Source organism: Lupinus angustifolius, chromosome LG06 (genome assembly GCF_001865875.1).
Source record: "Lupinus angustifolius cultivar Tanjil chromosome LG06, LupAngTanjil_v1.0, whole genome shotgun sequence".
Classification (NCBI taxonomy): Eukaryota; Viridiplantae; Streptophyta; class Magnoliopsida; order Fabales; family Fabaceae; genus Lupinus; species Lupinus angustifolius.
The window spans coordinates 7,016,694-7,068,320 of record NC_032014.1 but is presented as its reverse complement, the minus strand read 5'-3'; the positions used below and the strand labels follow the sequence as shown (position 1 = coordinate 7,068,320).

Genomic DNA, 51,627 nt, shown 5'->3' with positions numbered 1-51,627 from the left:
TATTCTATTTTATTTTCTGTTCACATATTCTAACAAATTCAATTTTTCCATTTATTTAGTACAATTTTATCAAAATGATTCGGAATAGCTGTGCTCCTACAAATGTGTTTCCAAATCCGTTGCATTCATTGAATAACGTCTATCACAACTGCAATGAGATGATGGAAGCATTTGCTCAACTAATTCCAACCGCCTTCTCCTCAACTACTTTTGAAGCTCCTCCTCCACACCACTTCCAAATGCCTTTTGCACCTGAATATCAACAATATGAGAGGAAACAAACGATGACGATGAAGACGATGACGATAGTGAAGACGAAGACGAGGAGCAGCCACAACTGGTTAGAGGTGAAAGACAAAATCAATCGCAACAACAACAACAACTAAGAGTCCAACCACCTCGAAGGAGAAAGGCACCTGGATGTGGAACATCATCTCATAGACGCCATTAGGATATTTTTTTCCCGCTAATTAAATGTATTTGAATTTTAAATTACAATTTATGAAACTTTCTTCCATTTCCAATTCCATTTTTGTTATTTTTTTAATTTTAAATTACAAATTATGACAATTCCAAAAAAATACAAAAATACCATACTAAAAAATTACAAAAATACATTAATTTAACTAAAATTATAACATGTTCAATTACCATACTAAAATACAAAAATAATCATTTAACTAAAATTACCATATTCAAAATACATTAATTTTATAACTTAACAAAAAAAAAAAAGTTACGTAAAACGAAATAACCCATGCAAACTCGTGTATGAGGTACACGACACTGGAAGTCGTGTACCTCATCCATGATTTCAGTGAGGAGAGAGAAAATTAAAGGGAAATTGTGGGTCTGGTCCACGACTTTCCCTTGGAGTCGTGCCTGTCATCCACGACTTTGCCAAAGTCGTGGACCCCATCCACGACTTTCAAAAAGTACCACAATCCCGTAATTATTTGAAAAGGTACCCCAAAGCTGGGATAGTGTAGTCAAACTACACTATCCCAGTAATTTTTCCACTCTCAACCTAATGATTCATATTTTACTTTAAGTTGCTTCACCAAGAAAAGGGTGAATCTAACTTGCAAAAATATATTTCTAATTACTCGTGTGTGGAAATAATCAAAATTAATATGAAGATTGGTCAGGATCCAGGGTTGAAAAGGCTAGCATGAAAGGAATGTATCATGTTGGAGGAGAGTAAGAATCATCTCCATTAAATGAAGAGGCAAATATCACAAAATAATAAACAAAAGACAATATGTAAAAATACTTTATTATTTTATTTATCAAAGATTACATTTTTGTCATTGAAAATATGAGGAAAAATAATATTTGTTTCTTCATTAATGGAGATGATCTTTATTCTATGATGTAGTACTTTTATTTAGTAAATGACATGTAGTCTCAACTCTCCAGAGTCTCTGTGGACTTGCGAAGTGATCACTAAGTTTCAATCTACACATTTGTATGATGGATCAACTTAAATGGTTTTCACTACAATTAAATAAGCATGATCAACTAATACTCATTATTCTCCATGATGCTCACTATGTTTAAGTATAAATATATGTGACATGAATGCTTACTAAGACTCAATGATGAGTCTAGTTTTGATATATGTTAAGAATTTACCTTAAAATCAATAGAATAATAACTCTATACATTTAAATCATTTCTGAGAATATAAAAATTTGATGTAAAATTTATTTCTTAATATAATTGCCATGAAGAGGAATGAGGGAATATTATTATGAAGAATTATTTTCACATTTCTACATATAACATTGAAAAGATAAGGGTGTGTTTGATTTCAAGAAATATTTTCTATTTCTATTTCCTATTTTCATTTTTAAGAAACAATTTTCATTTCCATGTTTTCATTTCCTGAAAATATGTTTGTTATTATCATTTTCATAACTATGCACTCTAAACTTTATAAACCAGGATAATTATTCTTGCAATGAATCCAATTCTAAATTATAATCACTAAAGTAGTCAAACCAATGATTTTATAGAATGTCTACATATTTGATACTTGCATTTTCTTTCCAATGTATTCCATGTCAATAATACATTGAACATTTTTAATTGTTGGACTTGGTCATCTGCTATTACAAAAGCGTGTGAAAAGTCATAATGAGCATCATGCAGTGGCAGATGCTCTCCAAAAAAGGTAAAATTAAAATAAATTACTTACGTACAAGTGGTTGCAGTAACATCAAGAAGCGTCAATTTTCATCCCTAAATCATATATTATCATAATCATCATCGAACTATTTTAACAATATCATAAGATAGCCAAAGAAAAGTTATTATGTTGAGAGATAAAGAAATAAATTTTATTATGAAGATGTGTGATAGTAAGGACAAGGGAGACCCTCATCAATTGATTTCAGCATTTTCTTGACTAGTGAAAAGAATAATTGAAAATAATATTCCCATCATTCCACATCTTTTGATGTTTAAGGTTATGCACATAATTTCAAAAAATATTAAATGAAGTAAAAATTTAATAAATTTGACTAAAATAGTCACATTTAATACACATAAAAAACTGGATTAAAAAATGAAATGAAAAAACATGTGGAGAAAATATTAGTAATAAATAAGAGTATAATTAGAAAGTAAAATATAAATGTATATTGGGTTTTCAAAACATCAAAAGATTTGGAATAACATGAAAATGTTAAAACATCAAAAGATATAGATCGAATGGAGTAATAAAAGTCTTAAAATTTTCAATAATTTTCAATAAAATGTCATTGTCTTATTATTGAAAATATTGGAAATGATATTTTTTCATTTTCAAAATTTCTGGAAATGAAACTCATGTTTTCAAAAATATGAAATGAAAACAACACAGCAAACATGTTTTCACCCTCATTTTCTGATTTCATTGAAAATGAAAACAGAAAATGGTCAAAGCAAACATACTCTTAGGCGATTCTTTTATAGTAAATAAAACATCACAAATGATTATTCTTTTACTCAACAATATAATTATCTTCGGTGATTTATTAAGTTTATTTTAGTTTAGAACATTTGTCTTAGATGATGTTCTTATCCATTAATTATATTGGGATTATTATGCATATGTACCTTGGGATTATTATGCGACTTCAGACAAAGAGGGGAAATTAAAGATTCATGGTAAGATAAAAAGTGCAAACAATACAAAGTTTTATTGAAATTTTATTACAAATATTATCATATGCCTCATGAACATATACTTCTTCTAGTAATAAAGACAAACATTATAGTACAATGACAAATATTATATGTCTCAAATGGTGTCTCATTTTCTATCATGAATTAATCAAAATGTTACCTTTGTTTTAGAAAAAATATTTTATTTATGCGATAATATCCGATTGGCCAAGATAAAGAATGAGACATAACTTGAGACATGTGATATCTATCCATTTATATTAAATCAAATGCCCTATAAACTGGCACGTATGGACACAACATCCTGATGATAATCCACAATCTTCCAAGTACCATCTGATTGTTGAACCATACCCTTATTCTTCTCTACCCTCCACTCAGCAGGAACTAAATATTCATCTTTCAATCCATCCATGTACTTATTCACAAGTGCAATGTCACGATCAACCTCTAACTTGAACCCTCCTTTACTCCCTTGTGTTCCAGCAATTCCATGCAAGTAACCCTCCAAGTTATGGGCACTAATCCCACTCTTCAAGTACTTGGATTTTCTAGTGTCTATCACCAACTCTTCTCCCACATCATAGTACCCTATGACTATAGGGAGACTAGTTGGAACAATGTCCTTTTCATTGCGAACACGCAATGCTCTCAAATCTTTGTACCTAGAGAAGATCTTTTGAAAGCTAGAGTTTCCAACACGAGGGCTAGCAAATGCAAAGGTTGTGACTGGACATGGGTTCTGAGGTTGGTCTTTTGGCACGTTGAATCCGTTGGCTACTATGTCCACTGCATTTATAGTTGCAATTGCTGCACCTAAGCTGTGTCCGGTTATAGTTATGCTGATTTCTTCATTCTTGTATTGCTCCACAAGTCTCTTAATCTCATCCAGGACCTATATGATTTTCATCATACAAATATTTTTTTAAACAGAATCTCTACTTACCATATTGAAAATAGAAAACTGAAATAGTCACATATTAATTAAATATATATGAGCAAATTAAAGAATTATTTATAATGGTTTGAACAACCCTCCTATATGCAATTAGGTTTTATTTTTTAAGTTAAATTTAGCTCTATTATTAGGTTACCTATATAGTTTAATCCTACAATTTTGATATATTGGTCTTGTCCACTTGTGTGCTAACCAATAAGCTATAAAGTTTCAGATTATTGAATTACTATATATATATATATATATATATATGAGTTATTTATAATAGCTTGGATAACATCTATAAAGTGAAATCCAATTATTCTAACATTTTTCATTTTCATATATACTTTGAAAATAAGTTGTTGTCTCATCCTCCTGCTCTACCGGAAGAGGAGCCTCTAGTGGAACTCTTAGATGATTCGTTAGTGAACCCAAAAGAGGGAATATAGATTTTATAAAATTAGAGTAAAGAACATTAACCTTGTTAGTTGTTACTCCTTTTTTTGCATATAATTAAAGAGAAGCTATTAGTAGATGGTTCCAAACACATTCAAATGATTGATGATGTATTAATTAGCCACCTAATTTATTTATAGTTATTAAAAACCAACTTTTTAACTCTATTTGGGACCATGCTAAATCAACACATAATAGTTATTAGTACAAAACATTTATCATATAACTAAAATCTTTGTTTTTTTGGATAAGAATATAACTAAATTGTGTATTATAGCAAGTAGTTGTGACTATTGAGTATTAATTAATATAATAGCTAGCACACACACTTAAAATTTACCTGAGTTCTAGCACTGGTATTAGTGAAATTTGAGCCTGGGTTATTTGAGGTGTAAATAGAGTAAAAACCATGGTGTATTTGCGGATCATCATTATCACTACCAAATATTTCTGGTGCAGGATCCAAGTCGAATTGCAAATCTTGAACCCACTCCGAACCCTGAATTGTTCCTCTCCAAGCAACAACAATATCCCTTCTCCCCAATGCTGCTTTGCCTTCATCACTGGCCACAGCAACATACCCTATCCAATTTGATTCCAAGCTCCAAGCATCTTTGTTAAAAGACTCTAAGATAAACGATGGGGCATCACCAGCTTTGGATGTTGCATATAGAAACTTCGTCACAAAATACTTGAAAGGGTTTCCATTTTCCAAACCAATTTTGGAAAAGAATTCACTTTTAGTATATAAGCTGTTACCAGCATTCTTAGATGTCTTTTGTGAGTTGAAAGCATCATATGTAGCTTGAGCCAATTGACCATAGTGTAATAAGTAACGTCGAAGATCAATGTCTAGAGGGTCTAATAGACCCTTCCAGTTACTTTTCCCACTAAGGTCTCTCCATTTTGTTACTATGTTAGTCATTTGCGTATTCTTATCAAATCTATTGATACAAAAGTAGTGTATATGATGAGTATGATTATTTGCTTGTATTACATGTCCTTATATATGCACACAACACAAGCGGTCATCGACTTATTCCAAAACGATGGCTTGATAAATTAGTTTTAAAAGATAATCCTTGTTTTGATCGGGTCTTATTTTAGTAAGTTTTGGTGTTACTCCACCCACTATTTAAATGATGGGGGCTAATTAATTAATTTTAGAAGATGGGCTTGGTATTATCACTCTTATCTTCATGCGTTTTTTTAATTACATATTGCATTATTATTCACATATTATAATATTATTATTCTTACCAAACGTTGATTTTATGACTTCATTATATTTTCATTTGTTGAATAAATGTAAGAGGGTTTAAATTTCAGATTATGTTTTAATTCTATTATGTTATAATATAAATCTAGAGTGTTATACCTTCATCTAACAATCCAGAATTCCAAATAGGGTTTAATTAATGTCACATTAGACAACATTTGTCATGTTTGAAACACCTTAGGCTTTTTACATAGAAAATCACATAAAAATAGAATGACTAAAATCATACAAGTGAAAAAGTTGAGGAACTAAAGTTGTATTTTAACCATAAAAATGTATTCCCAATATTTTATTTTAAAGTTTTAAAGTATTATATCAAGTTATCAACTATTACATGCAAAAAGTTTAATTGGGGTTATACAACTATTAGGATTTGAACTAAAATATTCACACTTTATATTTGTGAAATCAATCGTAACAAATAACATCTTTGAGTTAATTAAGTTTTATTTAGTAAAACACTAACGTGACCAAATATGAAAGGAGTTAGGCCAGGAACCTTTTAACGATTGATCCTTCTCCTGAGCATATACCAGCCGCCCATAGGATGGCTGTATTGTTTCAACTTTCAAATCAATCCAAATCCAAACAAATCATACAACTTCCCGTTTTTAAACATATATACTTTTTCTTTCAACTATTTAGAATGCTGATTGTGATTCATAATATTGATCTTAAAATTATAAATTTGTACGATGTCCTTTTTTAGTTCTGTCACATTAAACGATATCATTGAATTGTTCGCTACTTCGCTCCAACTAACATCTTTTGTCTTAAATTAATGACATCTAGAAAGTCACGTAATATATATTGTATAAGGGCAATGTCATAAAATTAATAATAGTGTAATTTTTTAAAGCCAAATTGTAACAAACGTTCTTTCTTTAAAACATGAAATGTTATGGAATGAAATTCCAAGCTTAGGCTTGTCTAGCTATAAATTCATTTCCATATAATCTCTTTGTATCACTCTTATTTAATATGGTTTGTGGGTGTTTTGACAGCTTTTGCTTAGGAAAAAAATACATGAAATGTTAGGAAAATTTGGAGTCTCATCTAATTAGCTATAATTTGGACAATCTAGTTATCTAGGAATTATTTAATATTCAATTTTATTAAGCTCTCTCTTTATTCGATTCTAGAATCAGCAATACTAAAATCTTAGTTTTGGTGAAGGGCCAGCGGAGAATAAACTCAATTCTCTAATAGTTAATGACCAGAATTGTGTTAAAATCATCTTGTAATTGGTTTTATTAATTTTTTACCTTTTATATCTATTGTAACTGTGATTTTTTTTAATAAAATTAACTTTTTCTGGTAAAAAAGAAGTGTTTAAAATCTAGGCACTAACAATGTAAAGTTTTTTACACTGACAGCATATTATTCACCATTTATATGACTTTTGTTTAAGAGTCATTTAAGAGTCAATGACAATCAACAAATCAATAGTTGATGATTTGCTGATAGTGTGAAAAATATTTACACTATCATTATATACACATTAAATCCAAATCATAAACATTCTTTCCTTATTTTTAGATGGACTCTTTGAAATGTATATAAAAAGAAGATAAAAAGGAAAAATAATCTGACTTGTTATAAAAGAATTGAAAAGTAGATTGTTGAATTTTACAGGAAATAACCCTACGGGATTCCCAACCAAACGTGTCAAACAGAATAAAAGAGTTTCCACCTTTTTTAGTTTTTACATTTGAATATAATTTGTATGTGGATAAAGACTTAAAATAAAAGTCAATGATTTATGTGCATGAGCTCAAGTCTTTGCTTCACACAATATTTTTTATTATCTTTTTACGCATTTTAATTGGGAATGTGATTTGAAGCAGTGTTTAAAACCATACTGATTATCAAACCGGCCAAGGTACCGGTATAGTAGTACAGTGGTTCAACCGGTAGTTCAGTAATTAAAACGCATGTCGGTTAAATCGGACATATCTTCTTATATTTATATATATAAGCCTATAACATTTTTCTTTTCCAAATAGGTAGATACTCAAATTTATAATTCATATTCATAATCTACTCAAAATTCACATAAACAAATAACTTTAAGTCTTTAACAAATTCAAAATCTAAATTACAAAACAAATATCGATCCAAAAGTATCACTTAACAACTACAAAATATAAATAAATGACATAAGTTCACAATGCACTCTACAAAACAAATAAATTTGGAGTTTTAAATTTAACACCAATGAGTTAAAATTGTCTCATATCGAGATTATAATTTTGTATCAAATCCTATCTTCAGACAGTACTTCAAGATTACACAAATGTCACTGAGATACATGCCAATGTTAGGAACCAAAAGATGTAATTTAAGTATGCATTGGAAGCACGTGCCAAAGTGTTGGAAAAATGAGTCACCTTGTAATGAGTTTTTAAGTTTTTAAGTTTTTTTAAAAAAAAAAATATATGTATAAACTGGTCGGTTTAGTCAAATACCGGTCGGTTCACCTATTTTGACCGACTTTTGATCGGTTTTGACCAATTTTGATATTTGATCGATTCAACATATATACCATATTGATTAGAGGTCTGGTTCATCAATTTTCCAGCTGAACCGACCCGTATGATATGGTTTTTACATCATTGATTTGAAAACTAAAAATGGTGGGTCAAAGGACAATAATTTTATAGCCTTGGCATCTCACTATTGAAGGAAATAGAAAAATTACCGGGTCTTTAGTCAGTGTTTAATTCTATATTTATGAGCGTATAGCTTGGAAATAAGTTTTGCCCAGTATTTCGAGAAGAAAGATGGAATTCATTCTTATTCCTAACTCATTATTAGGAATATTATTTTTGATAAATATGTATCAAATAAATATTAAACTAATTTGAAGTTATTAATATTATACATAGTATTTAATTTGTTGGGAATAAATAAATAAAATTATTTTGGTATAGATAATTTCTGTTCAAAAATTGACCAGACAAAAAAGAATGTAAGATTATCCTTAGGTATATCACTTGTAAGAAAAGAAATTTTTTATGTCCTATATATCATTTCCTAACAAATAAGCTCAAAATCAAACCAAATGCTACCTTAGGCAATAATATAATTCTCATTCGCAGACATCTCCTACCATAAATGTATTCAGAATCATGACAATCTATAGTTCACAGATGTTTGGGTGAGTTTGATGGTATTTTATTTTAAAATATATATTATATTATTTGAACAATCCAATCTCTACAACTTGTTCTACATAAAAAGTTATTGAACACAGTTGATTATAAAAAAAGTACGAGTTGTTCAGTTATGCTAAGATATTTATTAAGTTTGTTTCCATTCAAGAACAAGCCAACTTCAACAATTGACAACCACCACCAAGGTTGACCTAACTCATCCACAGTATGGCAAAGACATTCCCACCGCTCACCTTTAAACCATTGTTCCATTCCCTTGTTTAGCAACCATCTTCAATGATGACCCACCAACCCACTTCACATATATTCTCATCATATATCATTCTATTTATACTTATACTTGTGATGATATTTTTATCCTTAAAATTAAAAATAAAAAGGAGAGGATCTCAACTCACCCTTGTCAATTAATACTTGTTACTATTTACGAGAGTCTCATAATATCTATCCACTAAAGTGGGATGAGGATGGTATGTCATTAACGATATCTCATTTTTTGTCTCAAGCCAATCATATATTAATATGTAGATAAAATAAATTTTTTAAAAGCAAAAAGTAATAAAATAGAATACTCTGATTGATTTAAGACATGAAGTGGGATACAAATGATCTTCATCTACATTCAAGTGGTGACATCTAAATTCAAACAACCTTTACTACTTTTATGCAATCAAGGAGTTAAATGAAAAAAAATATTTTTATAAATAAATAAGAATCGGGTTCTATCTTATAATTTTTTATTTATTTATAGAAATATCATGTAACTCTTTTTAATGAAAAATTGGAAAATATATATTTCAATCCCTTTTCTTTTAAAAAAACTAGTCGAAGATATACACTTAGAATTAAGATGCAGACAACACTAGAAAGATAAATGGTGGATAAAAATTAGAATGGCGGGAGCACTATCATTCAGAACTGGTCCTGGCATATATTGTCCTATGACGAAGAAGATGGGATCTTTGATTTGCTATAATCTCCGGTTAATTAAAATAAATAAATAAAACACTAACTATCAGTAACAAAAATTAAACATTAAAGAAAATTTGGGTTAAAGTGTGGCTGTATAGGCTGTAAATTAATATTTTAGTCTATTTTTATGTTGGGCCCTAAGCCATTGCAACTATTTCTCTCATATAATAAGGTCAGGCCTGCTACCATGTTACCAATGTTGAAACTCCCAATTCCCATGGTATCCTTGTTCATGTTGTTTGCTTTTTTTAGCTGAAAAATAATATATTTTCCTATATAAAAATATTGAAAAACTAAAAATGTGATATATGTACAATTTTAATTGTCGAATGATGTAATTTATCTCCTGATATAATAAAATATTTTATTCACTTAACAAAAATATTAATTAAATAATAAAGTATAAGGAGGACATTCTCTCTCTAGCTTCCACTTAACTCAAAAAAGCTGTGGCTTCTTTTCCATGAGTGTGCTTATCGCTTCTCGTGTTCTTAACCTCTAAATTTTAAATATAAAACGTAAATTCCATTCAACCCATGTCACACCTATCTATACTCACCCATTGTTCTTTACATGTTCGTTTGTTTGGCTGTACTTCTAGCAAGCACGTATTCAAGTTCATGACAATATCAAAACTTATCGAAATTAAAGTAAATCAGCACAAAAGCACTTTTATTACATGACACGAGAATTATTGCACATATGTGGCCAAATATAATGATATCATGGCTGCATGCACCCTAATCCGTTCTTATGTTTAGTTGAGTTGACTTGATTAGATGTATACCGTGTACGTGCTGATATGGTTTTCAGTTTTTCACTCATCCTTCACTATATTTCAATATTTAGATATATAGTCGTTTAATTGAAATATATATATAGTCTCCTTGGACAACAAATTTTTTTGCTTAATTATACTGCTATTCATTCATTGGCCTCTCTCTTTTTTCAACATGTATCGTGGTATCGTGCATGTATAATAAGTGTATAAATAAATTATTAATTTCAATGCTAGATGGTATGTAGAATTTTATCCTATAATAAAATGGATGTAAGAAAAGAAAAACTTCAACATGTTTTTGGTCTTTATATATAGTGATATTTGAATTTAGTTTTGATTATTTATTTATTTTAGTTATTACATTTTTTTAACACTTTGCAATTGATCTCTCTATCATTACTTGTGGATAGAAAATGCTAACATAAAAGTGAAGTAAACAATACCACCTATCTCATCTTAACATCATTGATTTAGCTTTATTTTTAAATAAAGTGCTTCATTCGTTGGTTGGCCGGCAAAGCGTGCAATCCATTAACTTATTAAACTTGGTCATTTATTGAATTTGCCACCTTTTTTAGGGAGATAGGTTATCTCTTCTACTAAAATCATGATATGTGTCATGTTTCACCATTTTCTATAAAAATATTTTTTAAAATAAACAAAATAGCACACATGTCACACTTTTATTGGCTAGAAGAGATAAGTTATCTCCTGATATCTTCTCTCTTTTTTATGTATGCCTAGTTGTGTTTGTCATCTTTGTAATTGTATTTATCCAAAACCCATAGGTGCACTACAAAGTGTCAATCTTTGATGACTATAAAGGTTGAAAAGGAGTTAGTTCATATATATATGGGAAATTTTGAAGATAACAATGCTAATAATTGTCTAATCTTCAAGGACGGTTTAAACAAATATTTGACTTATGAGTGAGTTGAAATGTACTGATAATCCAATAAAAAAATTCTTGCTGTTTAAGATTGTGCGAGTAAGTAGTATAAATAGAGGGATATATTTAAAATTAAAATATAAATGCACATCCAAAGAATTGAGAAATTTTGGGGAAAAATTTAAAATATTAATATTTGTGAAAGCGATAGAACATATCAAGATTTCAGAAATTATGTTAGCACTTTTAAAATTTTCATTTATAAATGTGTATTAATTTAGTTATAATATTAAAACTCTAAAGATAATTATGGTTAAAGTTTCATTTTAAAAGTAACTCAACGAGTATTTAAATTACCTCCTAAACAAGGAGACATACATGTCAATCCTACTTCCAAACATGTTGTAGAAGTTTAGGATGATAAATATGAGTCGAATTCAAACTCAAGTATGAGTCAATCCTATCAATTTATAACATATGCAAGAATAATCACTATAAATAATAAGATAATAATAATTCAAATAATAATTATCATGCTAAACATAAATTATATGTAAACTCAAATAAAATAATTAACTAAACCTACTAAAATAATGTTTTTTCGATCAATATATCAATATTGTAAAACCTGAGTCAGACATCAAACCAGAAGACGTCCCGTATTAGACTTAACCGATTTAAATAGTTAAACTATCTGATCTGACCGGATGATTTTATATATAATTAATAATTTTTATTTATAAATATATAATTGTAAAGTTTTATATAATTAATAATTATATTAAAGTAATATATATTCATCTTTTTTTGACGAGAGTAAGACAAAATATTTGAGTGATATTCCATTTTTTATTTTTTAATTGAACCGTCTTATTTACTTTTCGGGTTAATACAGTTGAACCGGATTTAACACGGTTGAACCAGAATTTCCCTGATTCAAAATGGTTCAACCCTTATTCAATTAAGACTGCAAAGCAAAGCCATTTTTAAATCTAGTAGTGGTCAAACCGATCATACTGTCAATCCGTCCGTTTCTCATAAGACTAACATATATTCTCTAACACATATGCGATCAATTACATATGCAAGTGAATCTTATGATCCACAAGAAGAGATTTAGTCTAGAGACTTGATGCTCATCATCATTAATTGTCTCAAATCTTTATATATTTAAACCACGCCCCAAATTTAGCAATATAACATGAGACTTACTTCTCAATAACAATTACTTATATTTTTTATTGATCAAGAATATTTACTCATCCTATATCAAATCTCTTTCCAATAAATACTTTGAAGCTAGTACAGTAAATACTAATAAATTGAGAGAAAATTTATTGACTCTTGAACAGTAAGAATTTTCAATTGCCTCAACCTTCAAAAAAAGACAAATAACATATAGGAACAGTTATATACCTAAAGCTTTTGAGACTTGTAATTAATGATGATGAGCATCAGGTCCTCCTGGACTTAATCTCTTATTGCCATAAACTTCACTTGCTTCTGTAATTGGTCGTATAGGTGTTCCAATCGATCTTCTTAACATGTTGCTTACCATTGTTGGATTCAAAGGTCGTGTCTCACTTCCTGCACTTAGAAGCAACATCAAGAAAATGCACCCCATAATTGATCTTGCCAAAGTTACCATCATACTAGAGATCAATACTTCTAATATAATATAACATTCCAAGGCTATTTAAAGTATATACTATTTTGGAAACTTGATGTTTTAGTAGGAAATGTTAGAGCTAGGAACTTGGTATTTATAGTATGGTACACATATTTATTAATGTATATGATATGATATCACTGAAAACTACTTTAGTCAGCGTTATCTTATGAAATTTGGTTTTAGCAGTAGCCAGTGTCATCCCAACAAGTAATTTACTAGGAAATTAAAGAGGCTCAACCAATGGAACTTTCTTGTTGATGTGTCAAATCTACTTTCCAGCATCACGAAATTATGAAAGCTTCTTATAGTTACAGAAAACTATGAGCTGTACTAGCCAATATGACTAATATAGCTAGATGCCCAACCTAGTCTTTTAAAGTATACAGCTTAATTCTTTGATATGGTAGCATTTCAATTATTTAATTTATATTTTCTTTGCTTATCACTTATAGTTTATGAAAAGGAACAAAAAAAATTATGGCCTCGTGCGTGAATAAGTTGACAAAGAGATGATTTAAATTAACTAATGAATGATCTCAAATTCAAAGTTTGGGTTTATAACTGCGTTTAATATTATCGACATGTAACTATACACATGTGTATGTGATTACGTGGTGAATTGAATATTAAATTTTTTACCGATCATTTTAAAAAGAAATTACTTCATATAGTAACTTCTAGATAATTTCAGTGCATGAAAAATAATGTGGTGGGAGTCAGCTACCTAAGAAAATCCTATTAAATATATACTAGCTTAATCTAGTGAATGATGAAGTAAAGTAATTTGGTAGTTATCCGTTCTGCTCAGCATATGTCAGCAAACTTCAGCTAGTGTAAAATGCTTTCCATTAGGATAAAAAGAACAATTCCTAACACACACACATATATATATATTTTAAATAGTAAAATGGATAAAGGTTTTAATATGTTTAATAGAATGTATGAAACGTAATAAAAATATTTTTTTTCTTTTTGACAACGCCACCTTTATAAACTGCATGGCTACATTTTTTGATCAACAATAAAAAAATTTATTAATCAAGAGATAAAATTATTAGGAGAATAAATTGTACTCTTATCCATAGGAGAATAAAGAGAAAGACAAGTTGGTGGATGTCTCACCTAATCAACATAAGAGTAAGAAGAGAAAAAAGGAAAACGAACAATAATAAAGTTCTAGGAATGCAAAAAAATAAGCTTCATCCTCTCCTCTGTCTAAAACCCCAAATTCTCAAAAATAATTTTGTTCCTAATGTGCCAAATAGTCCAAATTGTGACAAACGGAAGAGCTATCTATAACTGTTTTTCTTGTTCTCCAACCATATCATGTTTTCATGAGATGGAAAGAGAGTCATTATATCATTATGAATAAAGATATAAGACTAAAATAAAAATAAAGTTTTTTCCAAACAAGATAGGATATTGAACAAGAAAAAAACAACATTAAAAGTTTAATTTTTTAAGATATTTGATAATTATATATATGGAAATAATTTATGAAAACATCCAAGTGGGGTAGCATGACGTTTACTAAGATATCAACTAAAACCTAAAGGTGATTTGTCATACCTTTGCAGCAATTTGTGGATATAAATAACATCCTAAAGACAAGATTCAAATCATGTTTTAACTTTTAAGAACAATTCTTTAATAAAACAAAAATATAATATACCACAATAAAGTGTGTCAAGTTGTTCTGGAGTTTTCATGTAGCTTAGGTATATTGATATATTATTAGAGTAAAAATTCATATACAATTAATATATTATCTATTATTTATTTATATTACTTGCATAGTGTTTGCCCTGAGTGTCATTCTATGTGCATTTCAATTAAATTGTCGTTAAATTAAGTTATAAATATTTTAGAGTGTAATATATAGTATTATTCATCATTTATTTAGAATATTTTTTGAGGAATTAACGATAATTAAATATCAATAGTACATGATATAATAATAATAATATATAAAACTCATATACCGTCAAATTCTTGTATTTTTCTCTCTTATTTGTAAGCTCCATTGTGCTTAGACCATTAATAAACGTACGGTCTAATCACTAATGTGTTTACATGCATGCTCAAGTAGCAAGGAATTTTTGACTTACTACAGTCCACACTTTAGTTGAAGCTCGGTATTCTAAACTCTATTTTCTCTATACCATGTAAACAAGCACCATGACATTTTAATCTTATAATTTAAATTAAAAATTCTAATGTAAAGGTTGAAGACTATTTCCAGTTATAATTAGGCAACGAGTAATGTAATTTGTATGTCAGATTTTAAATATCAAATTTACCATTGTATACGTTCATCTTAATTAATTTCCCACTTTCTTAAATTTTATTGGTATATACATGCATCACAAAATACTTGAAAAAAAGAAGCGAAGAGACATCAAATAACATCCCTATTTTATTTTATTGTACAAGAAGAAACATTACACTCATGCAAACTATTTCAAAGAAATACATTAAAAACAAAGAAATACATTAAAAACAAAGAAATCAAATTCTGAAAGGAACTACTGCACCTGAATCAGTAACAACATTTTATTATGGAGTAGACATTTATTTATATAGTTAACAACCACAATGAGGATTTGTCGATTGCTCATGATCCCAATTGAAGATTAATGGGAAATATCTACATCAGTGGTGCCTCGGATCTGGGCCCATAGGACTAAGCCGATTTGGCTCATGAGATTGAATGTTCTCTATTCCTTTTAATCCTGAAACCACTATTAAAACACCACCAGAACCCAGTGGAAAAACTGATTTGGTTTCAAAGGATGAAGTGAGAGAACGAGATTCAGAAACTAAAACCGAGCACAGGACCAAGATCATGCAACACCAGAACCTTAACATTGGCATCTTATAAGAAACTTATAGGCTTGAACAATAATGTAACACTAGAATGGTGCAGAAGCTCCAAGGAAAAACTATGCATACTTATAGGCCAGAATTGTAATGGTAAATTGGTAATAATGAATGACAACACTACGTGTTGAGTCATAATAAACATAATCAGCCAATAGGTTAACGGTTAACCAATTATTGGAGTTTCATTTGCATATGCACTGTATTATGCAGATCAAGCAATAATGAAGGTACTTTTGTTAGAATTAATCTTGAAATTGGAGAATTACTAATTCTTCTAAGGATCTTCGATTTCATTATTCTCAAAACTTTACCATGCTGTAAAATTTGGTCAGACATATAAAGCTTGAAACTTTTTAAATCCCCACTATGTACCAGCACCAAAAAGATACAATATCTGATACCCTCTTAATTATCCTTGTTTTCTCCAATCCATGTAACATATCATGGGCAGCCTATAAATTGGTTGGCCATGACCTATATATTAAAGCCGTAGGCTTGGTTAACCAAGTTGGGTCCTTTTCAAGTGTACCTAATATTTTAGGTCACTGACGTTGGAAGCAACTTCAGCCCAAGCATGCTTTTGGGCAATATTCTATCCATATTGTATGTGCAACAGTGCATGAAATTATATTTTGTACGGATACCAATAGTAGTAAGTGAAATATCATCCTTGTAATAATAATAGAACACACTATTCTACAATTAAATATATATTGTTGGTTTATGAATTATGTACCTGACCTAATTCAAACCATCCCACTTAACAGTATGACAAATATTCTCATTGCATAATCTGTATTAGCAATGTCAGCATAACATATCATCTACGAAGCAACACTTATTCAGATGAACATTGAAATAAATTAATTATTTATCTACAAGAAGATGATACATTTAGTAGTACTAAAAAACTCAACATAACATACTTTGTGAAAGTATTGTTAATGAATGAGGATCCTCTATCCCAAAATAAGTATGTTCACATATCCCTTACCAATCATCTTATTATAAGTAATATAAAAATGTTAGTTTATATTTCTCAAAATTTTCATTTTAATTCAGCATCATATTTTTATTGGAGCGGAACAGGAAGGTAAGACATAAATGAAGATAGGTGATCTCTATCCATTGTTAATTAGTTTCATTTTAATTACTATAACCTGTCATGCAATTTTGCTGTACCAAACAAGTATAAAATGATTTTCTATTCCAGTTTTTTTAGCATCGTGAGTTCCAACTATAATCATAGAAACTAGTCTTCAAGTTCTCAAGACATCTCAGCAGCATCTCAAATTCAGCTTTATAAAGTTTGGCACATTAGATATAGAAGTTGTAGTAGCCTAGTAGGGAAGCATCAAACTGGAATTCAAAATTGTAAGTTTAAAAACTCTGCGGGAGGAGGATTAATATGCTGGAATGCCACATGTGAGAGACCACATTGGTCATGTTATAGGGCAAATGAAGTATATAAGCTTGGGATGGGTGAGGATCATCCACTTAGCACTTGGGTTATATATGGTTCGAAATTCAAATTCAACTATAAATTAAAAGATCCTATCTCAAACATGATATCATATATTGCATCTCCAACGTTAACTAGAGAGCTATGTATGTTCATAGACCTTCAAGTCAGAGTATAATCCCATATCCTCACAAGCTAATAAAAGTTTGAGTGTGATATTTAATTATTTATAATATGTAAAGATTTATACACACTCAGTACATTATTCGTTTGAATTACTTTTTGTTAAAATCAATAATGATGAAAAATATATAATAAATGATAAATCATGTATAAAACTCATATTGTATTGCACACATTTCTCTCTCAAACCGTTTATTTTGTATGATCCCATATCACTCTACTCCATTTCACTTATTATTAAATATCCAAACATGGGAGTCTATCGTTTGTTTCAAAAAAACCCATGTCTCATTGTTCTTAACCTAACATTGTACTTAATAATGTAAAATAGTTAATTTTTATTTTTATGAATTTTTATTTTATATATGTATCACTTTTCAATTGGATATGACAGGAAATAGGGACAAAGTTAGGTACCCCTCATCTGTATCCCCAAACATGACCTTAAACACCCAAATTGTGGCACTTAGGCTCATATGTCAGAAAACAACATTCATCCAAATGCGACATGCACTCAACTGTTTGTTAATGCTTGAACAGTGCATATCTAGAATGTTAACCTTGTGATTGTAATATATTGAAAATCATCTTACAAATCCATGATTAGAGGATATCATTCTAAAATATTCTTTACCTTATCCTTAATTCATTCACATATCCCATGCTTAACTGGCATTAGTGGCTTTTTACTCACTCAGCAACGTCCCCATTGACTTTCATATCTTTTTTTTTAAATGGATGTACTCCACTCTCCAATACTTGTGAATATACAAGGAAACAAGTTTTTTAAAATATTTAATTTAAAAGAATAAAAATCTGGATTATTAAAATTTTATTTTTGTCATGTGTTATAATCTTATTTATACATAATGGAGATAAGTAATTTTTTTATTTTATTTATCATGATCTATGAAGTATTCCCCACTTAAAAAAGGTATTGAGTGGTGGTTATTAATTTTTCGTTCCTTTTCTTTTTGGTTGAAAATTTCCCCTTTTTATGCCTAATAATGGTAAGATAATATGAGCCGACTAATATATTTGTATCACATAATTTTACCTCTATATTATGTTTTACATAACAGTTCTTCTATGTAAAATTCCTTTATATGGACATGATAAGGAAGAACTTCCTTTCCTAGAATTAAAGAATTGATATTCCAAGTGTGAATGAATAAGTCCTACATTGTAAAATTGAATGAATTAAAGAATATAAGTAGATGAACTCATAAACCTAATGACTTAAAGGTTTTAGGTCTAAATATGATGTCAAATCCACTTATACGCTTCTTTCACTTAGCCTGTAGAAGAATCTTATAACCCATAGATGTATATCTCCCAAGATAAAGGTTTTTTTTAGTAGTCTAGCAAAACTATAAGTTAATCATATAATTAAACCGTTTTAGTGGATTCTTGAATAATAAATTCTTTATCAATTTCTTTTCAACGGGTAATCAAATAACAAGATAATCATTTAACATGATATGATACAAACGCTAATTATGCAAACCTAAAAAGTATGCTTTTCAGTTTATACCTAAAACACTGACGGACAAGGAATGTTGTTTCTGTTGGACTCGGATCACGCAGACGTAGATGGATTCTAATGCCCCCACCACACAACATCAGAATTAATGAATATAAAATGTCTCAATTTCACAGATATCAGAAACATCCGAACCATAGGCATTGAATGAATGTTTTTTTTCGTGGTACATAACATAAATGAAATGTGCAGAAATTCAGCGTTTCTACACAGAAAAGATATATAAATTTTATATGAGAAGTTGGAATGTATTCATGATCGTCGCAATATTCAGTTCAGAATATCCTAAAAGTAAAAGGCTTTGTCACCCACTTGTTCTTTTTTCTCATTATTGAATCGCAAGGCAAAGAAAAGAACGTGGATTGTAACCGAGAGAAGAAAAAAAATACAGCTTCGATGCTAGCTAGCGTAATTAATAGTTTGTTATCGTCATCATCGGATTTGATAATTTAGGTAATCATTATCGCTGAATGTGATCGCAAAGTTTAAAAAAAAACTCCATTTAGAGAAAGTTGGGTTGGAAATTTAAAAAAAAAATCCATCGAATTAAATGAATTGTTTATTTTGTTTTAGAAATTCTTAGTGGCTTACAATTTTGTAATTGGAATAAGGTGCTCCTATTATTTTGTTATTAGTACTAATGTGCTTATTATTTATGGATGAGAATTACATGTAATTATTCTTGTCCCAATTTGTGTTTTGATTACCCAATTAAAAAATCTCGTTTATTTAAATAAAAAATTCCTAAAAACCAAAATTGATATTTTATATTATTTTGTGAAGTTTAATTAGCAACATAATTTTCTTACAACAAAGAATTTTTGTTGAATATATATTATTTATTGAGATGAAAGAGAATTGTTACAAGGTCTAACAAGATATTCTAGATATTCTATGATTTCTTTCAGCATCTCATCCGAAACTCTTTTTATTTCCATCATTATAAAATGTTTCCTCCTAGTAGCAAAATATCAGACAAAGTGGCTCTATCTCCTACCATGTCCTCCAACAGTTGTATTGAAGTGATGGTGTCCATCTGGGCCTCCCGGACTCACTCGAAGAGGTTGGTAGTACTGAGTTCTTGTTCCATTGCTATTCCTCAACTCAATGCTTAGAGAAACCTTACCACTTTTGGCCAATAATTTACTATCTGCCTTGGCTATGTTAAGGTGGAGTTTAACAGTGCTAAGGAAAAGAGAGCTAGAGTGGGAATGAGAAGAAAATGGATCATGATTTCTCAGTGGTCTAGTCTCAAACAAGGAGAATGAAAGCAACAGAAGCAAAATGCAAAAACAGGAACTTAATTTCATCATTTTTCCTCTTAGACGTTTCTCATTAAGGATAGGTATCAAGTGGAAGTGCAGTTGATATTTGAAAAAATGCTGGACAATTTGCTATATCGAACTAGAGGGAAACAAATATATATAAGCATGAAATTCTCGGTTCATAGCAATATTATTTGTTATAACCAAGTGGGAGTTCAAGGACATAAAAAACATTTGTATAAGCCTGTTGTGCGATTTGCTGTTGTATATTTATGAGCACTATCACCTGATAATAGTCCATAACTTTTATTGTCGTACATTAAATATAAAAAGATACATCTTGGATCATATAAGTAAAGTTAAGCCTTAGTGCCAATTTGTTGCCTAATGAGTGTGTTGCTACGTCGTATGCGAAAAAAGAAAAATGCTAGTCTCACCAAGTATCTATATCTCTCCCTGAGTTGAAATTTGACCTTTGAAGAGTCCCCACCACAATGTCTAATATATCAAACTTATATAGAGCTAACTGAAATGCATACTTGCTATGGTGGTCACTAACAAGGAGCTAATTAACATGCACGTGCATGCCACCCTCTAATTTCATTTGTTGAGATTCAATAGTCTGAATAATATAATATCCATATCCATTAGTTAAGAAAGAAACATACAACTGAATTTGATATCATATGTGTTAGATCAGCTGCATAGGAAGGAAGAGAGAAGGGAGAGGAGAAATGCAAATGGAATTAATAATGGAGATAAGGCCAAAGGGCCAATACATATAGGAAGTTAAGTAAATACAAAAAGACAAGACTACCCTTTACTAATAACTAAAATACATTTAACAATATGTTAATTCATCCTTAAGGTATTAATTATTACTTACTTAGTGAGACTCATTTCCATTAATAGAGAGAAGTGTTATGAAAAAAGAAATGAAAAACAATATATATTGACATTTATATTTTTGTATTTAAAATAAAATTACATTTTTATCCTTAAAATATAAAGTAAAAAATCACTCTCCTCTTCATTACTTGAGACAAGTCTCACTCGGGATCTTATTAACCCCTTCTAACCTGCATATACAGTGAACACCGTTATTAATGTTTAGCTAACAATTTATGATGTGAAATAAGTCGATCGTGTTTAGAAAAGGTTGCTTGTTAATGTTAGTCATTAGAGGTTTAAATGATTTAAGAAAAAAAGATATTATAAAGCGAAAATGGAAGGAAATTGGAAAAGAACTGGTTTTTAAATTGAATTTCAACTAAATACCACTTATATCACGCCATGTCATACACTACAGTTAATTAAAATGATTTATTTCATTTACAGTAAAGGAAAAATATCCTAATAATATTCTTTTGTTTCCGTCTTCGGTTCTTCCTAATCTTTCACTTTCATCTTCTCTTCCGATCTCAATTTCACTATCCACGGTTGATCCTTTTCCCAATTCACTGTTGCTCCTTTTCCCAATTCACCGTTGCTCCTTTTCTGAATCCCCTATCGCAGGTGAGTTTCCTCCATTGATCTAGTTTCCAGAATAAATCGAGTGGAAGAAATCGAATTTCATGCAATCACGCTCTCTGTTTCATTTAAAGAAAAAAATGTAACACGCTAACTGTTTGATGAGTGTTCTGACTCACGCATATACCACTTTGGTCAACATTATTTATCTTCAATCATTTATATGTCTAATGGGTCATTCACGGTGCCGTTTGTTCTTCAATTTGGTTCCTAGCTTTACAGTTGTGATTGCCAAATTGTGTAATTTTTCCTGGTTATCAAGGGCGATAGTACTCACAATTCTAAATCTTGGAACAAAAATGGTTTTTTTTTGTTCAACTGGGGTGTGAACTTTCTTGGATGACTTGATTCTGTACAAATTTGGTTTCTTTTCAATGAAATTGAAAGATGGTATTTGGATTTTTCTTTCCCTGTACTGATATGTAGGTGTAGGGATTTTATTTTTTAGTAATGATCTTCTAGTGATAGAACCTTTTGATTCATCGACTATCCATTTAGTTTATGTCAGCAATCTAGTTAAACAGTGTATTGCAATTTATATTGCATCATGCTGGATCACTAATATTATCTTAGTAACATGCCAATTTGATGCTTCTAAAAGTGTTATGATACTTGGGGCTCATTTGGTGCATACCAGACAATGATGCCATTGTTGTGGTGGTGACAATTATGGTAGTTGTTGTGGTGATGGTGGCAATGGTGTTCAAGTGTGAGTGTACTGCTCATTTTAAACCAACTCTCCCCATGAGATAGAAAATACTCTAGGCCAACAGGATAAGATCCTATCCTGTTGGCTCACCAAACTGTGGATTGCAACATGATAGGACTAACTATCATATCTTGTCTCTCTTATCCTGTCCACCGAACGAGCCCATTACTTTCTAAACATTGTCTAAAATAATGTTGACCATGAGCCTGTGTGCATCTGCATGTATTTGCTACTATATTTTTAACTGTTTTCACTTTATCATGTCACTAATACACCATTACTTGTCGTAATTCACCAGACTCACATTATTGAGTGGATTTGGTCCTTTTTTCAGATTAGAATGGATGGGCAGAATAAGAAGGAAAAGAACAAGTACAGTATAATTGTTCCAACATATAATGAACGCCTCAACATTGGTCTCATTGTTTACCTCATATTTAAGCACCTTAAGTAATTTCTCCATCTCTTGGTTATATCTGCTCTCTCATATTTGTTTTTTATTCTGTATTAGTATGGATATGATTTATAAGTTGGGCTCAAATAGGTATTTTACAACTTGGGAGTATAATCATGTTCCTAATTCCTGTGGTACAATGTAAACAAAAAGTAATTATTTTGTAGTATATGGCTTCTATGCTATTGGAAAATTAAAAGTGACAGAAATTATGAAAATGCTTTCTTTTTGTTTTGCAAATTTTAGAAAGTTATACCTTATACTGTTCGTATATTAGGATCAATCATCTTTACGAACACTCCTTGTTGCTCAATTTAGGGATGTCGACTTTGAAATTATTGTTGTGGATGATGGGAGTCCCGATGGAACTCAAGATATTGTGAAACAACTGCAGCAAGTTTATGGAGAAGATCAGATTGTAAGCAGCATGCAACATATTCAATTTTCATATATAAGTGGCTTGTCGTCCATGATTCATTCTATTTTTTTGGGTGTATTTCAATGCCTTGTATTATTTAGAATAATCATGCTTCTTCATGTGGTTACAGCTGTTAAGACCAAGACCTAGGAAGCTGGGTTTAGGTATGTACCTGAAACTTGCAGTAAATAATTTTGATGATTTCGCCCTTGACAAATTTCATTTGCAGGAACGGCTTATATTCATGGATTGAAGCATGCATCTGGAAATTTCATTGTCATTATGGATGCTGATCTATCACACCACGTAAGTAATGCTGTTCTCACTTGAATGATATTTTATATTTATAAAGAGTGATTAAATTTGAAATGAATAAAAAGGATTAAGAAGAACAAGAATCGGATGAACTTCATTTTAAGAGTTTAGTTTAGTGAATTTATTAGTTGCAAAATAGTTTTATCTTTTCCTTATTTATTTATTTTTCTTTGTCTGATCCGTTTAGTTTTTTTACAGCCAAAATATTTGCCAAGCTTCATTAGGTAAGAAAACTTCTAATATTTTCCTTCATTTTTCTTGCCTCTGCCAATTTTGTATGAATACCTGTTAACATTTAACTCTTCCCTCATGTTTCTCAGAAAGCAGTTCGAAACTGGCGCTGATATAGTTACAGGGACTCGATATGTTCAAGGTGGTGGTGTGCATGGATGGAATCTTATGCGCAAACTAACAAGCAGGGGAGCAAATGTTCTTGCACAAACACTTTTATGGCCCGGTGTCTCGGATTTGACAGGATCTTTTAGGTATGGAGCTTGATCGTTGGTATTAAGCATTTTGCTGTGTTAGTTCCTCCCTCCATTCTCGTGTTTGAGAGTGATGTATTTTTGTTCTTTATAGACTTTATAGAAAATCAGCGCTCGAAGATATCATTAGTTGCTGTGTTAGTAAGGGATATGTCTTTCAAATGGAGATGATAGTACGAGCATCCAGAAAGGGGTACCATATTGAAGAGGTACAGTTGATTAATTCATGGTGCTTATAGTTTAGATTAATTTGGTTGTTATGTTGGCTTCGTGTCTTTTGAGTTAGATGAGTCATTGTGACAGCATTGATCATTAGTTCATTATTACTATACAGCTTGGAGATGTTTGCTGGTGAATCCTAAAAAATTTCCTGTGCTTTTGGTTTGCCATTGAATTGCCTTAAAATAGATTTGGTGATGGCCGATGGGTACATGTATGTGCTTTGTATGCTTAGGCAATTGGTTTTTATTATCCATGCTACTTCTGAATATGGAATCCAAGCTGTGATCAACTAGTCATGGCTCCTGACCATTTTGTCAAATTACCGACAGCCTAGATAAACTTGGTCTTCAGTACATTGCTGAATAACCTGTAAGATTGAGAGCATGTTATGACATATACTGATCATGAAAGTTGCATATGATGATAACATAGTAAAGATGAATGACAATCAAGCTCATACAGCCCTATACTTCAAATCTTTGAAACTGTTATCGGCTGAGCATTGTTATTCTTTTCAAGATTACCCTTATTCCTTTCTATTGTTCCATCTCCTTTTGAAATTATATTATTTGCCTATCATTTGGCACAAAAGTGACTGACTGCTAGTTGATTAGAGAGAAGTTCCTAAGCATTTGATGATTAGATAAAAATATGATACTCTAAAATTTCACACTTGAATCAATATGTGCAAATCTTTCATGAGGGCAATTTCTATGTTGGTCAGTTAGATTATGTTTTTGAATGCACTCCAGCCTTTCTCTCTCTCTCGTTTCTCGTGCTTGTGAAACCTTCATCACCTTCCTAAATACTTGTGGAGTAGATGTTTTCAAGTTCTTATTAAAGATATGTTCACCCTGTTCATTATTGACTTCAGTGCTAACCTCAGTTTCACATGTGTACAGGTTCCAATCACGTTTGTTGATAGAGTATTTGGAAGTTCAAAGCTTGGTGGATCAGAGATTGTAGAATACCTGAAAGGCCTAGCATATCTTTTGGTGACAACATAAAAAGATAAATCATAACAACTCATATTGTCTTATGGTTCACCGAGGACTAGATATAGATTCTTTAGTTCAATTATCACTAATTCATGTAGGATTGAGGACATCAACTTTTCTGCTACAATCTGCTTAACTTGCCTTTTCAATTTGGTAGGGAACATCCATCTGGTTCCCTGTGTTTCTGTGTACCTTGATGATTCCAAATGTTGTGATTGATTTTGCTCTAGTTTTCTTGACTTCTGCTAAGCATTTCTCTCCTTTTTGATACGTATTCAAGTCATCAATCAATATTTGGTCCTTTCCTAAATGGGAAATAACTTGAACACGACAAGTTTTCGGCTGAAATTTGTTGTTGCGATACTTTCTAGTACATTTATTTTCTCTAGAATCTCATGTACTAGAATGCCATCTTTATTTCAGCTCTTGATCCATACATGTTGAAATGTTTTGGATCACGAAGTTAAGTACTAATGTGGCTAATGAAACGTCATTGCATTAATAATACTGGTTGAAACCAACTGTATATTCTGGACTTAGCTAGTGTAACCAATAGTTATTCTCACGAATGATGATAAATAGCATAACAGCCATATGCTAGCTGTTACGTGGGTAGGGTGAAGTGTACTTTATCATCTCTTTCTTCACACCTTTTCTTATTCTCTTTCTCACCTCTTTCTCTCTTTTCTTTTTCTTCTCTCAACCAAACAAAGCTTTAATAATATAGTATTTTATTAAAATGTCAATATTATCTTCTGACTCTTCATGACTGAAATGAGTTGACCTAGATCTGATTTTTCATTACAAAATCCACACTGCATTTTAAATATATGATGCACCAAAATAAATATCCAATTAGATATTTAATAAGGTATGCATATGCTTGCATGAATCCCCACACTTAGGACTGCTAAGCAGTGCCTAAGACTGTTTAAGCCTACCTCGTCCAACTAATGACCTGTCAATTGGATTGGTTGAGTTTTATAAATAAATCCAAATATATTTTAAAAAATAGTTATAACTTAAATTATTAACTTTTAATAAAATATGATTATATATTTTATATTGATATATTGTAAAATCTACCTTAGCTTGACTTAGATATTTGTAAACTTAATTTTGCATCACATTCAAAGGTATCACTTATGATACTAACTAGGAATTCGTCTAATAGTGGGGCAAAGTTAGCCCCTTAAATATCGTACAAGACTAAACATTGATGTTTAATGGCAAGGCATAACATTTAGGGGCAAAGAGTAGTTCCAATTATAACAAAGTAATAACAGGTCATGACTGGACCAAATTCATATATACGAAAATGGTTTGATCAAAATATCATATCAGATTCAGGTATGTCAAACATGTCTCAATCCATCCTATATGATCACTCCCAAGTTAATCTTTGTACTGTTATATGGTGCACATTTAGTTACTTGCCATTTACTGAAGTTCACCAACAGTGTCCTAAAGGATGAGTATGACTTGTGTTGCATGGACAAATATATCAACACCTACCTTGTATTCTTCAAGTTTATAATTGTGAATATTATTGCAGGACAAAATACAATAAACATTGAAATCAACCCATTACATTGTCCTTGGATAAAACCGGTGGAACCTTGAATTTCGGATTCTGCTCCATGAAAGCCGGTGGCCGTTGGTACACAACTGATGCAGCCCTGATCAAGATCCCAGCAGTTAAGCCCCATATGATGTATCTTTTATGCTCCATTTCATAGTCAAAGGAATGTATCAAATACTTCTCTCCCATCCACTCTCTCTCCTCCTGATTCCGATTTTCATCCTGATTTCAGTAATGATATCAGACAAACTTTAAATGAATAGAAATAATGAAAGACACAAGATAGGAATTAAACATGAGTGCACCTTGAGAAACATTTCCAAAGGTGCATCAAATATTGCTTCCACTTCATCAGGATTTGGAACAGGTTTGAATGCTTTCCTGTCATGAAGTAGGCCGATTATCGGAACCACTCTAAGGAGATGCTACAAAAGAAACAATGATAGGTAAAAACTACTAGTACAATTTCACCATTCAAAGCAGATGAGGAATAGAGTATCAAAAAAGGTGTCCAAACTATCTAACATGAGTGGAATTTAAACTTCAATGCCATTGAATCATTCAATGACAGAAGACCAACTTTTAAGCTGAATCATACTTCGATCCAGAGAAACTGAGGACACTCTTACAAATCATTTTTAGTTCACAGTTTGCATAAACAATGAATGATGTGCACAGTTAATATTCTTTAAAATAGAAATGTGTACCACTTTGAATCTGTAGTAACATGTAATTATCCAACAAATAAATTTTCAATTATTTCCTCAAATCGATTCATCATATACCAATTATTGCTAAAAAGAACTTGTTCCATGCAATACTTGTCAAAGAAAATCTTATTATACTATTTAAACTTTTTAACATTCAGCAGTGCTGTCATTGTGTTAACTATATGCAGTGTCACTCTAATTGGCAATGCATACACTTTTATTCCTATTTATTCTGAGCACTAATCTACTGTTAGTCTATATGGGTAAAATTCTTTAAATTATCAAGCCATATTCTAACTAATAACAAGTTTAGAACTAAGAAGACAATGAAGAGCCGTCAACATTTGTTTTAGCATTTGCTTAAATACTGTGTACTCATCAAAAATCTACACCCAGCGTACAATGATACTAACTTTCACAATCAGTGGCACCAATTATGGCATTTCAGTCATTTTCCTCAATTGGGAAGTAAGGCCAAAACAAATCTCTGAATGTAACATTTCTTAATTCTTGCACATAAATGTAGACAGTGAGGAAACCTAACAAGCTGTAATTATCTGATACTTTTCCCTCAAAACTAGAAATATGATGAAACTCCGAATCTATCTCATCAAGGAAGGTATTCCATCTCATCACTCAGGTCAAACCCATTCCACACACATTAGTGTTATACAGATATGTGCAGCTTATGAAACAGTTAGCAATCAAGATCACAATCAAAATAAGCTTTCTTTACAAATGTTCTCAGTACCTCTCCACTGAACATCACTTTTGTGGATAATCAAATTGAGTTTATTCAAATTTTTACAAGAAATGCACTGGTAATGTTCAAGAATGAAGTCCTTTTGATAGATATCGATAAGCACAAAATAAAGTGTGGTAGTTCATAATGTTTGTAACAGATTCACAATCCTTCCTCTCTGATATTTTCACAATGCTCGCTGTCTAATAGCCACTTACTCCATTCACCGCATCCAATCCCCTTCCGGAACGAATATAGTGCAGGAAATCATGACTAAAAGGATGCTTCACTGACCACTCAAAATTGATAAAACAAATTAGATATCTTGAGCTTAACTAAGGGCAGCCAATACACAAGGCTTCCACCTAGTGAGGTTTGGGGAGGTCAGATCTACATAGCCTTACCTTTTCAAGCGAAGAGACTATTTCCAGGATTTGAACCCATGACCTCAATGTTACAAGGCAAGCAACCTTACCGTTGTGTCAAGACTCACCTTCATAACCTTAGCTTCACTGGTCACCCAAAATCAACACTTTTGAGCATAGAAGTATTTCATGAACCAACCATCATGGAAATAATTTTAACAGGTGTGCAAATTTCACAGAATCAGAGAACATTCAATTGTGCTATAAACCACGCAACTCAGGAAAAAGGTCCATGAAAGTTATACTAATTAATGCAGCATATGAAGATAGAACACATACCTTAGACAAGAATGGTTCGAGAACAGTAACAACATTTACAAGTTCTGGGTCCAACCCAATTTCCTCATTTGCCTCTCTTTTTGCAGTGTCCGCATCATCTTTATCCCCCTCCTCCTCCTTCCCACCTGGCAAAGCCACTTCACCTGCCAAAAACAAACTTTTAACATTCCAAACTTCGGTAATTTATACAAAACAAAATCTTAAAATGAAAAAAAAAGTGATTGAAATTCAATTGATACAAATTCTCAAAAATGGAGAGACCTGAATGAGTAGATAGGTTGGAAGATCGCTTAGTGAGAATGACTCTAAGATCACCAGCATCCCCTTCAAATAAACAGATCAAAACAGCAGCTTTTTTGGGTCTGAATCTTTGAGCAATTGGGGTGGCTGATTCTGGAAAACCCACTTGTGAAACAACCTTGCCACCACTATTACAGCTACTTTCTTCATCATCCTCTTCATCAGTGGGGAAAGGTGGTGGCTTGTAAAGGCGAAGATGCTGTGCCAAAGTAAGAAGCCTCGGAGACTGAGATCTTCCTCCATTTGAAGAAGAATCCATGAATTTGTAAAAGGACGATGATGATGTTTTGGATAATAAGGATGTTGACCACATTCTCAGAATTGAAAGCATGTGTTTTTGTTAAGTACCATTCAGCCCCATCAACCTTGCATCAATTTAGTTATGCTCTGTCTTCATAAAGCTGAAAAGTTAAGGAATCGATGAAAAATTGGAAGGGTAGGTTTGGTAATCTCGTTTCAATACAATAAGGACTGGCATATGTTAAAAGGGAGCACTCCCAAGATATATATGACCCTCACATACTATAAAAATAAAAATACTTAATAACTAGAAGAGAGAAAAAAAATACACAAGGTAAAAGTTTCTTATATTGTCAATATATTTACCATTTATTTTTTATTATCATTAACTTTTCAGAAAAAATAATTCAAATGAACGACATATCATATACTAATTCTATATACATCTTTACACTATCGGTACTTAAATTTAATACTCTAATTAAAACTCTTGATTTTTTTTTAGTCATTTGGATAATCTAGTCGAGTTTACACTACCTTGTTAGTTAGTATGTATGAAATAAGAAAGCTTATTAATCATTTTAATACAATACAATATAAATGATTTATTACTTACTATAAATCTTTATATTAAAATATTTCACATTTTTTACACTCAATAAAATTAGATAAACAACGTATATTTGCTTTCAAAAAAATTGAATGGATAATGGAAATTTTTTAATGCCATGAAACAATTAAGAAAACTACTATGAGAGAAAGTTAATAAAAACGATAGTTACTTTTTTACAACTTATCAAAGGAAATCACGATTATTAATTATATTTTTAAAATAGCCATAAAGGATACTTTGAAATAATAATAAGAAAATTTAATTATCGAGTCCAATGAATTGTTTTGTAATTAAATTATTATAAGTAAATTCAAAATATAGAAATTACACCGATTTAATTATCCATATATCCTTCCATTTTAACCATAAAATCTATACAATGATATAGAAGTATAAGTATTGATATTTGTTTTGGAAAAAATGGAAAAAGTATGTTTTGAAACTATTGATAGATTTTGCCTTTATATAATATACTATAGATAGTTGATCATTCCTAATAAAAATAATTATTGACATGTTCTTCCTGTTATTTAATCATAAAAACTATATATTGATGTAAAAGTATGTTTAATTACTGATTTTTCCTTCACTTTTTAATCATAGAAACTATACATTGATATAGAAGTATTGGAGCGAGCAATTGTTAAATGTTTCAGTTTAATTTTGCGATCCAATCTCGCTCAAGTTAATTTAATCAACTTTTTTATTTATTGGATTACACCACATACAATAATTCATTTTATTTAAATTATTTGGTTAAACTCAATTACAAAAAAATATAAATGAACATGTTGAAAACAAAATAAATTTCAAAAAGTTACCAAGTCTATAAAAAATTTAAAGCAAAAATATCAAAAAAGAAATCATGAATATGGTATATATAGGGGTAGAAACATGTCGAATCACGACTCAACTTAATTTGTCTCGTTAAAGATTTACTCGAACTAAGTTCAACGTCAAACTATTTTTTTCACTTCAAATTCTACTCAATTAAAGTTCATAAACTTTGGAGTAGATTAACGAGCTCAATTTAAAGTTGCTCATCACTATAAATTTAAAGGAGTTGCAAGGTGTTGGTGAATTATATATAGACAAATTTTATGAATATTAATAATAAATCCAATTAAAGTAAATATAGTTAAGATTGTCTACATCTATTCCTGTATATATATAACTAGCAGTATACTCGTGCACTTGCACGGGTCGCTTCTTTGTTTATGCATAATGCAAATATAATATACATATACTTTATAATATCAATAAATCATGTATTGAAACATTATATTTCTCATTCATATAGGTGCAATATTAACATTGATTTTTGAGTGTATATGTAGAATATTAACAATTATAAATGTGTTTGTATAAGCATTTATTTGTTGAAAGTGTGATTATAGAAAATATTTGATTCTTAAATAACTCAATAAATAAAATTCAAATTGTATTGGATAATATCTCACCTCTATATTCTCTATATAAAATTATAAATATAAGGAGTTATTTTTGCATCATACTTTTGTGATTATGTTTATAAGTATCATATAAAGTCAGAATGATTTTTTAGCATATCTCTTAAATGCTTATGTTTTATTTTAGATTAATGTTCATTGTGTATAAATATTTGAATATATTTTTAGCATTCAAATATTGTATAATTAAATGTTATTTATTTGATTATGTTTTAGCTAATAATCATTGTATGAAAATAACTCATAAATTAAAAACACACTAAGTTAGGATATGACAGATATTTTTTCTGACAAATTTAATCAAAATAATAAAAAAGAGTCTAATAATTGATTTGTTATATTACTAATTAAAATACATATATTTTTCATGAATATATATACCATTGTTATCTTTTAATTAAATAATATAATGATAGTAATTAAATACATGGACCCGTGCATTCGCATGGCTAAAAACACACATGTTACCCGTACATTCGCATTACTAAGAAAACACATGTTACCCATGTATTCGCATAGTTAAAACGCACATATTACTCATACATTCATATTATTAAGAATATACATCTTACTTGTGTATTTGCATGTTCAAGCACATAAGAAAAATAAATTGATAATTTTTAATTTGAATTTTCTACAATTAGTATTAAATTATTATCAACATATAAAATATATCAAAAGTAGGAAGGAAAAAATGTGAGGAGGGGGTGGTAAGGAGAAATTGACATGTGACATAAGGGAGTTTTTTTTATTATGTTGTTAATAGAGAAAAATTAAAATTCAAAGAATCTGAACTGTAATATTAAAATTCAGTGCGAAAAATGTCAAAAAACTTTGATGAGGTGAAAAAGTACAATTATTCTTAGATTAATGGTAAACATTAAATTATATAGATAGATTAATGTAAAGAAATAATTTGAATGTGAAAAATGATTTCAATTTTATCTAATGTTCAATGGCTATTACTTTTTAACATAACAAAACATAGATGTTGTAAACACTCAATTTTAGTGGGGTAGCGACATGAACCAATCACTAATTAATATTAAATTATTATTAGCATATAAAATATATAATATATAAAAAGTAGGAAGAAAAATATGTGAGGAGGAGGTGACATGTGTCATGAGGGAATGAGAAAGTGACATGTGGCATGAGGGAATGAGAAATTGACATGTGGCATGAGGGAAGGAGAAAGTGACATGTGCATGAGGAAGGAGAAAGTGACATGTATTGTTAATAGATAAACCACTTGCTAGCCTCTTTGGGCCTTATATATGTTATTTTTTAGAGTTTTTTTTTATTATATTGTTAATATATGTGAGGAGGAGGTGACATGTGGCACGAAGGAATGAGAAAGTGACATGTGACATGAGGGAAGGAGAAATTGACATGTGGCATGAGGGAAAGAGAAAGTGACATGTGCATGAGGAAGGAGAAAGTGACACGTGGCATGAGGAAATGAGAAAATGACATGTGGCATGAGAGAGTTTTTTTTATTATATTGTTAATAGATAGAAGTGACTCAAGTGAGAATAATTTTTAATATGAGAAATGAGAATTGTCAAAGATTAAAATATAAGTGCACATAACTTTTCAAATGATTATATGATCATTAACTATTTTTTAATCTTAATCATTTATGAACGTTTGTATGACACTAAATTATTGTTCTCATAATTTTTACATGAGAAATGTTCTAACTTAAGGCACTAATATTCATTTAACATACTTAATTTTTAATTCAAATTTAGTTCATGAACCAAGTCTATCAAGTTAAATAAAAAATCAAATTTTAAATAAATATCGAATTGGTTTGATTTATTTTTTACCTACTTTTTGGCATCATATTTGCACATGTTTGGTAACTCAATTATGGATAGTAAATGAAATGTGAAACTTCTATCACTGTAGTCGAATGTCAAACATGTGCATATGGCAAGAGGTTAATGGCATATCACACAAGAATAGATTTGTAATCTCTCTGTAAACCCTGGATGACATTGGTGATTTGCCAGATTTTAAAATAGAAGGTTCTCCCACTTCTTTTTCCCACTTACAAAAATTTCCATCCAAAATTTGAGGTTAATGTTGATTGAAAATGGTGGTTCAATGTAAGGCTCTCATTTATCGGTAATATTGGGAATATATATCATTGTTTCTGAGATTTAGAATCAGGATCTCTTCCAGACGGGACAAGTAACTTCACTATTTCGACAAACCCTCTTTTCAACGCAACACAAAACAACTTATGGGTGTTGCCTTTCTAAACTACATGTGCTTGCCTTTCAAATTACCAGCTTTGATCTATTTATAGTGAACTTTTCTAAATTATAATCCCTCCAAGCTCAATTATAATTGCCCAAATATTTTAGAGGAAAATATATATGTAGTGATGTCAGAAATAATGTAATTTCAGCATTAATAACATAAAATGATGATACTTCCACCAGTAGAAGTTTGAGAATAACAGAAAATGAGGAAACTTCCACTAGTAGAAGTTTGGGTTATTCTAGTCTATTAGTTCTTATACTTTCCTAACATAGAAAAGTCAGTTAGAGTTAGTTGGAATTTGGAAGCTATAAATAGTACTTAGCATTTCAAAGATATATGTGGTTATTGTAAGTGATTCTCAATACATTTTCAATACAACTTTGTTCATTCTTCTTGATAATTCACATTTCTCTCAAACATATTTTCTTTTCATTTTCCCCTGTTTTCTACTACTGCACTTAGTGTGCTAAGTGCATATTATTTCTCTTTTGTTGTCTGCTTGGTACATTGTGTATGCATAGGAGATTGGTCTTGGTTTAATAGTGGTCTTAAGAGCAAGGTTGAAGCAAGATTCTTGGTGAATTTTGGGCTGTGATTCGAAGTGAGAAGAGAAGAACAAATAGTGAGACAACAAGGAAAGAAGGTTGCAAGATCTTAGATCTATCATGACAAATAATAATGGGTTTACAATGACACTACCAATTCTTGACACCAAGAATTATGATAGAAGGAGAATTCAGATGAGAACTATCATTGGATTCCAACAAGTACTTTTTTCCCTAGCCCAACCAGAAACCCTAATCCCCACCCCCTTATTTAAGCCTAACTTAGAAACTAACCTAAGGGGGAATCTGAAAATTTCAAGAGAGGCAAACCTTGTTTTAGAAAAAAGGAGATAGAAAGGAGAAGAGAGGAGGAGTAACAAGGAAGAGACTTCTCACACAACCTTCAATACCTTCAAGCTCTTTTCAAGGTGCATTTACCTCATTTATTTATTTTCTTCTTCATTGTATGTTTTAGTGTTAATACTATATGTTTTTTTGTGTTCTTTTCTTTCTGCCGGAAAAGTATTCTGAAATGGGGGCTGTTGGACGGTGCCGACTCGGCCTTAAGCCATCGTCGCAGCCCCACCGTGAAACAGGGAAGGACTGGACAGCAGCCATGGAGGGCTGTCTGTCCACAGCCGCGCCCAAAAGGGGTTGGACCGCCCCGTCCAGCAGCAGTCCTCACGGCTGGCTGCACCGTCACCGCCCTGGTGGACGGCAGTGCACCACCGTGGCCAGCGGCAAAGCTGTTCCAGCAGCCGTTGGTTGTCCAACACAAAAAAAAGGGTTACCCCATGGTAACCACTCATCCTAGACCCCTAAATTAATTTAACCCTAAACACCCGAGTTGATTTTTGACACCACCCCAAATTGATTTAATCCTAAATCCCCAAATTGATTTTTCAAACCTAAACCCAATTTAATTTTACGCTAACCCTAAACCCCAAATTAATTTAACCTAAACCCTCAAACCAATTTTCAACCCGACACCCTAAATCCCCAATTTGTTTTCTACTTTTGATTATTGTTTAATTATTAACTATATGTTTTTTTTTGTTTCTGTCGTGTTTCTTTATTTGTTTTTTATTTTTGATTTTTTATTATTTTATTTCAATGTTTATTATTTGTTAGTTTTTTTATTATTATGAATTTTTAGTAAATATTATTTGTTTATTTAGTAGTCTATGTATATGTGTATGATATATAAAAGAAATTTTTTAAAATGATATGAAGTAGTTCCACTATAGGCCAAGTGCATTGTCGCATTACTTCGCATCGTCTAAAATGAGGTAAAGTAACCTCACTATAGGCTCAGTGCCTTGTCGTGTTACCTTAACTCCATAAATAGATTTTCAAAATAATTTTAAAGGTAGCATATAAAAAATATTTTTAAAACGATATGAAGTAGTTCCACTATAGGGCAAGTGTCTTGTCGCATTACTTCACGTCGTCTAAAATGAGGTAAAGTAACCCCACTATAGGCCCGGTACCTTGTCGTGTTACCTTATCTCCATAAATAGATTTTCAAAATAATTTTAAAGGTGACATATAAAAGAATATTTTTAAAACGATATGAAGTAGTTCCACTATAGGCCAAGTGTCTTGTCGCATTACTCCACGTCGTCTAAAATGAGGTAAAGTAACCCCACTATAGGTTTGGTGCCTTGTCCTATCACCTTATCTTCATAAATAAATTTTCAAAATAATTTTAAAGGTGACATATAAAAGAATATTTTTAAAAACGATATGAAGTAGTTCCACTATAAGCCAAGTGCCTTCTCGCATTACTTCAAGTCGTCTAAAACAAGGTAAAGTAACACACTATAGGTCTGGTGCCTTGTCGTGTTACTTTATCTCCATAAATAAATTTTCAAATAAATTTAAAGGTGATGTGTAAATGCAATAAAGAAAAAAATATTTTTTAAAATGATATGAAGTAATTCCACTATAGGTCGGGCGCCTTGTCGCATTACTTCATGTCGTCCAAAACGAGGTAAGGTAACTCCACTGTAGGCCTTATGTCTTGTCGTGTTACCTTATCGTATAAAATAAACTTTTCGAATAATTTTAAAAATGGCGCGAAGTGGTTCCACTATAGGCTGAGTGCCTTGTCGCACTACTTTATGTCATCTAGATGAGGTGAGGTGGCTCCACTATAGGACTAGTACCTTGTCGTGCCACCTTGCCTTGTTAATTTTTATATGGATAAAATAAAAATATATCGACTAATCAACTATTTTATGAAAGAACTACGTAACCTTGATTTCTCTATTGCAGCTAGAGATACGTAGGAGCAGATATTCCATGTCAGGCACACAAAAATGAAAAATATTTTTGTCTTTCTTTATTTTATTTAATAATGTGATGGTAAAATTAATGTTTTGAATAAATATCCACATAACTAATCTAGGTACCGTTTTTATTACGGGCGGTATGAGGTGCCTAATATCTTCCTCATCTGTAACCGACTTCCGAACTTAATTTCTCTTACCAATCTTTTTAAAAAAATTGGTTTTTCATGTTTTCCCTCTAAAAACATTGATGGCAACTACATTGCATTTATTTGCATATTTCCCGTCGCGCCCACGAAGGTGGGGTAGCGACAGTTCTTAATCCATCAATGTGTTGATGGAGCCAACTTTGAGAGAATTGTTGGTGCCAAGACAGCAAAGGAAGCTTGTGGTAGCTTGGAGAAAAAGCTATGAAAGGGCTACAAAAATAAAGAAAGTGAAACTTCAAATAACGAGGAGAAAGTATGAACTCCTTCAAATGGAGGAGAATGAGACAATAGAAGATTACTTCACCAAGATTCTCACACTCATCAACCAAATGAAATCGTGTGGAGAAGAGGTGATAGGGAAATCTATTATTGAGAATATACTTAGGACTCTAACTCCTAAGTAGGACCACATTGTTGTTGCAATAGAGGAGTCCAAGAATCTTAATGATTAAAAGATTGAAGAGCTACAAAGCTCTTTTGAAGCTCATGAACAAAGTCTTAAAAAGAGAGACTTAGAGAAGAATGATGATCATGCACTCCAAACACAATCTTTCACGAAACCTCTTGGACAATGGAATAAGAAGAAGAAAAAGGAGAAGTGGAACAAATTTGAGTAATGTTCCTCATGTCAAAGACAAAACAACACAAATAACATTGAGCATGATCAAAGAAGAGACTCAATGAATAGAAGGAGGTTTGACAAGAAGAGGGTTCAATGCTACAATTGTAGGAATTATGTGCATTATACATTAGAATGTAAGTCAAAGAAGTTGTTGAGTAGCAAAGATGAAGAAGCAAGATTGGCACAAAATGAACGATCAGATAATTATGATCAATACTTGCTTATTGCTATTGTGAAGAACAATGACGAACATGGTTGCTTCTGGTACCTTGACACTGAATGTTCAAATCATATGATAGACAAGAAAGATTGGTTCACAACACTTGATGAATCAGCAAAAAGCAAGATTAAGTTTGTTGATCATAGTGTAGTCCATGTAGAAGGAATTGGCAAGGTGATGATCCAAAGAAAAGATGGGAAGAAAGTCTACATCTCCAATGTCCTATATGTACCTAAGATGAAGAGCAAACTGCTTAGTCATGGACAACTGCTGGAGATGGGATATACCATGGAGATGAAGGATAGTATGCTGAAGGTGTTTAAAAAAAAAACACAAAATCTTGAAGGCTCCACTTTCAGCCAACAGAACCTTCAAGATTAACATACATATCAGTGACCAAAAGTATCTTTAATCAACAATTATGAAGGACAATTGGAACCTTAAATTTTTTAATAAAGGTCAAGAGACTAGTGCAATTTGAAGAAGCTGATGAAAATGGCATTGGTGAGACTATAACATCTAATCCAGTTGTTGTGCCTAGTATAATGGTGAATCCTCCAACAACTCAAAGACTCGGACAACCACCTTCAAGACTAAGTGATTATGAGGTGTTCTCAGACTCAACAATCAATGCGTATGGTGATTTTGTGCATATGGCATTGCTTGCTGAGATGGAACCAGTAGACGTGGAAGATGCTTTGAATCAAACTCATTGGGTTGAGGTAATGGAGGAAGAACTGAGGTCTATAGAAAGAAACAATACTTGGAGTCTAACTGAATTGCCAAGAGGAAAGAAAACTATAGTTATGAAGTGGGTATTCAAGACCAAGTTGAATCCTAATGGTGAGGTCTCCAAGCACAAAGTCAGGCTAGTAGCAAAGGAATTCCTACAAAAGCAAGGTCTTGACTATGATGAGTTATTTTCTCTAGTAGTTAGACTTGAGACGGTGAGATGGGTGATTGTTATAGCTAGTTTCAAGTGTTGGGAGATCCATCAAATGGATGTGAAATCTGCATTTTTGAATGGACCTCTAGACAAAGAGGTGTTTATTACACAACCACCAGGATTTGAGACTAAAGGCAAAAAGGAATTGGTGTACAAGTTGCATAAGGCCTTGTATGGGCTTAAGCAAGCTCCAAGGGCATGGAATAACATGATTGATGTTTTCCTGCTGCAATTTGGTTTTATGAAGTGCACAACAAAACATGGTGTCTATGTGAAGGGCAATCATAAATCAGAATTACTTACAGTATGTCTCTATGTAGATGACTTGTTGATCACTAGAGAACGTCTTAAGGATATTTCAGCATTCAAACAACAAATACAGGCAAACTTTGAAATGAGTGACCTTGGGCAGCTAACATATTTCCTTGGTATTGAATTCAAGAAGACAGATAAATGGATCTTTATGCATCAAAGAAAATATATTGCTAATGTGATAAAGAGATTTCATATGATGGATTGCAACTCAGTTTTAACCCCTGCAGAAGCTTGGAACATAACAGATCAAGTTGAAGAAGATAAACAGGTTGATAAAACCTTGTTTAGACAAATGATTGACTCACTAAGGTATATATGCAATACTAGACCTGACATTGCATATGGAGTAGGATTATGAGTATATTCATGAAAGCACCTAAGAAAACACATCTAATTGCAGTAAAGATGGCAATGAGATACTTGAAAGGAACAATTGGCTTTGAAATCACATTTTCAACAAAACAGAACAACAAAAACAACATGGAGTTGGTTGGGTTTTTCTGATGCAGATTGGTATAAAGATAAGGTGGATAGAAAGAGTACAACTGCTTATCTATTCAGCCTTGGTGATGCACCAATAAGTTGGTGTTCCAAGAAGGAAGATGTTGTAGCATTGTCCTCATGTGAAGCTGAGAATATAGCAACTTGTATGTGTACTTGTCAAGATGTTTGGATGGACGCTTTACTGTAAGAGTTGAAGATAAAGCAAGAGGATGAAATTTTGTTGATGGTGGACAACAAATCAACAATCAATTTGACACTAAATTCAATCTCTCATAGAAGAAGTAAACACATAGAGACTAGATTTCACTACATAAGAGAACAAGTGAGCAAAAGGAATGTCAAGCTGAAATTCTGCAATTCAGAAGAGCAATTGGCTGATGTTTTCACAAAACCTTTGAAGAAAGAAAGGTTTGAGAGGCTGAGAATGAAGATAGGTGTAAGAAATGGGTTATGAATGCTGAATTAAGGATGAATGTTAGAAATAATGTAATTTCAGTATTAATAGCAGAAAATGAGAAGACTTTCACCAATAGAAGTTTAGTAGAAGTTTGGGAATAACAGAAAATGAGGAAACTTCCACCAGTAGAAGTTTGAGTTATTTCAGTTTGTTAGTTTGTATACTTCATAGCCTAGAAAGTTAGTTAGAGGTAGTTGGAACTTGGAAGCTACAAATATCACTTAGGATTTCAAAGATATATGAGGTTGTTGTAATTGATACTCAATACATTTTCAATACAATTTAATTCATTCTTCTTGATAATTCACATTTCTCTCAAACATATTTTCTTTTCATTTTTCCTCTGTTTTCTGGTACTACACTTAGTGTGCATATTGTTTCTCTTTTGCTGACTGTTTGGTGCATTGTGTATGCATAAGAGGTAGTTGGAACTTGGAACTTGGAAGCTACAAATATCACTTAGGATTTCAAAGATATATGAGGTTGTTGTAATTGATACTCAATACATTTTCAATACAATTTAATTCATTCTTCTTGATAATTCACATTTCTCTCAAACATATTTTCTTTTCATTTTTCCTCTGTTTTCTTGTACTACACTTAGTGTGCATATTGTTTCTCTTTTGTTGACTGTTTGGTGCATTGTGTATGCATAAGAGAGTGGTCTTGGTTTAACAATGTAAGAATTTTATACATTATCAGTTCTTTATTCACTATTCATTTTCAATCATCATTGTGTATAAATCTTTATACTAAAAGTGTATAGATAATACATTTTTTAGATCAAATCAAAGCAATTAAATAACTTTTGACTGATTCGTAAATGATATCATCTATAAAGTTGGATAGAATCGTGAAACGTTGGTATGATAACAACTGGCAGTTGTTACTAAGTGTTTAATGTAAGAAATTTTGGGTCACACATGCAATGTTTAAATGTGTTTAGAATCATTATTTGAAGTAGTCAAATTAAAGTGATCTAATTCAAGTAATGTATATGACTGTAGACATAATTGTAATGAAAATTATTGTGTAGATACCTAAAGTCTTATTTCTATTTTATAATGGACAAAACTGAAATAGGAAAATGAAGTAGCATCATCATACATAAAAGGTTACGCGCTTCTTATAAACATGGGGTTATGGTTCCCAATTATAGACAACAACACAAAACATCATAACACTAAATAATATGAACCACAATATAAGTTATTTTCTTCATCCCATTAGAGGAGAAACTAAGGCTAATGATGGTCTACAATTGGAAGGCCAAATAACCTACATGTTCTATATGAATATGCATTTGCATACAAGACAAAGAACACGGAGTTGAAGGATACATGATAAAGGAGGATGACATAAAGTTCATTCATCATATTCTCTATGAATACATTAAGGTACGCTTCCGCTATAGTATTTTTATATATCTTCTTGATGATTTGACATGAAAGATCTTGACTATATATGATGATAGTGTTCATCATCTTTAGAATGTATTATGTATTTTAAGTATAAAGTAAGAGAATTATCGTTGACCCAGTGGATATATCGTTCTGGAATTTAAGTTTCTAACTGGCTACATATATCTAAGTTGTCAAAACAGTGTGTCATTTGGTTATTGGTTGCACTGGTTGGTGATGTTCATAATAAAATTTTGAAACCATTCGGTTTCGGGTTTGGTTCTCGTTAACCAGAAATTAGAGTCTTCTATTTATTTTTTCTGAAATAAGATAAATAAAAAGTAAGAGAGTTATCTATAGCTGGTTTCTATCATGGGACCTTTCAGCCGAAATAAGAGAACCTTACCACTGGACAGTGCTTAAAGAGTTAACATTCTCTCCATAAAGGATTTATATAATTTGTAAAGAAAGATATATTTTGGACTGTTCAAGTAAATAGATATCTTTTGGACTATAAAATTGTTTGACATTTTAAGTGAACATACTAATGAAGAAGTTGTCAAAGTCACTTTCTCTTGTGTAGATTGTTCATAATAAATGATGAATTTTAGTGTGTATATATATCTATGTGAATATTAATCGGCCCTAAGGAATATTATTATTTGGTCGGGTTATATACACACACGTGATGGTAAATGATAAATCAGTCCAAAGAATGATTTATTATTTGACATGCATTATGATCAATGTTTGACCATCACAACAAGAGTTCCATTATCAATTGATATGGAATATCAATCCAATTGTATATTTGTAGTTTTATGCGAATAGTGATCGGCCCAAAGGAAGATTACTGTTTGGCCAAAATTATAAATATATTTGTGGTAATAAATATGTGATAATCATATGGTTTTCCATGTGAATAATAAGTCGGTTCAAAGAAAGACTTATTATTTGACATGACTAGTTATCAATATTTAATTACTATATATTAAGTGTACCATTTACAAGTTAATATTTTTTGTCCAAAGACTGAATATTAATGTTGTGCTAGGTAAATCGTAATGTGCCCTACCAATATTTTAATTTAAAGGTTAAAGTTGATTGTGAGTTTAATTGTAAGAATGATTGCAATTTGTTTTGTTCATTGTTCAATTGATTTATCTACTTTTATAATATCTGCACATATATATTCTATAGTCTTCCTAAATTGCGCTAACTTTAAGAATTAAGGAGAGAACAATATGTTTGTACTCAGATGGATGGATCTAGACCTTGCACTTTAGAAAATAACAATTCATTAATTTTAAGGAAGTTTCATTAAGGATAAAGGAAACTATAAAGAATGAGGATGTTCAAATAGCATGAGTCTTATGATCATTAGATATGCAATTCCAGAAACATTCATTAGTACAATGTTTTAGAAGAAATTTTAAAGTTAAAGATATATAGTAGATTCTTTATGCTTTGGCTAAGTGAGTCTAATGGATATATAAAGTTGTGCATAGATATTGTGTACTTAGTTAGAATGCAGATATTTAAGTAATCCAATGATAAACAATTGGAAGCCAACCAATTAGGTTATAAGTACTTACACATAACAAAGAAATTATGTTCTCACATATATAAAGTGATTCAGTTAGAAATCATTAGATATTGTTATTTAGTGTTATTAGATATCAATACAGTTGAAAATCTATGTAAGACTATATTTATCTATTAGGTGCATGAGGAGCTATTTTGGAAAGTGTTAAGTACACACTTATAGCTTCATCTATTATGGTGGTGATTTTCATAACTTATTTCTAATTATGGGAAATAACAATACAATTGGTCACTTGGCTGCTAATATGGATATATTGAAAGACCATAAAGTTATATTGTGACAAAAGGTTAGCATTGCTATATCTGGTTTAAGGAAACAATTCAGAGTTATCTAATGTCTATAGAGCATATTGACACAAACTCTAATTTACAGATATGTTCACTAAAGGTTTATCATCTAAGGTCTTTCACAAGTACATTGCTCATATGAGTAATGTATTATTTGAGGATATTTTGGTTTAGTGGAAGTTTGTACATGGATGTTCTTTCAGTTTATATATAAAGATCAATAAAGTTTTTCTACAGAATAAGGTTTATGGTTCAGTTTCAACCTGAAATCTATTTATGTGGATCTCACTAAAGTAAAAGAGGACCAGTTGAAAAATCGACATGTATCGATCACCTTCATGTGATTTTCATGCTGCACATTTCATGATTAATCTAATGTCATTTAGTTGTGTTAATATTAGTGATCATTGATTGTTTTAGTTATGATTGATATAATGAAAGTTGTTTTGGTTCTATATATTGATATAATTAATGGACGAGATACAGATATGTCTAAGATTTATAATGATGTATTTTTTGAGCTCATAAAGTCTAACGCAATTTGTAAAATTACATATGTGACCGGTGGGAGGCTGTAAGAAATTTTGGGTCACACTTGTAATGTTTAAATGTGTTTAGAGTCATTATTTGAAGTAGTCAAATTAAAGTGATCTAATTCAAGTAATATATATGGCTATAGACATAGTTGTCATGGAAATTATTGTATAGATACCTAAAGTCTTATTTCTATTTTATGATGGACAAAATTGAAATAGGAAAATGAAGTAGCATCATCATTCATGAAAGGTTACCCGCTTCTTATAAATATGGGGTTATGGTCCCCAATTGTAGACGACAACACAAAACATCATAACACTAAACAATATAAACCACAATATAAGTCATTCTCTTCATCCCATTATAGAAGAAACTAATGCTAAGGATGGTCTACAATTGGAAGGCCAAATAACCTACATGTTCTATATGAACATGCATTTGCATACAAGAAGACAAAGGATGCAGAGTTGAAGGATACATGATAAAGGAAGATGACATAAAGTTCATTCATCATATTCTATATGAATATATTAAGGTACACTTCCACTATAATATTTTTATATATCTTCTTGATAATTTCACATGAAAGATTATTAAAGATAATATTATAGGTTATTTTTGGAAGATAATAATTGGTTAGGAAGTTATTAGTTACTTGTTTTACAAGTTTTCTTTTCTTCTTTTCTCTTGTATAAATAAATCATATTGACTCACTTCTTATTCAATCAATTCAATGAATGATTTTTCATTCTTTCTTTCTTGCTTTATCAAGATTCATGCATAACTCTACTATTTTAATATGGTATCTGAGCATAATTATTCGATCGCTTTCGCTTTGAACGTACGGAGTTGTGGAATCTTGCTCTATGGTGTCTCCTCGGTTTACCTTATCTTCAGACACGGTGAAAGTTTTCTTTGTTCATGCAAGAACCGAAGAACCATTCAAACTCCTTCAATTCATTCATCACCACTGCCAACTCCACAAAATCATCAAGAAGACCATCAAGAATACTCATTATGTGCTTCCGCTTATGTCTTCTATCTTCTTTTATTGTTCTTGTTTTCAACATGTAAGAAGGTGCAAGAGAGAAAAATAGATTCTTCTCCATCATATTCCTCCAAATCTCATCCAAACAAATCCTAGAATTCAGTGTTTTATTCTCCAACTTCATCTATTCTTAGTGCAGAATTTGCTCAATGCAGAATTCTTGCCATTTCTTCTCTTTGTGATGCTTGGTCTTGATGTTGCGGTTGATTCTGATTTCATCATTTTCATTAGAAAAGGTTCAAGGTGTTGATGGTTCCATACATAAAGAAAGGTGTTGATGGTTCCATGCATAATTAGGTTGATGTTCTTCATCTCAAGAAGAAAAAAAGGAAATATTTACGACATAACTATACAAGAACCTCATGATGACATGCATTCTCAACTTTACCAAGATCACATTACATCAAGTCAGATTAGAATTCTTTTTCAAGCTCTTCAAGAATGGTATACCATGACCAATCTATCATATACAAGATTACATCATTTTCTTATTATTCTTCAACACTTACCCTTATTTCTTATTCATCGTTGAAGCATCTCATTAGGATCAAGATTCTGATTTGTTCTCTCTCTTTCATCATCAATGGTTGGTTCGCTTCTGTCCATGATAGTTAAGCTCAGATATAACTTCTGTCATGGATGGTTAAACATTGGATGGATAGCTTCTGACCATAGTGGTTAAGTAAAGATATAGCTTCTGCTATAAGTTGGTAAGCGTTTGATGATATAGCTTCTGCCATGAGTGGTTAAGCGTTGTTATTACTTTAAATCAAGCTTCAAATCAATTCCAAGCTAGAGAGTGAAAATTTTCACTCACCAGCTTGAGTGGATATTAAAGATAATATTGGAGGTTATTTTTGGAATATAATAGTTGGTGAGAAAGTTAAGAATTAGCAAGTTAAGTTTATGTAAGTTATTTGTTTTACAAGTTTTATTTTCTTTTTTTCTCTTGTATAAATAAGTTATATTGACTTAATTCTTATTCAATCAATTCAATAATCATTCAATGAATGATTTTTTCATTCTTTCTTTCTTGCTTTATCAAGATTCATGCATGACTCTACCATTTTAACAAAAATCTTGGTTATATATGATGATAGTATTCATCATCTTTAGTATGTATTATATATTTTAAGTATAAAGTCTCTCACACCATTAAAATCTACCTATATTAAAGATATTTCCTACATTCAAAACCGAATAAACTATGCAACAATGTGTTACTCTCAGACGCCAAGAGAGGAGGAATTGTTCTGCCATAACTTGAGGATGTCACAGCAAAAAAAACATTAGAATGAGACAACCTTAGAATACGAAATACTTGGAGAGTGGACATTCTAATTGAGCCACGTCTTTCTTTTGAAACTATAATATTACCGAATCAGTTTCTTTCACTGCAAGTTTAGAACTAAGATTAATCAACTTTTCGTATATAATAAAATATTTACCAAGTGTTAGATATGAAGATTATCATATTAACGTTGATAGGAGTTTAACTGGTTATTTATAATTAGCTTTTAGAAGAAGGCAGGAATCTATGTAAATTAAAATTATTGAGTAATAAAGATACTCCCATTGACTTTAGTAAGGAAGTATTGAACTAAGTTTGAGTTAATAATTTAACATAGATTATTATGTAAAAGAAATACTCAAGAAAGAGTACAACTAAGTTTCAAAGTAATTATTTTATCCTAATCGCCTCAATAAATAGCTAATTTAAGGTGCAACATTACCAATTAAGGGTGTACTTACCTTCATTTATTTTCAAATGCATTACATTCTCAACTAGCTAATAATTCATAGGTTCTCCCAAAGTGTGTTCAAAACATGTGTGGGGTGAATAAAAATATATTATGTGAATTGAAAAATCAAATACTAATTAATATTTTTTTGTTTTTACTTTAATTTCATTGATCTAAAATATAGTTTGTGAAAATATATCCTTATAAAATAATCTTATGCTTACTTGCTAGCCCTTGAATAGCCTAATCCATATTATTACACCGTGAGTTAAAATTTGAAGTGCTCATGAATTTCCATAGTTACCTATCTATAAACCTCATAAATTTAACTAACTATTCAAAGTCTTCAATATCTCAAGGTTCCAGCATTTTTATTGCCAACCTTCCTCATATAGAGACCTCTCCTCATTTGTCTTTAAATTGGAGGAATCATTCACTATCTTCATGATTGATCAAGTCCAAAAATCAAGTTGGAAGTCTAATGGATTCTTTATCCAAAACAATTTATGTTCTCATGACACAAGCCAATCCGATCTCACCAACTAATATAAAAAAAATATTTTTTATTTTTTTAAATTTTCTTTTTAAGTAGGTGCAACCATAGTTATAAAAACCGTACCGTACTGGCCGGTTCAACCGGAAAATCAGTGAACCGGGCTCATAACCGGTACGGTACAAGTGTTAACCGACCCAGTATCAAAACCGGTCAAAACCAGTGAACCGGCCGGTATTTTACTAAACCGGCCGGTTTATACACATATTTTTTTTTATAAAAAAACTTAAAAATCCATTACAAGGTGACCCACTTTCCAACCCCTCTTCAACACTTCAAAGACACATGCTTCCAATGGATACTTAGATTACACATTTTGGTTCGTAACATTCGTGTGTAATCACAGTGACATTTGTGTAATCTTGGAGTACTGTCTAAAGATAAGATTTGGTAGAAAAATATAATATTCATATAAGACAACTTTGACTCGTTGGTGTTAAATGTTAAAACTCCAAATTTATTTGTTTTATAGAGTGAGTTGAACTTATGTCATTTATTTATATTTTGCGGTTGTTAAGTGATATTTTTATATTGATATATGTTTTTTAATTTAGACTTTAAATTTGTTAAAGACTTAAAGTTGTTTTTTTTGTATGAATTTTGAGTAGATTATAAATATGGATTATAAATTTGAATATCTACCTCTTTTAAATTTTTTTGTTATAGGTTTACATATATATAAATATAAGTAAGTATGTCCGGTTTAACCCGGCATGTGGTTTAATTACTGAACCACTGTACCACTATACTAGTACCCTAACCGATTTGATAACCGGTACAGTTTTAACAACACTGGGTGCAACCTTTAATTAGAATGAGACACAATTAAAACATAAAAAGTGTGACAAATGATCTTCATTCACTTTGATGACTCCATCTAAATCTTTTTCATATTTATTTCCTTTTCTCAATGCCAGCCTTTCCTGAAAAAGTCAACTTATTTTGCATCTAGTATACATACACCATAGGCAAGCCAGTTTATACACAAATTTTCAAACAAATTTATAAAGGACATAACTCATAAGCCTAATATACTCGAGCACAATAATGAGTATTCATTATTCAACTAGTCCTCTAGCACTTTTCTCCTTTTATTTACTCATCCCCTTTGTTCTCATTAATGGCTACCAAGCTGAGACCACAAATGCTGACAGTAAAGTTATATCTATTGGTGCAATCATCGATATTAACTCTCGTATTGGAAAAGAACAGCAAGTAGCCATGGACATTGCAGCTCAAAGATACAATAACACTTCAAACACCTACAAAATGGCTCTCTATTTTCAGGACCTACCCAATGATCCTTTCAAAGCTACTGCTCTTGGCTAGTAATATGTAGCATTTTCTAAGAGATGACTTAAGGTTTTCATGCCTTTATGGTTAATTTACTTAAATATGTAACTAATGAACATGAATATATTATTTCTTGTAGCTGAAAATATGATTAAAAAGCAGAAGGTACAAGTAATTGTTGGCATGCATAAATGGACAGAAGCAACTCAAGTGGCTGAACTAGCTAGCCAAGCTCAAATTCCTATCATATCTTTTGCAGCACCTTCCATTACCCCACAAATGATGGGGATTCGTTGGCCCTATTTGGTGACACTAGCTAACAATGGTACTGCATATGTAAAATGTATTGCAGATATAGTGCGTGCTTATGGGTGGCAGCGAGTAGTAGCCGTTTACGAAGATGATGGTTATGGTGGTGATTATGGAATTCTAGCACTCCTATCTCAGGCCCTCCAGGTTGATGGTTCAATTATCGAGTACCATTTAGCTCTCCCATCATCTTCTTATATGTTTGATTCCGGAAAGTTTATTCGTGAAGAACTGCAGAAGTTAATTGAAAATACACAATCTCGAGTGTTCATTGTTATGCAATCATCATTAGATATGGTGATACATTTGTTCAGAGAAGCTTCACAAATGGGACTTGTGGATAGAGAATCAGTTTGGATAATCCCAGAGAGCATAACTAATTCGCTAGAGTATGTCACTAAAGTTGACATTTCCTATATGGAGGGAGCTTTAGGAATCAAGACATACTACTCTGGAAATAGTGGTGAGTATCAATATTTTGAGGCACAGTTTCGAAGAATTTTCCGAGACAAGTATCCTGAGGAAGATAACCGAAACCCAGGATTTTATGCACTGCAAGCATATGATAGCATTAAAATTACTGCACGAGCATTAGACAGAATGGCCAATGGGAATAGTAGTGGCAAAAATATTTTACTAAGTGAAATATTATCTACCAATTACCTTGGTTTAAGTGGAGAAATTCAATTTGAAGGAATGCAGCTCCTACAGAATCATACCTTAAGGATTGTAAATGTAGATGGGAAGCCTTACAGAGAGTTAGACTTTTGGACTCTGGAACAAGGGTTCACCACTAGTCTCTCTATGGTACAACGTGGAAATGATGCTTCTAGGAACACTGAAAGTTTAAGTGGTTTAGTGATTTGGCCTGGGAAGTTGGAGCTGAGAGTTCCAAAGGGATGGAATATGCCTACTAAACAAAATCCAATGAAAATAGCAGTCCCTGGAAGAACCTCTTTTTCCAAGTTTGTCAAGGTTGAATATGGAGAACATGGATATCCAGTTAAATATACTGGATTCTGCATTGAGATTTTTGAAAAGGTATTAAAATTACTGGAGTATGATCTACCATATGAGTACTATCCCATCAATGGAACCTATCCTGACCTCGTTCAATTTGTCTACAACAAGGTAACAACCATTTCAATTTGTCTACCACAAGGTAACTAGGAATGTGAATAGATTATAATGTTTCAATTGGTAACATACTAACAAAACATTAACATATAAAATGTCTAGATATTCAATATCTCCAAGTTCTTGGCTATCTTACTTTTATCATAATTGTTTTTTATTTGTCTTAATAAACTTAAACAAACTGTAATTTCACCGACACAAGATAGTGTGGGGTATCTTACATTTCAACATGGAAAATATTAGAGAATTAATGACGTATCCGTCTTTCATGATTAGGTTTAGTTTGCTTAAAGATCTGATCAACATATTTGTCTATGAATTCTAATCACCCCAAAGAATATTTCGGAATTAGCCCAATGTATATGAGAGTGGATCATTGATTAGCAAGGTATAACCCTATATTTCAACTTGCTTATCATACCGTCCTACTCAAGATTTGGTAGGACGTTTGTATTTGCCTGTGTTACTCTAATTTGGTGTTCTCCATGTGGGGGGAAACAGCCCCTTTGTGAGACTAATCTTTCTTTCTATTGAAAGGAAGGCAAGCCTATATATAACTAAGTTCACTTATCTCATCAGCAATGAAATAAAACCTTCACATGTCAATGCAACATTGAATCTTGTATTTTTGAAATTTAGGTACAACATTTTCACCTTTTTTGCTTCACTAACCTAGATACTTCTATGGTTTTCAATATGTGGATCAATAATGGTTGAAGACTTTTGAGGCTGTAGTTGGTGATATAACGCTACTAGCAGAAAGATTGCAATATGTAGATTTTACTGTTCCATATGCAGAATCAGGATTATCAATGGTAATTACCCAAAAGTCTGAAGATTCAGCATTCATGTTTCTGAAGCCCTTCTCCTGGCAGATGTGGGTGGCAACTGGTGCCATATTGACTTACACAATGTTGGTAGTGTGGTACCTGGAATGTGAACTAAATCCAGATTTCGAGGGTAATTGGAAAAAACAGATGGGGACTGCACTTTCATTTACATTCTTCTCTCTATTCTTTGCACACAGTGAGTATCAATCATTCAATCTCATACTTTAATTAATAATATTTATCAAGCATAGATATGGAAAATAGCCACCTTAGGTATTCAGAATTAAAAACATATCTGTAAATACTGTTATAAAAACCAATGTAATGCAAATGTGAATC

The 51,627-nt window shown here is 31.3% G+C and overlaps 4 protein-coding genes across 6 annotated transcripts in view; 2 read left to right on the top strand and 2 right to left on the bottom strand.

Moving 5' to 3' along the window:
* LOC109349402 (phospholipase A1-IIgamma-like) lies at positions 3,432-5,562 on the bottom strand. Its single transcript, XM_019590187.1, has 2 exons — positions 4,908-5,562; positions 3,432-4,066 (listed from the first exon to the last, which is right to left on the bottom strand). Exons 1-2 carry the CDS (start codon positions 5,490-5,492, stop codon positions 3,446-3,448), a joined length of 1,206 nt encoding a protein of 401 aa, XP_019445732.1. The 5' UTR covers positions 5,493-5,562; the 3' UTR covers positions 3,432-3,445.
* On the top strand, positions 22,017-26,052 carry LOC109349400 (dolichol-phosphate mannosyltransferase subunit 1). 2 transcript variants are annotated; one of them, XM_019590185.1, is made up of 10 exons: positions 22,055-22,116; positions 22,163-22,187; positions 23,246-23,361; positions 23,684-23,783; positions 23,914-23,947; positions 24,013-24,089; positions 24,297-24,322; positions 24,419-24,583; positions 24,678-24,792; positions 25,708-26,052. In XM_019590185.1, the coding sequence occupies exons 3-10, from the start codon at positions 23,252-23,254 to the stop codon at positions 25,810-25,812; spliced, it is 732 nt and encodes a 243-aa protein (XP_019445730.1). In that variant the 5' UTR covers positions 22,055-22,116; positions 22,163-22,187; positions 23,246-23,251; the 3' UTR covers positions 25,813-26,052. The 2 variants fall into 2 exon arrangements, with proteins under 2 accessions (XP_019445729.1, XP_019445730.1); XM_019590184.1 differs by lacking the exon at positions 22,163-22,187 and having other exon boundaries at positions 22,017-22,138; positions 23,243-23,361.
* LOC109349399 (nudix hydrolase 15, mitochondrial) lies at positions 27,098-30,319 on the bottom strand. Of its 2 annotated transcripts, XR_002107969.1 has the most exons (5): positions 29,803-30,319; positions 29,542-29,684; positions 27,691-27,810; positions 27,212-27,607; positions 27,098-27,179 (listed from the first exon to the last, which is right to left on the bottom strand). XR_002107969.1 is itself a non-coding variant. In XM_019590183.1 (4 exons), exons 1-4 carry the CDS (start codon positions 30,170-30,172, stop codon positions 27,383-27,385), a joined length of 858 nt encoding a protein of 285 aa, XP_019445728.1. In that variant the 5' UTR covers positions 30,173-30,319; the 3' UTR covers positions 27,110-27,382. The 2 variants fall into 2 exon arrangements, 1 of the variants encoding a protein (XP_019445728.1); XM_019590183.1 differs by having other exon boundaries at positions 27,110-27,607.
* Positions 48,660-51,627, top strand: part of LOC109349571 (glutamate receptor 2.9-like) — a gene marked incomplete at its 3' end in the record, with an annotated part of 3,308 nt that continues 340 nt past the window's right edge. The window contains exons 1-2 of the mRNA XM_019590423.1: positions 48,660-50,452; positions 51,178-51,484. Coding sequence (XP_019445968.1) covers positions 49,124-50,452; positions 51,178-51,484 — 1,636 coding nt within the window. The remainder of the gene's footprint in view (positions 50,453-51,177; positions 51,485-51,627) is intronic.

What these genes read in the sequence shown, in the direction of transcription:
- LOC109349400 (XM_019590184.1), top strand. Translation starts at nt 23,252, where the DNA reads ATGGATGGGCAGAATAAGAAGGAAAAGAACAAGTACAGTATAATTGTT. An exon ending in ATGCTGATCTATCACACCAC is followed by an intron (nt 24,090 to 24,296) that starts GTAAGTAATGCT and finishes GTTTTTTTACAG; the next exon opens with CCAAAATATTTGCCAAGCTT. An exon ending in AGGGGTACCATATTGAAGAG is followed by an intron (nt 24,793 to 25,707) that starts GTACAGTTGATT and finishes ACATGTGTACAG; the next exon opens with GTTCCAATCACGTTTGTTGA.
- LOC109349399 (XM_019590183.1), bottom strand. Translation starts at nt 30,172, where the DNA reads ATGCTTTCAATTCTGAGAATGTGGTCAACATCCTTATTATCCAAAACA. An exon ending in CAACCTATCTACTCATTCAG is followed by an intron (nt 29,685 to 29,802) that starts GTCTCTCCATTT and finishes TGTTTTTGGCAG; the next exon opens with GTGAAGTGGCTTTGCCAGGT. An exon ending in CTTTGGAAATGTTTCTCAAG is followed by an intron (nt 27,608 to 27,690) that starts GTGCACTCATGT and finishes TACTGAAATCAG; the next exon opens with GATGAAAATCGGAATCAGGA.
- LOC109349402 (XM_019590187.1), bottom strand. Translation starts at nt 5,492, where the DNA reads ATGACTAACATAGTAACAAAATGGAGAGACCTTAGTGGGAAAAGTAAC. An exon ending in ATACCAGTGCTAGAACTCAG is followed by an intron (nt 4,067 to 4,907) that starts GTAAATTTTAAG and finishes AAAATCATATAG; the next exon opens with GTCCTGGATGAGATTAAGAG.